At 41.5% G+C, this 61,807-nt stretch overlaps 2 protein-coding genes across 2 annotated transcripts; both read right to left on the bottom strand.

Moving 5' to 3' along the window:
* Nucleotides 1-1,867: 1,867 nt before the first annotated feature.
* LOC124000903 (nuclear body protein SP140-like protein) lies at nucleotides 1,868-30,973 on the bottom strand. The gene is made up of 13 exons (XM_046307587.1): nucleotides 30,964-30,973; nucleotides 12,630-12,763; nucleotides 8,000-8,050; nucleotides 7,702-7,785; nucleotides 7,323-7,371; nucleotides 6,939-7,127; nucleotides 6,138-6,277; nucleotides 5,866-5,934; nucleotides 4,282-4,409; nucleotides 4,015-4,132; nucleotides 3,783-3,857; nucleotides 3,390-3,533; nucleotides 1,868-3,176 (listed from the first exon to the last, which is right to left on the bottom strand). The coding sequence occupies exons 4-13, from the start codon at nucleotides 7,738-7,740 to the stop codon at nucleotides 3,063-3,065; spliced, it is 1,065 nt and encodes a 354-aa protein (XP_046163543.1). The 5' UTR covers nucleotides 7,741-7,785; nucleotides 8,000-8,050; nucleotides 12,630-12,763; nucleotides 30,964-30,973; the 3' UTR covers nucleotides 1,868-3,062.
* A 4,108-nt stretch (nucleotides 30,974-35,081) lies between these two features.
* LOC124000223 (nuclear body protein SP140-like) lies at nucleotides 35,082-57,386 on the bottom strand. Its single transcript, XM_046306436.1, has 16 exons — nucleotides 57,136-57,386; nucleotides 56,818-57,004; nucleotides 52,418-52,592; nucleotides 51,952-52,173; nucleotides 51,623-51,739; nucleotides 50,724-50,857; nucleotides 42,785-42,832; nucleotides 42,191-42,239; nucleotides 41,872-42,000; nucleotides 41,006-41,145; nucleotides 40,741-40,809; nucleotides 37,948-38,075; nucleotides 37,677-37,794; nucleotides 37,445-37,519; nucleotides 35,796-35,939; nucleotides 35,082-35,582 (listed from the first exon to the last, which is right to left on the bottom strand). The coding sequence occupies exons 2-16, from the start codon at nucleotides 56,959-56,961 to the stop codon at nucleotides 35,469-35,471; spliced, it is 1,806 nt and encodes a 601-aa protein (XP_046162392.1). The 5' UTR covers nucleotides 56,962-57,004; nucleotides 57,136-57,386; the 3' UTR covers nucleotides 35,082-35,468.
* Between the last annotated feature and the right edge of the window lie 4,421 nt (nucleotides 57,387-61,807).

Below are 61,807 nucleotides of genomic sequence, written 5' to 3'. Positions count from 1 at the left end.
AAACCCCACCTCTTTAAGGAATACCTAGGATAGGATAAAGTAATCCTTCTCACCCCCCCCCCCCCTTAAAATATTTAGATGCACTATTGTAAAGTGGTTGTTCCACTGGATGTCATAAGGTGAATGCACCAATTTGTAAGTCGCTCTGGATAAGAGCGTCTGCTAAATGACTTAAATGTAAATGTAATGTAGGTCAGAATTGGGATTAGGAACAGTAGATGGGAAAGGGTGTACATGCACATTTCCAGATGTCATCAACAGTAATTCAATCAAGGCACGGCAGAGGACAAGGAAAGCTCTGCAGTGTTGATTTATGACATTTGAATGTGCATTAGATGGCAACAGGATCATATGATACAGCAATTTCATCAGGTAACATGAAAACAAAGCTGGCGAGAGGTGGTTAGAATAGGATGAGGGGGCCAAAAGTCTGTGTAACCAATAGAAATCAACATGCCACACAAAGTTGGGCCCCTTTGCAAAGTATGCTCGCCTTCTAAGTCTTCTGCATTTGAAACATGTAATTAACTTAATAGAATTACATTTAGGCTGCAATATGTGACTCGTTTCAGGAAGTTAGGCGTATGTTGCGTATCACTACTTCACAGGAGCAACCTTTGAATGTAAACTTGTATTTTTTTAAATGCGTTTTTTGAGTAGAAATGCCTTCTGGAACATGTGAACTTTCATCCTAGTTGGTTTAGCCATGGAAAAAGCCAGCAACCTTCCCGGCAGCCATGATTGGCTGAGATAATGAGTGGGCTGGACATGCCGAGAGATTCGGATTGGTATTCAATGTAGCACACTTCTGTCTATAATATTAGCTGGTCAATATGTGTAGGTAATCCTTTCTAACACTGCTTTTTTGAAAGATATCAAGTAGTAGAACTGCATAAGTGTTGCTCTCCACTTTCCGGAGGACCGAGTTCTGAAATCAGCGGAATTATAGTATGATAGCTAAGGAGATGGAGAACATTATGGTGTTTGATTGCAATTTGCAGACAGAGTCGAAAAGAGAACACACAGAATGTTCACATCTTCAAACTAAAGGCATCTGTGACAGAGAGGGAGAAGTGTCCATCCATGTATACGGGTAAGAAAGTCTAGCTAGCTACATTTTCAGATATTATACATTTGTAATTTTGTCAGAAAATCGTTTTCATTTCAAGTTTAAAGTGTACTGTTAGCTAGCTAGGTAACATTAGCTGGCTGGCTAGCTAGTAACGTTACGTGTATGGTCTGTGCTGTGTAGTAATGTTATTCATATTTCAGAGATAGTTATAGCCTAATGTCAGGATTGGGGAGTAACAGATTACAGTTACTGTTTTTTTGTAATCCCTTACATGTAACGGATTACATATAATCCGTATGTAAACTATAATCCGTAACGTTACCAGCTAAAATATTGTAATCAGATTACAGATACTTTTGAAAAACGAGATGATTACTTCGAGGATTACTTTTAAATTCTTAAAGGATGTTTTGGGGCGGCAGGTAGCCTAGCGGTTAGAGCGTTTGGCCAGTAACCGAAAGGTTGCTTGATCGGGGATCCTTGAGCTGACAAGGTAAAAATCTGTCGTTCTGGCCCTGAACGAGACTGCTAAGCCACTGTTCCTAGGCCGTCATTGTAAATAAGAATTTGTTCTTAACTGAGATTGAGATATTTGCAAAGAGAAACACACCTCTGTTGATTCAATGAGAGAGATGATCATCCAAAAATGATCCGAGTGGCACAGCGGTCTAAGGCACTGCATCTCAGTGCCAAAGGTGTCATTACAGACCCTGGTTTGATTCCGGGCTGTATGTGAGACTATAGATGTGGACTTTGGAGATCAGGTTGTTTTAATTAAGCAGAATTCACTCTCTGCATCCTGCATCTGGATCCAAAAGAAAATAAAACATTTGTAGAGCCACATACGTTCTGAGAATCGTCGCCTCTTTCTCTCATCGCGCATCAAAATGATTTTAGAATACAAAAATTAGTACAGCCTCTCCTTATTATGCATCCACACATAACATATATTTTACATAGATAAAACCGCATACCTGCATCCAAAAGGAAATAAAACATTTGTAGAGCACATTTGTTCAGCGAATCGTCGCCTCTTTCTACAACAGATGCACAACACAAGGGACTGGGATCATTCGAGGAGCTCGCCATCGTTCACACATACAATAGCCTGCTAATACCTTAGCTAGCTATGAACCATATGTTGAATTCAGAATGATAATATCATCCTAAAAGGTTGTTACAGGTGCATCTTAACAAAACCATCAACTTATGAGTAACATCTAAATATACAACATTATTCATGAACAAAACACTGTGTGTATGACTTTGTGCTTAAAATAATCACATTTTTCTGAAGACGACAGAAAAAACGTGCCTACCTCTCATAGCGCATCAAAATGAATTGAGCAGGGCAAAATGTAAGTACACACTCCCCTACTCCCAGGATGCAGGCATGCATAATAACAAATCAACATGTCATATTAATATATGAACCTGGTGAAATTCACACAGTACTTTAACAACTGTTACATTAGCAGCGTATGCAGGTCCTGCATGAGGGCAGAGACCCAAAGCCCTCGCTCACCTAACTGCCCTGAAGAGGGCGCTGCTGCTCTGTCTGGTGATATTCTCCTCAACAGAACCACATTCTGGTAGCCTACACAGTCAAACAAGTATTATGTTGTACAATGTTTTAGAAATGCATGAGTTTATTTTCGCTAGAAGCCCTGGACATGAATCTAGTGAGGCCTAATCAAAAGTAAGAACCTGGAAGGTGAGGAACTCTAAGGCTCTTGTATGAGAAGTTAGCAAAGCAACATTTACTGTGTGAAATGCAATGTTATCACCATCATTCTATTTCAATTATCATCACACACCCATTTTGACTGCCAGAACGAATGAAAGAAATTCATGAAAGAAATTCATGAAAGGACTAGATGGATAATAATGTACATGCAAGTCTGTATGAAGGCTGTATAGAAAGACCATTGCATGGTGAATATTCCCTGTTGTCTCATAGTGAGATAACAGTACAGACTTGATGAAGGCTCTACTGGCTGTTGGATGCAGTTGGATGCTGAAGTTGGATGCTGAATGTACTCTCGAACTCTCTCTCAAATAGATCCTTCAATCTTTCACCCATCCCACGGAACTCTGCATTGTCCTTCATTAACAAAAGACAGACACATTTGTATAGAAAACATAATAAACTAGTAATGCATAAAACACAACTCATTTAGCCTAATTCCTATTTGTTATGGATTAAACAAAGACACATTGTTAAAGTGTTATTCATGCATTAGCACAATTCCAAGATTTGTTCAAAAAAATGTTACCTTAATTCTTCACATTGGATACTGCAGTAGTGCAGTCTTACCCTGTTAAATGTGGCACAGTTGGTGAAGATAAGCAACACATCAGACACAAAGTGTTGCACCGACAGGTAGAGATTCTGCTGCAGCTTCTCCACAACCCTGTCCAGCCATATAGGGGTCTTTATCACACTGGTGTAGTTTCTCACCTGGCAATGAAACATACAGACGGAGATATGTGAACTTTGACACACACACACACACACACACACACACACACACACACACACACACACACACACACACACACACACACACACACACACACACACACACACACACACACACACACACACACACACACACACACACACACACACACACACACACACACACACACACACACACACATACACACACACACAGAGGGAAAGAGAGAGAGAACCAAGCAAACTGACATTGATGCAAGGATCTGCCACAACGATGTGTTCCTCGTCCGCATTGTACAGACACAGCAGGAGGTACTGGCATTCCTGTCAGAGTAAACACACCTTTGCGTGACTGGTCAAATATTGTTTACATTTAATTCTGAATAATTATTTAATGTCAAATATATGGTGATGCTTATAATGGACAGGCAATTGGAGGTAGTTGGACCAATGATAGAAGTCATTCATTCAGGCTCCTCACCAGTTGGTGGTCTGAGATTCGGCAGGTCAAAGCTTCCTGGTAGGTCATTTGTTTGGGGTAGCGCCACGACTGACTGGCCCTCAGTACACAGAATGTACACATCCACGGACAATCATCCCTGTGATTACACACACACACACACACACACATATTTCAATAGTGCACAAAAAGCTGACAGCTAAGTTTACCTACACAGAACAAACATACCTCTCTTATATCAATATCTTTGTCTCACTCTGTCTCTCATCAACCCTCAACTCTTCTCACCATAGGATAGCATCATCCACATTAGGAAGATGACATCTCTGATGGAAGGAGCGAGGACACTCATCACAGCATATCAAGCTGCCCTGGCTTCTACAGACGAAGCAGTCATCATCGTTATCCTGATCATGCTGCCAAGACAGAGAAGAGAGGAAGGTGAGAAGGAATTGGAAACAAACAAGCACCAACTGCCTGTTTGTGTGTTAACGAATATCGTACATATTTATTTCCCACACCCTCGGGTGTAAAAGAAGGACATGCCTTATCACCAACTCTGTTTGCTATGTTTACGAATGATTTGGCAAAATAAATGAAACAGTTAAATACTGGAGTAGGATATGATGATGAAATGCTGATGTATTATTATGGCAGAAACTGAACAAACCCTGAGGGAAATGGGCTGGGATCCCTGTGACGTGAGATGGAAGGTGTATATAGTGAGACTTTGGAATAGACTGTTGGATATGCCTTTTGCCAGAAATGTTTTCAATGGGATCTGTTCACAGGAGGAGCCTGGGCAACCAAAATGTTGAACCTTTTCCAGCAGTCTGACCTTTACCATTTGTGCGAAGACCAAATTAACGGAGATATAGATACTATTTAAAAACAACTGATGACGCAATATGAAAATAAATGGGTGGGGGAGATGATTCATAAACCCAAATTGAGAACCTTTTGTTTGATTAAGGGTGAATTTGTGTGTGAGAGATACAGTATATTATGTACAACCTACCTAAAAGCAAGAGATCGCCATGTAAGACCGGGGATATTTCCCCTGCGTATTGAAACAGGTCGGGATAATGGATGAGGAAAAACTGTGTAACTATTGTGACCTCGAAGAAATAGAGAATAACATTCATTTTATCATCCATTGCACTTTCTACCGCGATATATATACATTTGTCCTTATTTCAGGAACCCACCAGATTTACCCTGGCAATATGTGGCTGAGTGATGAGGAGAAACTGAAATGTTTTTTTGTACATTGTGTATTTCTGTTCTCTGAATTTTTTGATAAAGCCTGGAATAAAAGAAAAAGGGCAACCTATAATTACATTCGAAAAGTATTTAGCTCTTATATAGCAAAGTGCACTTATGTGTATAGATTGTCTGTAGGGCTGTCTCACAGTCTTCTCTCTGATCTCTCTGATCTCACACTTCAATATTCTCTTTGTGCAAGATCAGGTTGAAACACCTTCTGTTGGATTTCTCTGTATGTATGTATCATTTTTACAGATCAAGGGTTATTATTATTATTATTGCTTGAAAAACCTTATCTACTATTGTGTACTGATTTATTTTTCATTATTTATACAGTGCACACTGCGCAGAACACCAGAATAATTATCACTGAATTATCACTGTGAATCATTGTAATGCTAGTTTATGTGTCAATTAATCCCGTAAGGGATGGGTTGCCGACTGATGATTTGACATGAAAATGTCATTCATTCATTCCCTATACAGTGATGTTAAGTAACATCTTGGAATTTCATTATTACAACTGAAGCATTTGTTTAACCAATGTGATTGGCTGATTGGTAAGTGGGTGCCGCTGTGTTCGTGAGGGTCGAGGGGGAAACTTACCCTGTCTTTGGCCGTGGAGCTGCACAGCTTGCACTTACACAGGAGAGAGTGGATGACCAAGATCTTACTCTGGAAATGAGAAACAAACAAAGACAGTAGTAGTACTAGTAAAATGTCTTTGAAGACAGCAAATGTTTTCACCACAGGTCCTTAAAGACCTTGCAGACTATCTTAAGGCATTCCTTGTACAGTAGGTTGGTAAGTGCCAAACACACATTATTTCCCCCTCATCTTTCTTCCTCTCTTTCTCTCTGTTCTCCTTCCCTCTGTACCTTGATGAGGAGGCTGAGTGGTTTCCCGTCCCACTGGATGTCTTTCTTCCAGGAGGGATCTTCCAGATTTGACCCCCCCGTCAAAACCTCCACCGGGGTCATCCAGCGCTGCTCCGTACGGATGCTCTTTCCACACGACCCTGGGGCAACAGAGAAGATAGGGGCAGAAGGACAAACTCAAATGAAACCCTACTATAACCTTAATATACATTACATTTGGCGCATTACAGCTGACCAGAGTGACATGGGGCTATGGTAAAATAACATGTAGTGTATTGTCAACAATAGCTAACGGTTTGTCATTTACTTTACTTTATTACGTTTATGTTTGCAGGGACATTTTCAGTAAAAGTGACGGTTTTAGCCAGTAGGCAAACTTTCTACCGCTGTCCCTGGGCAGTACAGACAATGAGCACATACAGAGCAGAGAACAACACATGACAACTACCACTTAGTACGCAGACAGAAAGAGCAATAACACAAAAAGCAACCAAACAAAAGACAGAAAATTAACAAAGAAAATCTACACACCTCACAAACTACAGACAGGTTGAGTGTTGCACAGTTACATGTGTCTGAAGGCAGTGAGTTCCAGACATGGGAAGCTCTCACAGTGAAAGCCGTCTGACTGAAGGTGCTTTTCCTGAAGGGAACTATATAGTCACCTCTCATGGCAGAACCTGTGGATCTGCTGAAATGGGTTTTCTGCTTAATAAAAGCACTAAGTGGGGTCAGTATTTGAGGTGCAGCCAGAGAAAGAGGGTTGGCAACATGTAAAAGTGTCTCCAGTAAAATTTGTACCTGATGCAAACCGATCCTTATGTAGCATTCCATTGATGGCTCCACAGGTGACATTGAAGACAGACTTCTTCACACCACAATGGCTGCCTCCTGTACTGCTCTCTCCAGCAGTGTTTGCCTGATCTCTTCTCTCTCCTTCCTCTCTTTCCTGCTCAGCTTCTTCTTCCTCCTCATCATCCTCCTCAGATTCTGAAGTAAAGATAAACAAAGAGGTTTAGGGAAAGATGGTTTACTATATAAGTGTAAAGGGTCAGGCCTGTGTTATTCACAAAACCATATAACAACAAAAACACAAAGTTAGAGTGACAACACCATCCCCTTTACCAGATAGTCATGTCTAAAGGATTCAGAAAGATTCCATTGAGTTGTGATTGGTGTACATACCTGTGATTGAGCCCGCTGATTGGTTGAAGGGAAACAGTGCTCTCTTGGCCTAGATAGGAAAAAAGGGACAGACCAGTTGTACATATATCAGTCACATAATAGACTCTTCTTTATCCAATATGGTAAGAACATGGACAAACAAAATGATCATTGGTCAAAGTATGATCACGCACAAGAAATATAAATTCATGCCCGTATAAGCATCAGAATATCATTGGATAAGGCTAAGCTGTCAAGTTCAGATGTTGCAATAAAACTGATTCATGACTAACAATCATAAACAACATGTATTCAGATGCTATGACGATGCAGCACTTTCTCTGCATTTTCAATGGTTCCACATGTTTCTATGCCCAGTATGGTATCAGGTTGTACTTACAGAAGCTGAATTGCAATGATGTGTTACCGTTCTATTCATTTGTAGGGACCTCCGAACAGTGGATGAGGAACCAGGGTGGTGATCCTGGATTACATTCAGTTGTTAAAGGCAAGGATATATTTTTTAATTCAGTTATTACAAAATCATTTTTTAAATAGAATGATGCTGTACTGTTATATAGATATACAGTATGATGTGGATGTACTAAGCATTTGAGAGCATTTGTACAACTAAATAGTCAAATCAAGTTTGGCTGTTAATCCAGAGAATGTGGTATATTGAAAGATTGGTCTCCTACCTGTGCACTCGTTCTTCTTTTAATAATGTCTGGTGAAGTTAAATGACCTCCCTGAGGTGGGTGGAATGGTGAAATGAAGGGGGAGAGAAGGGGAACAGACATTGGTTTTGAGTGTTGAGTGACTGATTGGAACATCAGTGAAATAACTGTACTGTTTGTTTCTTTACAGAAAAACAAAAAGGGTATAATGTGTATAGTTCATTGCTCTGTCTGGCCCAATTTTACTGGTATATGTAATGATAAACTGATATGCTGTGGTAAGAGTAGGGGAGACCTGGGTTGGTTGCCTCATGGGTTGGTTGTCACAGTGCTAATTACTACCAACAGAAATGGACCTGTGTGAATTCTTCGAAATAACTCATCCACCTTGTCAGTTTATGTCAGCATGACAAAACATTGTGTACGGCGTGCGTACTGGCGGCAGAGAAGTCAAGAGCAGGAGAGCAAAAACTGTGTTTACAACGGAGCAGTTTAATAATAAAAACCACCGGAAACAGAACAATAAATCAATGGGTACAAAACCCGTCGCACACCAGAATAACATGCACAAGCAATACAATAAACTACAATAAATTACATGAAACAATTCCGGACAAGGACATGGGGGGAACAGAGGGTTAAATACACAACATGTAATGATGGAATTGAAACCAGGTGTGTGGGAAGACAAGTCAAAACAAATGGAAAATGAAAAGTGGATCGATGATGGCTAGAAAACCGGCAACACAGACCGGCGAAAGCCGCCTGAACAAGGAGAGGAACTAACTTCTGCGGAAGTCGTGACACATTGAGGTGAGAGGAATGTATTTTTTACAAGTACAACTAAAACAATAAATGTGTGAAATTTTCTATTTTCTTTGTAAATGTTTTAATTATGGGAGTATCCATGAACACGTACGTTTGTTGAAAAGAGGAAAGGGAGAGCTATATTTCAAACCTATTTCTGAGTCCCTAGGTCAAGCCACGAGTTAACTAGCGTCTTAATTTATTGAGTCATATCCCAGTCTACTTATTTTAATAAAAACATTTTTTTTTAACATTATTTAACTAGACAAGTCGGTTAAAAACACAGAACGACTTAAAAAAATATATGAGAAAAAATATTCCACTTTATTTGGAATGGCAAGCCAGGCAAAATTAAACAGGCATATTTATATAATGAATATGAATTTGGAGGGTGGACATGATTAAAGCCTTGAACCTCTCACTAAAGGCTTCAGTCATACAAACATTGTACTGAAATCCGAACTGGTTTTCCAGCAGATTAGTAAGAATGGCTCACCCCATTTAAAAAAATGCCTTTTTCCCCTTTATTCAGATTACAACTTCTCACTTTCGGTTATTTGAAAATAACATCATCTCCAGAATATCACCATTTTAAAAACAGGCTATAGAAAGCTGGTTGCAATTTCAATTTTATGCATCAGAAAAGACAGAACAAATATTATGGTTAAACTCAAATATACTAATTGATTATAAAAAAGGTATAATCTTTGTTAATAACCTCTTACAGCTGCCCCCCTATTTTTTTCAATTTCCGCCTGAAGACATACCCAGATCTAACTGCCTGTAGCTCAGGCTCAGAACCAAGGATATGCATATTCTTGATTTGATTTGAAAGAAAACACTCTAAAGTTTGTGTAAATGTGAATTTAATGTAGGAGAATATAACACAATAGATCTGGTTTAGATAATACAATGAAAAAAACAGTTTTTAAAATGTATTATTGTTTTATCATCATCAAGACAAAACAAACATTCAGATAGGATGATGGGGACAAATTCAGTGAAAAACATAAGAGGGCAACAGTACTTGTGCAAAAGTTTCAGAATGATAACTTCCAAAATGAGTCTGCTACATGACATTTATCATGAAGTCACCCAGGTGTCCCACACAAGTAGCCCAAATGTACCCACGTGGCCAAATTGGTGAAGTTATACATTTTGAATGGAATAACTATATACAAAATACCAAAATGGTATTCTAACACCCCCCCCCCAAAAAAAATGGAGAATAAACATGAAAAAATATATATATATATATACATTTACAAAATAACACTTTAAATATTTGGAAGACCCTCAGTCCTCTACACAATATTGTGCTGCTGATGCCAGGTGCCATAGCAGTCTCTTTCTGCTGTAAAGCAGAGGGTCACGAAGCATGTGGTGCAGGTGATGGGGGACTTCATTTTGCAAATAACACAGCGACACCTCCATGCTGTGCAGAAATACAGAAATACATTTGGGCAGATGAATACCACTTGTGGCAGGAGCTGGATGAACCAGCTTCAGTGGGGGATGGACAACTTGGTACTGGGGGCTCCCATTCGGAGTCAGTGTCACTGTGAAAGAAAATGTTCAGTTAGAATAGTTTCACATATGAGCCCTGTATCAACAGGTATAATAAACAGATATATATAGAGTACAGGGAACATAAGGTTGAATATATTATTATAGACCTGCTAGATCTACTGTCTCATTTATATTATGACAGACCAGCTAGATCTACTGTCTATTTTATACTATGACATTTCAGCTAGTTCTACTGTCTCTATTATATTATGACAGACCAGCTAGATCTACTGTCTTTATTATATTACAACAGAAGAGCTGTATCTACTGTCTCCATTTCACTTTGGCCATTATTGTGGGCCTGTCCTCCCCTCAACAGCCTCAAATAGGCTATTTCATGTGGGGGTGATAGAACCCACAATCTATCAGCAATATTAAAGCTGATCTACCCCCTTAAAAAAGGTGGAGTCCAGGTTGTGGGTTGAGTCCAGGTTGTGTGCATAGTCAGTGCAAAATAGTTATTGCAAAAAAAAGTCAATGCTGGTAGTCTGTGTAGCCATTTGATTAGCTATCTAGCAGTTTTGTTTAGAAATCTTATGGATTGCGTGTAGAAGCTGTTCAGGGTCCTGTTGGTTCCAGACTTGGTGCATTGGTACCGTTTACCATGCAGAGGCAGAATTAACCGTCTATGGCTTGGGTGGCTGGAGTCTTTGACATTTTTTGGGACTTCCTCTGACACCGCCTGGTATAGAGGTCCTGGATGGCAGGGAGTTTGGCCCCGGTGATGTACTGGGCCATACGCACTACCCTCTGTAGTGCCTTGCAGTTGGATGCCAAGCAGTTGCCATACCAAGTGATGATGCAGCCAGTCAAGATGCTCTCAATGGTGCAGCTGTAGAACTTTTTGAGGATCTGAGGGCCCATGCAAAATCTTTTCAGCCTCCTAAAGGGGGAATAGGCGTTGTCGTGCCATGTTGGTGTGTTTGGACCATGATAGATTCTTAGTGATGTGGAAACTGTAGGAACTTGAAGCTCTCGACCGGCTCCACTACAGCCCTGTCGATGTGAATGGGGGTGTGCTCGGCCCTCTGTCTCCTGTAGGCCACGATCAGTTCCTTTGTCTTGCTGATGTTGAGGGAGAGGTTGTTGTCCTAGCACTACACTGCCGGGTCTCTGACCTCCTCCCTTTAGGTTCTCAACATCGTTGGTGATCAGGCCTACTACCGTCGTGTCGTTGGCAAACTTAATGATGGTGTTGGAGTCGTGCATGGTCACGCAGTCATGGGTAAACAGGGAGTACAGGAGGGGACTAAGCACGCATCCCTGAGGGGCCCTAGTCTGGAGGGTCAGTGTGGCAGATGTGTTGTTGCCTACCAGTGGTTTCTTTGCAGCAATTTGACCATCAAGGCCTGATTCAAGCAGTCTCCTCTGAACAGTTGATGTTGAGATGTGTCTGTTACTTGAACTCTGTGAAGCATATATTTGGGCTGCAATCTGAGGTGCAGTTAACTCTAATTAACTTATCCTCTGCAGCAGAGGTAACTCTGGGTCTTCCTTTCCTGCGGCAGTCCTCATGAGAGCCAGTTTCATCATAGCGCTTGATGATTTTTGCAAATGCACTTGAAGAAAATGTCAAAGTTCTCGACATTTTCCGGATTGACTAACCTTCATGTCTTAAACTAATGATGTACTGTCATTTCTCTTTGCTTATTTAAGCTGTTCTTGCCATAATATGGACATGGTATTTTACCAGATAGGGTTATCGTCTGTACCTTGTCACAACACAGCTGATTGGCTCAAATGCATTAAGAAGGAAAGAAATTCCACAAATTAACTTACAAAGGCTCACCTGTTGGTTTGAAATGCTTTCCAGGTGACTACCTCATGAAGCTGGTTCAGAGAATGCCAAGAGTGTGCAAAGCTGTCATCAAGGCAAATGGTGGCTACTTTGAAGAATGTCAAATATAAAATATATTTGGATTTGTTTCACACTTTTTTGGTTACTACATGATTCCATATGTGTAATTTCATAGTTTTGATGTCTTCGCTATTATTCTACAATGTAGAATACAATGTAGAATAATAGTAAAAATAAAGAACCCTGGAATGAGTAGGTGTGTCCAAACTTTTGACTGGTACTGTATATATATCCCAGAGTGTAGTAGTGTATGGAAACATTGTCCAAATGACATAGGCCTGATTTGAGTATGAAAAGTGACCAAGCTGTTCAACTTTTCTGTCTTTTATTTGATGATTTTAAATGTATTGTATCCACGTCTGGTTTGAATTGTGTTTTTAAATTGTCAAATAAATGTAATCAAAATATATGCTGTACCTGGATCAGTTCTCCCAGAGTGGTGTCTCTACAGCGGATACTGTACTTCCAGTTCTTTCTGCTCTTCGTCCCCCCAAACTCCTCAAAGCCACTTGGGGTGAACCAGCGACCCTGGACCACAATGCACCTCTCCCCTGAAAAAAACAAACAATGAGGAAGTCAGACATCAACCAGCAACACTGGACCACAATGCACCTCTCCCCTGAGACAAACCAATGATGAAGTCAGACATCATTCATACCACCACAAATTAAAACCATGCAAAGTAAAAATTGACCGTAGTACCAGACGTGGATACAATACATTTAAAATCATCAAATAAAAGACCTGCCTGACTGTGAATGAAACATGGGTCTCCTGCACATCACAATACAGTGTTAACCCACTAAAGTCTATGCATTAGATCTGGGCCCGTATTCACAAAGGGTCTCAGAGTAGAACATTTACAGTAAGTGCTGATGGGTAAAAAACTATAGCTATCCTTGAAACTATAAGAGGTGAAGCTATAAATAAGTGTCACACCAAGTCGATAGATATTTAGGACACCTCATGAGCTGTCCTAACCAGTTAGGAGTTATTAGCAGGTGTCCAACCCGGTGCGGCTGGCTTCCGGGTTGGATGCGCGCTGTGTTAAGAAGCAGTGCGGCTTGGTTGGGTTGACTTTCAACCTTCATCTCTCCTGAGCCCGTACGGGAGTTGTAGCGATGAGACAAGATAGTAGCTACTAAAAACAATTGGATACCATGAAATTGGGGAGAAAAAGGGGTAAAAATGTAATATATATTTTTTAAATAAAATAATGTTTTAATATTTCTATATGATCAATCCATAAATAATATAGACCTACTGTGCATGTAACAGTATGTCTTGAGCTTTTGACAATGATGTCACATGAGACCTATTTCACAACTATATGCCTAAATACTTATAACCACAAGGCTAATAAATAAACACGTTTTTCTTTTGATTATTTATTTACCTACATAACATCACTTTGTTAAAATAATATGTCAAAATTGGGCATGCCTATAAATTGGCCAATTGAAGGCATCTAGGGCTTATGTTAACTTTGTCTTTTATCCACCATTTATCCACCATTCATTTTTCCCATCATTTTTTTTTAACACTTAAAATAAGGGCTGTGTTTCATGTAGGCTTACCCTGGCGTGACATTTTGATAACCGTGTAAATCTCTCAAGGACAAGGTGACTTTTATAAATATATTTGCCTGTATTCCCCCCCCCCAAAAAAAATGAAATGCTAATTAGCTACGAATGTGGTTACAAGTCTGCCGAATCGAGGCATTGGTAAGAATCTCTGGATTAACTATCTAACGTTAGCTAAATGTAGTTGTTACGGATACAGTTATCCTGTGTGTGTGTGTATCCTGTGTGTGTGTTTCTTTTCTCTCCTTCTCCCCTCACAGGTGAAAATCATCACTCCCCAATCAGTCAACAATCAATCATCAATCAGAAGACACACCTCCTCCTATTTCCTGACCTATCACAGTTCCTTCCCCATGGTTTAAAAACCCCATCATTTGTTTGTTCTAAAGCTCAGCTCAGCTCAGCTCAATCTCTCTGTAAATGCCATGTCTGTAGGTCTCTGTGTTTCACTCTCGCTTTGTGTCTTAACCTCTCTTTTGTTTAAAGCACCTTCATAGCACTTTGTCATCACCTGTGAGTATTGTGTTTGTTTGTTTGCTGGTGGGAAAAAGGGGGAAACCAAGACAAGTCGCCCATGGGCATACACTACCCGTAGGTGAACTTTGTTAAATACACTAGTTAGAACTGGGCGGACCACCCACTGTATTTTTGGTTAGTTAGTAGTTGTTAAAGTAGGCTAGTCTAGCTTAGGGGTGTGTTTTTGTATATTTATTGTTTCTTCCCTTGGGTCCAGCTCAGCCCCTTTTCCTGCTCCCCCCATTACCGTGTGTTTATAAATAAACCTAGAGTTTGACGGTAGATTTCTGTTGTCGTGGTTATTTCGTGCACACTTTTACTTTGTCACAATAATAATTTGCATGAGTTATGTTACGGGTCTCATTACCATCCCCCCTAGACTGTCGGGCCAAAAGGGATTCGTAACATAAGTGGGGGCTCATCCGGGATCTGTCATAACTGACACCCATGCCGCTCATGTAGATTGTTGTAGTGGTATAGTTCAGTGTTGAGCGTCATAGCTGAAGTAGCATTAGTGTTTGCTATTTTCTTTGGCACTTGTGAAGTAGTGTAAAATGAATACTTTTGATTTGAGATCCTTTTTGGATAACCCTTCGTGGGAGGTTTTTGACAAATGTCGTAGAGTTGATTTAATGACCTTGGCTGACCATTATTCAGTATCGATTCCGCAGAGTTTAGTTAAGGCGGAGGTTAAACGGCTAGTATTAAATGTATTGTTGGAAGAGCAGGTGCTTGTGTTACCGCTGCCTGAGTCTACTACCCCTGTAGGGGATGTTGCTGCTCCTGTGAGCCCATTGGTGTCTGATAATGAGGGAGAGGCTAAAACACCAGCCACATTGTCCCGTTTTGATCCACTCTCCCCACTGTCAAATGGTGATGCCAGGAGGGATGTCCGTTTAGCACAGTTTCAACTGGAGTTGGAAGAGAGAGCCCAAATTAGGCAAGAGACTCTCCAGTTGGAGATGTGTAAAATAGAGGCAGAAAAAGAACGAGAACAACGGCATTTGGCGATGTGTAAAATTGAGGCAGACAGAGAACAAAGGCAGTTGGAGTTCAAAATGCGCCAGATGGAACTGGAGGCAGAGACAGCGAGGCTAGCCTCCGGTCCTACTGTGCCTGTTTGTGAGCCGTCCTCACCTGCTGTGTCCTCAAACACGTTTGACATTAGTAGGCAGATTGCCTTAGTACCTTTGTTCAGAGAGTCAGAGGTTGACTCCTATTTTTGTGTATTTGAGCGTATAGCCGTAGCAATGAAATGACCTGAAGAGGTATGGTGCCTATTACTTCAGTGTAAATTAACTGGTAAAGCCCAAGAGGTTTTGTCAGCGTTACCTCTGGAGGACAGTTTGAATTACGAAGTGGTCAAAGCTACTGTTCTTCGTGCCTATGAGCTTGTGCCTGAGGCATACCGACAGAGATTTAGGTCTCATAGAAAGTCTTCTAGTAAGACTTATGTGGAATTTGCTAGAGACAAGGGAAATCTGTTTGATAAATGGCATGCTGCTAGTAAGGTAACTGATTTCAACTCTCTCCGGGAGTTAATCTTGTTGGAAGAGTTTAAAAATTGCTTACCCGAACGCATTGTAGTTTACCTAAACGAACAGAAAGTATCTGCCCTCGCAGAAGCGTCTGTGTTGGCAGACGAGTTTGTGTTGATGCACAAGGGTGTGTTTTCGGCTCAAACCGAGAGTAGAGCCACTGAGTTTCCTACCTTTAGCCCTAGTCGGCCAGCAGTAGTATATCAAGCACGCCAGAAGAATGAGCGTCCCTGTTTCTATTGTCATAAAGTAGGACATATGATTAATGATTGCTTCCTGCTTAAACGCAAACAAGGGATGCCTCTTCGTGCCAAGCCACCAACAGGTGTTGCTCTAATTCGTACGGTTGAGAGGTCTGCAACAAAACAGGTGCCTCAGGGTAACTGTAGTTTGAAAGTCTCAGTCCCCGACCGCCGTTATGAACCATTCATTTTCGAGGGGTTTGTGTCCCTAACGAATGACGAAGCGTCTCAGCGACCGGTTAAAATCCTTAGAGATACTGGTGCGGCGCAGTCGTTTATATTGTCTGATGTGTTGCCCTTATCTGACGATACATATTGTGGTTCCAGTGTGTTAGTGCAGGGTATTGAAATGGGTTTTGTCCCAGTGCCATTGCACTTTGTGAAAGTACACTCTGAGTTAATCAGTGGAATATTCAGAGTGGGGGTACGTCCTATGTTGCCAGTGAAAGGTGTGACCTTTATAATGGGTAACGATATTGCCGGAGGAAAGGTAGTACCCGTATTGGAAGTATTGGATAAAAGTGACCACTCTCTCTCTAATGAGCTGGCACAGAGTTATCCACATGTGTTCCCCGCTTGTGCTGTCACTCGTGCTCAGGCACGACAAGAGGGTGATGAGATAGATTTGTCGAATACTGTTCTGTTCAAAGAGGTTGATCAAGAGGATGGATTGTGTGATACCTCTGAGAAGCTGATCACCTCTGACAAACAGCCCAGGAAAGAATCAAAGAACGTTGAACTTATTGCTGATGCAATACAGTTACCAGTCACTCGTGAGCAGCTGATTGCTAACCAAAAGGTTGACAACAAGCTTGCTAAATGTTTTTCTAGTGTTGTCTCATTGGAAGATGTGAAGAAGAAGAACGTGGCTTACTTCATTGATGGTAATCTCCTCATGCGTAAATGGAAATCCCATGTTGACGCGGATGGAGATTGGAATGCTGTTTACCAAATAGTGATTCCTACAGCCTTTCGACAAAATGTGTTATCCCTTGCTCATGATCACCAGTGGTCTGGTCATTTAGGAATCACAAAAACTTATGATCGGATCCTTCGACATTTCTTTTGGTCGGGTTTAAAACAAGATGTGGCTCAGTTCTGTCGGACATGCCACAGATGTCAGATAACAGGAAAACCAAATCAGGTTATTCCTCCCGCTCCTCTTTGTCCCATACCTGTCATAGGTGAACCATTCGAGCATGTGGTGGTTGATTGTGTCGGACCGTTACCGAAGACAAAATCGGGTAACCAGGTTTTGTTAAGATAATGTGTTGGCAGATGCTTTGTCTCGTGTGTGAAAATGATTTCTGTATGTTTTGCAAGGTTGTTGCTTTGTTGTGAGTATTCATTGAAATACTGTAGTCGCAACCCCTAGGGTTGCTCTTTTAAGGGTGGGAGTGTTACGGATACAGTTATCCTGTGTGTGTGTGTATCCTGTGTGTGTGTTTCTTTTCTCTCCTTCTCCCCTCACAGGTGAAAATCATCACTCCCCAATCAGTCAACAATCAATCATCAATCAGAAGACACACCTCCTCCTATTTCCTGACCTATCACAGTTCCTTCCCCATGGTTTAAAAACCCCATCATTTGTTTGTTCTAAAGCTCAGCTCAGCTCAATCTCTCTGTAAATGCCATGTCTGTAGGTCTCTGTGTTTCACTCTCGCTTTGTGTCTTAACCTCTCTTTTGTTTAAAGCACCTTCATAGCACTTTGTCATCACCTGTGAGTATTGTTTTTGGTTATGGTGTTTGTTTGTTTGCTGGTGGGAAAAAGGGGGAAACCAAGACAAGTCGCCCATGGGCATACACTACCCGTAGGTGAACTTTGTTAAATACACTAGTTAGAACTGGGCGGACCACCCACTGTATTTTTGGTTAGTTGGTTGTTGTTAAAGTAGGCTAGTCTAGCTTAGGGGTGTGTTTTTGTATATTTATTGTTTCTTTCCTTGGGTCCAGCTCAGCCCCTTTTCCTGCTCCCCCCATTACCGTGTGTTTATAAATAAACCTAGAGTTTGACGGTAGATTTCTGTTGTCGTGGTTATTTCGTGCACACTTTTACTTTGTCACAATAATAATTTGCATGAGTTATATTACGGGTCTCATTACCATCCCCCCTAGACTGTCGGGCCAAAAGGGATTCGTAACAGTAGTAATTAATAAATGAGCTACATTTCTTGAAGTGGAAAATTCTGTGAAATGTCTTAAAATTGACACAATGCCTTTGCTACTGCAAAGGTGTCAGCTAGAAATGACGTGCAGGACCTTCCAGGGATTTGTAGTCTTGCAGGATGTCTACTTTGACGCTAATTAGCATTTTAGAATCAGAGCTTAAATAGAGCTGATTGATAAAAGTCACCTTGTCCGAGAGAGATTAACTGCAGTCCTCCAGAGGAATTAATGGAATTACTATACAGTAATGTTTCAGACCTTGTTTTGAGAACAAACAAAAGCTAGGTCTCAAGGTCTCAGCTTAGAGAGGAGAAGCCTCGTGAGATGTTGGTCGGTCACATGTTATGAACCAGTATTGATCAGTCACATGTTATGAACCAGTATTGGTCGGTCACATGTTATGAACCAGTATTGGTCGGTCACATGTTATGAACCAGTATTGGTCGGTCACATGAATGAAACAAAACGGTAATGATTAATTAAGTATGCTAAATCATGCAAATATAACTTGTCTGTGTATAGCCATATATAAAGACAACTGCTGGGTCTGCCCAGGAGAGCTCCTGGTTGACATGTGTACTATGGTCCATTGAATTGGTTGGAACCTCTCCAGCGCGCTGACAATAAACAATGATTAATTTAAGATTGACTTCGAGTGATTGATTCTGCCAGCAGAGCTTTCCAGTTGGGGGTCTGTGAGGAAACTCTGTGGTGCATTTGAAGTGTCAGGAGTTCACTTAGGGGTCATGATTGGGGCTGTACCAAATGATTGATCTATTAGAATAATTGATTATGCTTATGCTGTATTAATAGAAGGGGAGGGGTTATACGACCTCTCCCTTGTTACATTGACAGGGTCCTAGACTACAGATGAACAATATATATAGATTATGAGGTTTAATATTGTTCCACAGTACTTTTCTAGGCTCTCTGCCTCTTATGAAGAAACTTCCTGAGAAATGTGTGACTGTGAAAACAGAACTCTGCAGGGGAGTGTAAGAGATAGGAGACTCATCAGACAATCCACTATAAATCAACTTGGACATTTACTGCTAATCTTTTAGATAACACACTAAAAGCCTTGTTTATATAGCTGTGTAGGCATGGTTTTGGTCTCACGAGTAAAAGATAATGACGTAGGCAGTGACATCCAGAGAACTGGACTTTGGGTTTGATAAAATAACATGGGACCTTTTCTTTGATGCAGAACTTACACAGAAACATGCGTGCTATGTTCCTGTTTGTCAACTTCTGCCTGCAATTGCATTTATAAAGGTTTTTGAATGATTTAATTAAGATATTGTTATAATGCGAATTTCACCGATGAGCCAATGATTGACAAAGAACAATGAAATGAACCCCAACAGAAGCATGAAGGAAATTCCTGTCTGACCAAAAGAGGACAAGGACCCGCTCAGATCAGACCCTTACAGTGTGCTGCCCAGGAGGAGACACATCATCCACAAACAATTGAGGGACGGCAACTGATTTACGGAAATCATTTAAAATGAATCTGTATAAAAATAAATGATACAAAATTAAATCAAGGCGAGAAAAGCATAAAACGGTACCCACAGGCTTATAGAGAGAAGGATATTCACTAGTTATACAGTGGGGCAAAAAAGTAATTAGTCAGCCACCAATTGTGCAAGATCTATCACTTAAAAATATGAGAGAGGCCTGTAATTTTCATCATAGGTACACTTCAACTATGACAGACAAAATGAGGAAAAAAATCCAGAAAATCACATCGTAGGTCTATATCTCAATACTTCGTTATATACCCTTTGTTGGCAATGACAGAGGTCAAACATTTTCTGTAAGTCTTCACAAGGTTTTCACACTGTTGCTGGTATTTTGGCCCATTCCTCCATGCAGATCTCCTCTAGAGCAGTGATGTTTTGGGGCTGTTGCTGGGCAACACAAACTTTCAACTCCCTCCAAAGATTTTCTATGGGGTTGAGATCTGGAGACGGGCTAGGCCACTCCAGGACCTTGAAATGCTTCTTACGAAGCCACTCCTTCGTTGCCCGGACGGTGTGTTTGGGATCTTTGTCATGTTGAAAGACCCAGCCAATGCCCTTGCTGATGGAAGGAGGTTTACACTCAAAATCTCACAATACATGGCCCAATTCATTCTTTCCTTTACACGGATCAGTTGTCCTGGTCCTTTTGCAGAAAAACAGCCCCAAAGCATGATGTTTCCACCCCCATGCTTCACAGTAGGTATGGTGTTCTTTGGATGCAAGCATTCTTTGTCCTCCAAACACAACGAGTTGAGTTTTCACCAAAAAGTTATATTTTGGTTTCATCTGACCATATGACATTCTCCCAATCTTCTTCTGGATCATCCAAATGCTCTCTAGCAAACTTCAGACGGGCCTGGACATGTACTGGCTTAAGCAGGGGGACACGTCTGGCACTGCAGGATTTGAGTCCCTGGCGGCGTAGTGTGTTACTGATGGTAGGCTTTGTTACTTTGGTTCCAGCTCTCTGCAGGTCATTCACTAGGTCCCCCCGTGTGGTTCTGTGATTTTTGCTCACCGTTCTTGGGATCATTTTGACCCCACGGGGTGAGATCTTGCGTGGAGCCCCAGATCGAGGGAGATTATCAGTGGTCTTGTATGTCTTCCATTTCCTAATAATTGCTCCCACAGTTGATTTCTTCAAACCAAGCTGCTTACCTATTGCAGATGCAGTCTTCCCAGCCCAGTACAGGTCTACAATTTTGTTTTTGGTGTCCTTTGACAGCTCTTTGGTCTTGGCCATAGTGGAGTTTGGAGTGTGACTGTTTGAGGTTGTGGACAGGTGTCTTTTATAGTGATAACAAGTTCAAACAGGTGCCATTAATACAGGTAACGAGTGGAGGACAGAGGAGCCTCTTAAAGAAGAAGTTACAGGTCTGTGAGAGCCAGAAATCTTGCTTGTTTGTAGGTGACCAAATACTTATTTTCCACCATAATTTGCAAATAAATTCATTAAAAATCCTACAATATGATTTTCTGGATTTTTTTTCTCATTTCGTCTGTCATAGTTGAAGTGTACCTATGATGAAAATTACAGGCCTTTCTCATATTTTTAAGTGGGAGAACTTGCACAATTGGTGGCTGACTAAATACTTTTTTGCCCCACTGTAAATAGGCCATGGTGGCGAAGTAATTACAATATAGCAATTAAACACTGGAATGGTAGATCGGCAGAAGATGAATGTGCAGGTAGAGTGCAAAGTAGCAAAATAAATAAATACCAGTATGGGGATGAGGTAGGTAGATAGATGGGCTGTTTACAGATGGGCTATGTACAGGTGCAGTGATCTGAAAGCTGCTCTGACAGCTGGTGCTTAAAGCTAGTGAGGGAGATGTGAGTCTCCCGCTTCAGAGATTTTTGCAATTCGTTCCAGTCATGGGCAGCAGAGATGGAAGGAAAGACGACCAAAGGAGGAATTGGCTTTGGGGGTGACCAGTGAGATATACCTGCTGGAGCGCGTGCTACGAGTGGATGCTGCTATGGTGACCAGTGAGCTGAGATAAGGCGGGGCTTCACCTAGCAGAGACTTGTAGATAACTTGTAGCCAGTGGGTTTGGCGACATGTATGAAGCGAGGGCCAACCAACGAGAGCGTACAGGTCACAATGGTGGGTAGTGTATGGAGCTTTGGTGACAAAAGGGATCGCACTGTGATAGACTGCATCCAGTTTGTTGAGTAGAGTGTTGGAGGCTATTTTATAGATGGCATTACCGAAGTCAAGGATCGGTAGGATGGTCAGTTTTACAAGGGTATGTTTGGCAGCATGAGTGAAGGATGCTTTGTTGCGATATAGGAATCCGATTCTAGATTTAAGTCAGAGCCGTCCAGAGTAGTGATGCTGGACGGGCGAGCAGGTGCGGGCAGTGATCGATTGAATAGCATGCATTTAGTTTTACTTGCGTTTAAGAGAAGTTGGAGGCCACGGGAGGAGAGTTGTATGGCATTGAAGCTTGTCTGGAGGTTAGTTAACACAGTGTCCAAGGAGGGGCCAGAAGTATACAGAATGGCGTCGTCTGCGTAGAGGTGGATCAGAGAATCTCCAGCAGCAAGAGCAACATCATTGATGTATACAGAAAAGAGAGTCGGCCCGAGAATTGAACCCTGTGGCACACCCATAGAGACGGTCAGAGGTCCGGACAACAGACCCTCCGATTTGACACACTGAACTCTATCAGAGAAGTAGTTGGTAAACCAGGCGAGGCAATCATTTGAGAAACCAAGGCTGTCGAGTCTGCCAAAAGGAATGTTGTGATTGACAGAGTCAAAAGCCTTGGCAAGGTCGATGAATACGGCTGCACAGTAATGTCTCTTATCGATGGCGGTTATGATGTCGTTTAGAACCTTGAGCGTGGCCGAGGTGCACCCATGACCAGCTCTGAAAGCAGATTGCATAGCGGAGAAGGTACGGTGGGATTCGAAATGATCAGTAATCTGTTTGTTTACTTGGCTTTCGAAGACCTTAGAACGACAGGGTAGGATAGATATAGGTATGTAGCAGTTTGGGTGTAGAGTGTCACCCCCTTTGAAGAGGGGGATGACCGCGGCAGCTTTCCAATCTTTGGGAATCTCAGACGATACGAAAGAGAGGTTGAACAGGCTAGTAATAGGGGTTGCAACAATTTCAGGAGATAATTTTAGAAAGAGAGGGTCCAGATTGTCTAGCCCGGCTGATTTGTAGGGGTCCAGATGTTGCAGCTCTTTCAGAGCATCAGCTATCTGGATTTGGGTAAAGGAGAAATGGTGGGGGCTTTGGTGGGTTGCTGTGGAGGGTGCCGGGCAGTTGACCGGGGTAGGGGTAGCCATGTGGAAAGCATGGCCAAACGTAGAGAAATGCTTATTGAAATTCTCAATTATAGTGGATTTATCGGTGGTGACAGTGTTTCCTAGCCTCAGAGCAGTGGGCAGCTGAGAGGAGGTGCTCTTATTCTCCATGGACTTTACAGTGTCCCAGAACTTTTTTGAGTTAGTACTACAGGATACAAATGTCGGTTTGAAAAAGCTTGCCTTAGCTTTTCTAACTGCCTGTGTATATTTGTTCCTAACTTCCCTGAAAAGTTGCATATCACGGGGGCTATTCGATGCTAATGCAGAACGCCACAGGATGTTTTTTGCTGGTCGAGGGCAGACAGGTCTGGAGTGAACCAAGGACTATATCTATTCCCAGTTCTACATTTTTTGAGAGGGGCATGCTTATTTAAGATGTTGAGGAAGGCACTTTTAAAGAATAGCCAGGCATCATCTACTGACGGGATGAGGTCAATGTGACTATTCAGCAAGGTCTACCATCATGTAAGGGACACTAAACAAACCTATTGACATTACATATTTGATCAGTTATTACATTAATTCAGATTATGGGTCTATACATGGCCAACATTTTACGGTCAAAATCACTGCTTTAAACATATTGAATAATGGCTCATGGATAATGGTAAAATCGTCAGTAAGATAATCTTGATAGTATATCGATAACCCAACGAGCATCATGGATTCAACACTGTAATGGAAAACGAATTTTAACGGTAATTTGAGGTAATATCAACAGTAAAAAAAGAACAATTAAACATTTTACTGCAGCATACTATAAATGGTGCATTTTGGTAGAATGGCTGTATTTTGAATTGTACTGTAATTCCACCCCACAGAAAATATTTTGACCAATAGTGGGTCTATGGTATTGTTGTTTTTGTACTGTTAACATATTTTGAGGCATACCTTGTAAGAGGCTATATTTATTGCACCCGTTATTGAGAATGCTGTACCAATTTAACTCATATGTGGTTATAGCGCCCCATCAATTTCAAATGTATAGAGGACAGATTGGTTGTAGTGATGGCGCCGGAGGGGAAGGCTGCCGTCTTATCGGCTCTTAACCAACCACGCTATTTTGTTTGTTTTTTCGCGTTGTTCGTAACAAAATGTTGCTGCTATCGTCTCTTATGACTGAAAAGTGCTTCTGGACTTCAGAACTGCGATTTCTCACCTCAAACTGAATGAAGGGTTCTTCTTCAATGAGTCAGACGGGAGGGATATAATACAGACACCCGACCAGGCCCAGATCCCTGATATTCGCTGGAGAAGAAAACTGAGATTTCGCGGAAAGAGATCAGGGTGCCTCGTGAGGATCAGGCAATGAGCGGCTAATCTGCCCTTGCCTTCCGTCCTGCTAGCTAACGTTCAATCGCTGGAAAATAAATGGGATGAACTGAAAGTACGTTTATCCTACCAACGTGACATAAAAAACTGTAATATCTTATGTTTCACCGAGTCGCGGCTGAACGACGACATTAAGAACATACAGCTGGCAGGTTATACACTCTACAGGCAGGACAGAACAGCCTCTGGTAAGACATGGTGTGGGGACCTATGCATTTATGTAAACAACAGCTGATGCACAATATCTAAGGAAGTCTTGAGGTTGTATGATAAGGAAGTCTTGAGGTTGTATGATAAGGAAGTCTTGAGTATGTCATGATAAGCTGTAGACCACACTATCTACCAAGAGAGTTTTCATCTGTATTTTTCATGGCTGTCTACAGTACATTCCACAGTACATTCCACCACAGACTGATGCTGGCACTAAAATCGCACTCAATGAGCTGTATACTGCCATAAGAAAACAGGAAAATTCTCATCCAGAGGCGGCGCTCTTAGTGGCCGGGGACTTTAATGCACGGAAACTTAAATCAGTTTTCCCTCATTTCTATCAGCATGTTAAATGTGCAACAAGAGGGAAAACAATTCTAGACCACCTTTACTCCACACAGAGATGCGCGCAAAGCTCTCCCTCTCCCTTCATTTGGCAAATCTGACCATAAATCTATCCTCCTAAGTCCTTCTTACAAGCACAAATTAAACCACGAAGCACCAGTAACTCGGTCTATAAAAAAGTAGTCAGAAGAAGCAGATGCTAAACTACAGGACTGATTTGCTAGCACAGACATGAATATGTTCCGTGATTCTTCCGACGGCCTTGAGGAGTACACCACACCAGTCACTGGCTTTATCAATAAATGCATCGAGGACGTCGTCCCCAGTGACTGTGCGTACATACCCCAACCAGAAGCCATGGATTACAGGCAACATTCACACTGAGCTAAACGGTAGAGCTGCCGCTTTCAAAGAGCAGGACTCTGACCCGGAAGCTTATAAGAAATCCTGCTATGCCCGATGAACCATCAAACAGGCAAAGCATCAATACAGGACTAAGATCGAATTGTACTACACCGGCTCAGATGCTCGTCGGATGTGGCAGGGCCAGCAAACTACTACAGACTTCAAAGGGAAGCACAGCCGAGAGCTGCCCAGTGACACGAGCCTACCAGACGAGCTAAATAACTACTATGCTCGCTTTGAGGAAAGTAACACTGAAACATGCATGGGAGCATCAGCTGTTCCGGACGACTGTGTGATGACGCTCTCCGCAGCCAATGTGAGTAAGACATTTCAACAGGTCAACATTCACAAGGCCGCAGGGCCAGACAGATTATCAGGACGTGTAGTGGTGTGGGGGCTGTGCTTTGGCAAAGTGGGTGGGGTTATATCCTTCCTGTTTGGCCCTGTCCGGCGGTGTCCTCGGATGGGGCCACAGTGTCTCCTGACCCCTCCTGTCTCAGCCTCCAGTATTTATGCTGCAGTAGTTTATATGTCAGGGGGCTAGGGTCAGTTTGTTATATCTGGAGTACTTCTCCTGTCCTATTCGGTGTCCTGTGTGAATCTAAGTGTGCGTTCTCTAATTCTCTCCTTCTCTCTTTCTTTCTCTCTCTCGGAGGACCTGAGCCCTAGGACCATGCCCCAGGACTACCTGACATGATGACTCCTTGCTGTCCCCAGTCCACCTGGCCGTGCTGCTGCTTCAGTTTCAACTGTTCTGCCTTATTATTATTCGACCATGCTGGTCATTTATGAACATTTGAACATCTTGGCCATGTTCTGTTATAATCTCCACCCGGCACAGCCAGAAGAGGACTGGCCACCCCACATAGCCTGGTTCCTCTCTAGGTTTCTTCCTAGGTTTTGGCCTTTCTAGGGAGTTTTTTCTAGCCACCGTGCTTCTACACCTGCATTGCTTGCTGTTTGGGGTTTTAGGCTGGGTGTCTGTACAGCACTTTGAGATATCAGCTGATGTACGAAGGGCTATACAAATACATTTTATTTGATTTGATGATTACTCGTAAACTGTAAAGCAGGTCTACCCCTGCATAGTAGGGCCGTAGCTACATACAGTTGAAGAAGGAATAAGATTACATACACTTAGGTTGAAGCCATTAATACTTGTTTTTCAACCACTCCACAAATTTATTTTTAACAAACTATAGTTTTGGCAAGTTGGTTAGGACATCTACTTTGTGCATGACACAAGTAATTGTTTACAGACAGATTATTTCACTTATAATTCACTGTATCACAATTCCAGTGGTTGATTTGATTTGTACTCAGAGCATGCGCTGACCAACTGGCAACTGCCTTCACTGACATTTTCAACCACTCCCTGTCTGAGTCTGTAATACCAACATGTTTCAAGCAGACCACCATAGTCCCTGTGCACCAAGAACACCAAGGTAACCTACCTAAATGACTACCGACCCGTAGCACTCACATCTGTAGCCATGAAATGATTTTAAAGGCTGGTCATGACTCAGATCAACACCATTATCCCAGAAACCTTAGATCCACTCCAATTTGCATACTGCAATTTGCATCCACAGATGATGCAATCTTTATTGCACTCCACACTGCCTTTTCACACCTGGACAAAATGAACACCTATGTGAGAATGCTATTCATCACCATAGTCCCCTCAAAGCTCATCACTAAACTAAGGACCCTGGGACTAAACACCTCCCTCTGCAACTGGATCCTGGAATTCCAGACGGGCCGTCCCCAGGTAGGTAACAACACATCCGCCATGCTGATCCTCAACACGGGGGCCCCTCAGAGGTGCGCGCTCAGTCCCCTCCTGTACTCTCTGTTCACTCAAACTTCACGGCCAGGCACGACTCCAACACCATCATTAAGTTTGCTGATGACACAACAGTGGTAGGCCTGATCACCGACAATAATGAGACAGCCTATAGGGAGGAGTTCAGAGACCTGACCATGTGATGCAAGGACAACAACCTCTCCCTCAACGTGATCAAGATAAAGGAGATGATTGTGGACTACAGGAAAAGGAGGACCGAGCATGCCCCCATTCTCATCGACGGGGCGGTAGTGGAGCAGGTTGAGAGCTTCAAGTTCCTTGGCGTCCACATCACCAATAAACTAACATGGTACAGTTGTGAAGAGGGCACAACAAAGCCTATTCCCCCTCAGGAGACTGAAAAGTTTTGGCATGGGTCCTCAGATCCTTTAAAGGTTTTACAGCTGCACCATCGAGAGAATCCTGATGGGTTGCATCACTGCCTGGTATGGCAACCGCTCAGCCTATGTCCGCAAGGCACTACAGAGGAAGGCCCTAAAAATGGTCAAAGACGCCAGCCACCCTAGAGACTGTTCTCTCTGCTACCGCACGACAAGCGGTACCGGGGGGCCAAATCTAGGTCCAAGAGGCTTCTAAATAACTTCTACCCCCAAGCCATAAGACTCCTGAACGGCTAATCAAATGGCTACCCAGAATATTTGCCTTGCCCCCCTCCCCTCTGGAACGCTGCTGTTACTCTCTGTTATTATCTATGCATAGTCACTATAATAAATGTACCTACATGTACATATTGCCTCAATTAACTCAATACCAGTGCACCCCGCACATGTCTCATCGTTACCGGTACCCCTTGTTAATAGCCCAGCTATTGTTATTTACTGCTGCTCTTTAATAAATTTGTTATTCTTATCTCATACTTTGTTAAAGGTATTGTCTTAAAACAGCATTGTTGATTAATGGCTTGTAAGTAAGCGTTTCACTGTAAGGTCTACACCAGTTTAATTCAACGTATGTGACAAATACAATTTGACTTGATTTGGAGTGGCATCTAGTCTTAAACCTTAAATGGTTGAGTTAAAGGCATTTGCCATGTCATTTTGGTCAGTTTCGCCCTGTAGTTGCTGACAATTTGGAAGCCTTTCTTAAGGTCTCTAGAAGTGCAAGTGATATGAAATACTAGTGATGGGAAACCGATGCTTTCTGAAGGCTTCGGTGCTTTCACCAAAATGTGCAGAAAAACAGAGCTTCATTATCTGTTTACAATGCACATTAGTGACATCTGCTGGTTAGCAATAAATAGCAGAGCATGATTATCAGACCGATGTTTTTCTCCATTGCTTTCACCTAACTCTGTGGCGCAGCAGTAAGTTGTTGGCTTCAGTAGCCTATAATCAGTTGGAATACCAGCTTCGAAACTTACATCATGCTTCCCTTTTTAGTGTTCAAGTTCACTCTTTTTCAAAAACAGAATCTATGGCATTATTTAGGATGCTTAAGACAGAAGCGTGTACTATACCAAAGAAATTATAATATTTCAATTGTGCAGAAAGTGTTGTTTCACATAAAACCAATTTCAAAATAGTGTGCCTTCAACAGGATTCTACCTCATACCCTCACATCACTGAATGTTCTCTACTCTACCAGCTTAGCTACCGGTCAGATGAATTTTTTTGTACAAAATCCGAACTATATTTGTAAGAAAGTGCCCAGTACAGATCGGTGTTTGAAAGGAGTTTGAAAGGAGCTTGGAATCGAAGAAGGCACCAGAACCACAGAGAAATCAGTGGGATTTCGCATTTTGTAACACACGGTTTGAAAAAGCACGTGATCAAATGAAGCTTTGGACGTCATTGATGATGTACTCCTGATAAAATGATACACGCATCGGCGCACATGTTGAATTTGGTCCCCCACACCAGATGCGATCAGGACGCTCAGGTTGAAATATCAAAACAAACTCTGAATCAATTATATTAATTGGGGCCAGGTCAAAACGCATTAAACATTTATGGCAATTTAGCTAGCTAGCTTGCTGTAGCTTGGGATATAAACGGGATATAAATGGGATATAAACATTGGGTTGTTATTTTGCCAGAAATGTTCATCTTTCAATCGCACACGTGGGTTTATGCTCCTAAAAATCAATGAGGAAATGGGAGAGGTAGGACTTGCAGTGCGTTGAGCGTCACAAATAGAACCAAGTTCTATTTTAGCGCCTGGCCACGCAGACGCTCGCTGACGTGCGCGAGGAGTGTGGGTGCAATGATTGAATCGCATGTGTGTGTACATTTATTTTGCAACACTTGCATACGCGACGCGTCCGGTCTGGTCAGCATCTAAGCAGCAGCACGGTTAGCTGCTTAGAGCTTTCAACACATGCCTCGGAGCTCAGGTATCAAACGTAGCATCACTATAAAACACCAAATATGAATGAATATGCTGTGAAAAGTAAACACTTAGGGGACAGGGGTAAGTTGAGCCATTTTTTTACATTCAGCATCACTCCGTCAAGCGAAATATAGTGTTCTTTCTCACAAAATATCGACATATATTTCAGGATGTTGTGTATCCCTGGAAATAATCACAATTCATGATAACATTACAATTTTGAAAACATAGCTAGTCCCATCAAAATGGTCTCTTGGCACAACTTATGAGGTAAGGTGAGCTGCGGGACAGGATAAGTTAAGCCGCCTAAAGCTGTCAGTACTGAATCAAATTGCCACTATCTTTTTAAAACCATGTCTATCTATATTTCCCAAACACAATTCACAATCACTTTTTGTCTTTGAATCATTTTAAGCATCTTTTAACGCAGGCTTAACACCTTTTTACAACACTTTTAACATAGGCCAGGCCCTGTTGTTGACTCATATCCCAGCAATAATGCCTTGCATTACATTACGCCTGGGAAGAAAACACTTCAATTTGCTCAACTTGCCATTTGCTCAATTTAACAGATGGTAAACATTTTGACTATATTAGCCCACACAGCTACAAGGATGCACTTTTATGCTAGGTTTAGGACCTAATAGTGAGGCTTATAGACTCCAACTGATGTATAGAACAATATTATAATTATCTACTTTGGTTTGGATTAAAGTATCATGATACCTATAACACAATAAATGTATTTGACTTGGTGAAAATCAATTCATTCATAATAATTCATTCATCCAATCATTCATTCCTTTCAATGATGGTAGCAATCACTTTTTTACAGTATAGACCTAGTACAGTCAAAGTTACGGTGTTGTGCTGTGTCATTACACAATACTTGCTGTGATACTGTATGTACATTACAGTAGGTGTAGTTTAATATTAAACATCAAATTTAAAATGCCACGAGCTGCCTATAAATTACTGTCAAATTCATGATGACACCTTTAAAGTGAATTTATTGAACATTAAGGCACATTGCCTATGTAACTAGACCCTCAAAACTTTAAACTATTAAAACATTTCAACAATATTTGTTATAAGCTGTTGAATACAGACTTCTGGTGTAAAACTAGGTCTGAACCTTGGAGATTTATCCTTGTCTTGTGACAATTTTGAGAAATCAAATGAAACTTCTCTGAATCATACTTCACCTTAATAATGCATAATATGTGACTTATTTGTTAAGTACAACCTTAACTTATTTAAAGCCTGTAAAGTAGGCCTACATGTTTTTGTGACAGATGGGATTAAATTGAACCTTTGAGTGGGCAGGCGGATATGTCTATAGAAATGTTGCGGTCACTACTGCTCACCTTGTGCATTTTCTCCAGAATGAGGTGGTGGTCTCGGAGCTGGTTAAGAAAGGTGTGTGGTTGCTCCATGCACGACATTTCTGTTTTACTACAGCAGAAAAACTGCAGTAACTGTTTATCTGTCAGAAAATCCAATGGGTCCATTGGCGCCGATCGCAACTGCTGTTGCCCTCTTCAATTCAGTTTTCTTTATTGAAGAATTGCTATATTTACCAGTTCACTGAATAATGAATGATCAGGTTCATATTGGGTTGCACATATATATTCAGAAATGAAAGTATGATTGTAGGCTATTTACATTTCAATACAGGCCCAGGGTGGATAGATTCATTCAGACTGTAGACGCGCAAAACATTCCAGTTTAGACGATGGACGCAATCAAAACGTTTTCATCTGCGGCCTACAATATGTTGTTGTTGTTGTTATTTTCGAAGATAAAATACATCTCCCGGCAGCACGGAAGGCCACTTCAAATGACGTTGACCTTTGGAAAGTGAAAGTGCTCATGTGACGGTCCTGGTCGCGCTCCGCGAGACAACAAAATATCCGCCCCTTACGAGAATTGTCCCAAGTAAGCAAAAATGACGTTAAAAAGACCTCTACTATCCGTATTTTCAAGACGTTGAAGTCAGGTTCAATTTAGGTTCTGAATGAAAGGTGAAAATATGCATTTTCCAGATGTTGAAATCAGGTTCATTTTCGTTTCTGAATGAAAGTTGAAAATACGTAATTTATAGACTTCTATGTTTGAGCCAAATCAAAGCTCGCCCAGACCAGACGAAATCTGAACCAAACCTATGAGTGGTCCAGAGTGGACCAACAAGCAACATCTGTGGATATGGAAGTCGAGGCCGGTCCAGATGGCACCAAAAAAGACATTGGACAAAGACCAAAAAAGACATTGGACAAAGACCAAAAAAGACATTGGACAAAGACCAAAAAAGACATTGGACAAAGACCAAAAAAGACATTGGACAAAGACCAAAAAAGACATCCAGAAGGCATCAGTGTCGGTCAGTGCTTACTGAGGTATAGTTTACAATGTCAGCCTGACATAGAATTTTAGGAATGCCCATCTATGTGGGAGGCCTACCATTTGTAAAACACAAAGCAAAGACTGCAGGTGCGGACAGGACCCCCCCCCCCAAAATATGTCAAAAAGACATCGGCTCGAGCTTATTGAGGTGTAGCCTACCATTGTCGGCCCGCAATAGAATATTATGAATGACCATCGATATGGTTGACCCACCGGCATTGGCTTTATTAGTCCTATTGGCTATTTAAGTTCTGAATATCAGCTTACCAACTTTATCCTTCGTTATCCTGAGCCTATATGCAATGTGTTGACAGTTTGGGAAATGCAGAAGTATTTTCTTTTTCGCTACCATTAGCTCGTAAAAAAATATACAGATACAAACTTGAAACCACTGATGTATGGGATGAAACTCATACAGAAGAACATTTTCAATTCAGGGTGCTCTAGCAGATAACCCATTATTATAATTATATCAGATAATATGATATTACCAGGTTATGGCTACTTGGTGAGCACTAGCACTGCTCTCCTGGCTACACATTGTGGTGACCCATGGTGATTGAAATGCCTGGTCATGGTTATCAATCTTATTTTCAGAAAAAGGAGCAAAACGTAATCAAAACACATGTCCCTATCTTTTTTTCTCTCATGATATGGCATATTTAAACAGCCGGAATAAAAAGATTTTAGCAAATGGAGCGCAGGTCCACTGAGTTGCAAACCAAGTGGATGGGTGTAGCTCATTGCTTAGCAGCTAATGGTGATTTGTAGATCTGACGCAGTTGCTACCTCAGATTGTGAGCCCAGTGATTGTATTGAAAGAGATATGCACTACCTGCAGATGACCACGGCGAAGAGCAAGAGAGCATGTTTTTTTGCAGAAAAAACACTAACCCTTAACCCTTAACCCAAGGTCTATCCCTTAAAACAGTTGCACCAACTTCAGCAATTGCCTGCATTGTGGAAGGATCTATAATCTATAATCATTAAGTTGTTTTTGTTTGACCATGCAAACGAGACCAAATATATGAATGTGATATTTGAGACTCTCTCTCACTGATTTATTGTACAATGCAGATTTACACACACACACACACACACACACACACACACACACACACACACACACACACACACACACACACACACACACACACACACACACACACACACACACACACACACACACACACACACACACACACACACACACACACACACACACACACACACACACACACACAGGCGATTTCAGTTTGTGAGTGTGTGATAATATACTGAACATAATATAAATGCAACATGTAAAGTGTTGGTTCCATGTTTCATGAGCTGAATTAAAAGATCCCAGAAACTCCCTGTTAGTGAGCATTTATCCTTTGCCAAGACAATCCATCCACCTGAAAGTTGTGGTATATCAAGAAGATGATTAAACTGCATGATCATTACACGGGTGGACCTTGTCCTGGGAACAATAAAAGGCCACTCTAAAATGTGTAGTTTTGTCACACAACACAATGCCACAGATGTCTCAAGTTTTCAGGGAGCGTGCTTTGGCACACTGACTGCAGGAATGTCTACCAGAGCTGTTGCCAGAGAATTGAATGCTAATTTCTCTACAGTAAGTAGATTTTCGTTCCAGAAAATTTGGTAGTAAGTCCAACCGACCTCACAACCGCAGACCATGTGTAACGACGCCAGCTAAGCACCTCTACATCTGGCTTCTTCACCTGCAGGATGGTCTGAGACAAGCCACCCGGACAGCTGATGAAACTGTGGGTTTGCACAACTAAAGAATTTCTGCACAAACTGTCAGAAACCGTCTCTGCGTGCTCGTAGTCCTCACCAGGGTCTTGACCTGACTGTAGTTCGTCGTCGAACCACATTACCGCTTCTACCATGCGCACTGTCTTGGTTATGTCTTGGTTATTGACCACGTCTAAATAGGATGACTATTTCTCTCCATCATTAAAAGGAAAAAGTTTTCGTCTTTCAATTAGACATAAAGAAATTGTGTCTACAAGCCCAAAATAAGCCACTATTGCAGTATTTGCATTCTCGGATCTGTGACTTTACAACAAGCTGAAGAGAAATGGCAGCATTCTTTACCAAGCAGCTCTGGGCAGAGATTTGCTGCTGGCAATTGTGGTGACTGTTACCAGCGTGAACAGGCCCTGAATGAGGGCAGAGACCCAAAGCAGACGTTGACCTAACTGCCCTGAAGAGGGGGCTGCTGCTCTGTCTGATGACATTCTCCTCAACAGAACCACATTCTGGTAGGCTACAGTCAAACAAGTAGACCTATGTTGTACACATTTTTTTTAATTCCTGAGTTTATTTTTGACAGAATCCCTGGACATGAATCTAGTGAGGCCTAATCAAAAGTAAGAACCTGGAAGGTGAGGAATTCTAAGGCTCTTGCATGAGAAGTTAGCAAAGCAACATTTACTGTGTGAAATGCAATGTTATCACCATTCTATTTCAATTATCATCACACACCCATTTTGACTGCCAGAACGAATGAAAGAAATTCATGAAAGGACTGGATGGATAATAATGTACATGCAAGTCTGTATGAAGGTTGTATAAAAAGACCAGGGCATGGTGAATATTCTCTGTTGTCTCATAGTGAGATAACAGTACAGACTTGATGAAGGCTCTACTGGCTGTTGGATGCAGTTGGATGCTGAAGCTGGATACTGAATGTACTCTTGAACTCTCTCTCAAATAGATCCTTCAATCATGGCACTGTGATAGACTGCATCCAAATTGTTGAGGAGAGTGTTGGAGGCTATTTTGTAAATGACATCGCCTAAGTCGTAGGATGGTCAGTTTTACGAGGGTATGTTTGCCAGCATGAGTGAAGGATGCTTTGCTGCGAAATAGGAAGCCGATTCTAGATTTAATTTTGTGTTGGAGATGTTTAATGTGAGTCTGGAAGGAGAGTTTACAGCCTAACCAGACACCTAGGTATTTGTAGTTGTCCACATATTCTAGGTCAGAACCGTCCAGAGTAGTGATGCTGGATGGGCGGGCAGGTGCGGGCAGCGATCGGTTGAAGAGCATGCATTTAGTTTTAGTTGCATTTAGGAGCAGTTGGAGGCCACAGAAGGAGAGTTGTATGGCATTGAAGTTCATCTGGAGGTTAGTTAACAGTGTCCAAAGAGGGGCCAGAAGTATAGAGAATGGTGTTGTCTGCGTAGAGGTGGTTCAGAGAATAACCAGCAGCCAGACAAAATCATTGATGTATACAGAGAAGAGAGTCGGACCTTTAATTGAACCCTGAGGCACCCCATAGAGACTGTCAGAGGTCCATTTTGACTGTTAGAACGAATGAAAGAAATTCATGAAAGGACTAGATGGATAATAATGTACATGCAAGTCTGTATGAAGGCTGTATAGAAAGACCAGGGCATGGTGAATATTCCCTGTTGTCTCATAGTGAGATAACAGTACAGACTCGATGAAGGCTCTACTGGCTGTTGGATGCAGTTGGATGCTCAAGCTGGATACTGAATGTACTCTTGAACTCTCTCTCAAATAGATCCTTCAATCTTTCGCCCATCACACGGAACTCTGCATTATCCTTCATTAAAAAAAGACAGACACATTTCTTTAGAAAACATAATAAACTAGAAATGCAATAAACACAACTCATTTAGCCTAATTCATATTTGTTATGGATTAAACAAAGACACATTGTTAAAATGTTATACATGCATTAGCGCAATTCCAAGATTTGTTTAAAAAAATGTTGTCTCGAGTCTTCACATTGGATACTGCCGTAGTGCAGTCTTACCCTGTTAAATGTGGCACAGTTGGTGAAGATAAGCAACACATCAGACACAAAATGTTGCACTGACTGGTAGAGATTCTGCTGCAGCTTCTCCACAACCCTGTCCAGCCATATAGGGGTCTTTATCACACTGGTGTAGTTTCTCACCTGGCAATTGAACATACAGTTGAAGTCGGAAGTTTACATACACTTAGGATGGAGTCATTAATACTCATTTTCAACCACTCCACAAATTTGTTGTTCACAAACTATAGTTTTGGAAAGTCGGTTAGGACATCTACTTTGTGCATAACACAAGTAATTTTTCCAACAATTGTTTACAGACAGATTATTTCACTTATAATTCATTGTATCACAATTCCAGTGGGTCAGAGGTTTACATACACTAAGTTGACTGTGCATTTAAACAGCTTGAAAAATTCCAGAAAATTATGTCATGGCTTTAGAAGCTTCTGATAGGCTAATTGACATCATTTGAGTCAATTGGAGGTGTACCTGTGGATGTATTTCAAGGCCTAGCTTCAAAATCAGTGCCTCTTTGCTTGACATAATAGGAAAATCTAAAGAAATCAGAAAAAAAATTGTAGACCTCCACAAGACTGGTTCATCCTTGGGAGCAAATTTCCAAACCCCTGAAGGTAACACGTTCATCTCTACAAGCAATAGTACACAAGTATAAACACCAGGGGCCACGCAGCCGTAATAACTCTCAGCAAGGAGACGCGTTCTGTCTCCTTGAGATGAACGTACTTTGGTGCGAAAAGTGCAAATCTATCCCAGAACATCAGCAAAGGACCTTGTGAAGATGCTGGAGGAAACAGGTACAAAAGTATCTATATCCACAGTAAAACGAGTCCTATATCGACATAACCTGAAAAGCCGCTCTGCAAGGAAGAATCCACTGCTCCAAAACCGCCATAAAAAAGACAGACTACGGTTTGCAACTGCACATGGGGACAAAGATCGTACATTTTGGAGAAATTTCCTCTGGCCTGATGAAACAAAAATAGAACTATTTGACCATGATGACCATCGTTGTGTTTGGAGAAAAAAAGGGGGAGGCTTGCAAGCCGAAGAACAACATCCCAACCATGAAGCACGGGGTGGCGGGATCATGTTGTGGGGGTGCTTTGCTGCAGGAGGGACTGGTGCACTTCACAAAATAGATTGCTTCATGAGGTAGGAAAATGATGTGGATATATTGAAGCAACATCTCAAGACATCAGTCAGGAAGATAAAGCTTGGTTGCAAATGGGTCTTCCAAATGGACAATAACCCCAAGCATACTTCCAAAGTTGTGGCAAAATGGTTTAAGGACAACAAGGTATTGGAGTGGCCATCACAAAGCCCTGACCTTAATCCCATAGAAAGGCCAACAAACTGACTCAGTTACACCAACAACTAATTGGGTGTATGTATGTCTCTCTAATATTATTCTGACATTTCACATTCTTAAAATAAAGTGGTGATCCTAACTGACCTAAGACAGGGAATGTTTACTTGGACTAAATGTCAAGAATTGTGAGAAACTGAGTTTAAGTGGATTTGGCTAAGGTGTATGTAAACTTCCGACTTCAACTGTATATGGAGAGAGAGAGAGAGAGAGAGAGAGAGAGAGAGAGAGAGAGACAAATATCTCCAAGCAAACTTACATTGATGCAAGGATCTGCCACAAAGATGTGGTCCTCGTCCGCATGGTATAGACACAGCAGGAGGTACTGGCATTCCTGTCAGAGTAAACACACCATTATGTGACTGGTCAAAGATTGCTTACATTTAATTCTGAATAATTATTTCATGCGAAGTGTATAATGAAGATTATAATGGACAGGCAATTTGAGGCAATTGGCCCAATGGTAGAAGTCATTCATTCAGGCTCCTCACCAGTAGGTTGTCTGAGACTCGGCGGGTTAAGGCTTCCTGGTAGGTAATTTGTGCGGGGTAGCGCCACGACTGACTGGCCCTCAGTACACAGAATGTACAGATCCACGGACAATCATCCCTGTGATTACACACACACACGCACACAAACATTTCAATAGTGCACAAATAAGCTGACAGCTACGTTTACCTACAGTACACAGAACAAACAGACCTCTCTTGTATCAATCTCTTTCTCTCACACTGTCTCTCATCAATCCTCAAGTCTTCTCACCCCATCATGGCTCCATCCACATTCGGAAGATGACATCTCTGATGGAAGGAGCGGGGACACTCATCACAGCATATCAAGCTACCCTGGCTTCTACAGATGAAGCAGTCGTCATCGTTATCCTGATCATGCTGCCAAGACAGAGAAGAGAGGAAGGTGAGAAGGAATTGGAAACAAACAAGCACCAACTGCCTGTTTGTGTGTTAACGAATATCGTACAGATTTATTTCCCACACCCTCGGGTGTAAAACAAGGACATGCCTTATCACCAACTCTGTTTGCTATGTTTATGAATGATTTGGCAAAATAAATGAAACAGTTAAATACTGGAGTAGGATATGATGATGAAATGCTGATGTATTTTTATGGCAGAAACTGAACAAACCCTGAGGAAAATGTTATTACGTCCAGTCAATTGATTTTCAATTTTGTGGTGGTGAAGACATTCTTGAGTTTACTAGCAACTATAAATATTTGGGTCTTTATTTTGATGAACATAAGACCTTTCAATACAGCACATCTGCCCTGGATGACTCAGCATGTAGCGCTGTTGGGGGATTTATAGGAAAAACAAGAACACTCAAAGATATTGGTTATGCTACATATTCCAAACTTTCAGTGTGTCCTGTTGTGTACTATTCAGCAGGAGTGTGAGATGCTAAGGGGTATCTCAAAGCAGTACTTATTCTTTAGGTGTCCACAAGTTTGCGCCTATGCTGGCAATAACTGGACTGGGAACCCAGGGGAAGTGAGATGGAAGGCGTGCATGGTGAGACTTTGGAATAGACTTGCTGGGAATGTTTTTCAATGGGATCTCTTCACAGGAGGAGTTTGGGCAACCAAAATGTTGGACCTTTTCCAGTAGTCTGACTTTTAACATTTGTACGAAGACCAAATTAAGGGAGATATAGTCACTAGAAACAACTGATAACACAATATGAAAATAAATGGGTGGGGGAGATACAGGCTAGGGTCTTTTTTCTCCATTTCCGCCTGACTGACTTGCCCAAAATATACTGCCTGCTGCTCAGGCCCTGAAGCCAGGATATGCATGTAATTGGTACCATTGGAAAGAAAACAGTCTGACATTTGTAGAAATGTTAAATTAATGTAGGAGACTATAACACACAAGATATGGTAGGAGAAAACCAAAGAAAAACCAACCATATTTTTTTTTTGAGAGCCCATGCTAGAACATATAGGGATTTTTTTGGCTTCCACTGGACATCAGTAGTCTTTGTTCAACGCTTCAGGCTTGTTTCTTCCCAAACGAGGAAGAATTATGAGTTTTGATACAGGGACTCAAGAGTTGGAAATTAGCACCTGCCAATATCATTTTCCTATTAAACATACTTCTTTCCGTTTGAAATATTATAGTTTAATTACATTCTAGGGTATCTGAGGATTGTATATAAACATATTTTGACTTGTTTTAACAAAGTTTAGAGGTAGATTTTTGGATTTCTTTCTCTGCATGTTGAACGAGTGGATTACTCAAATCGATGGCTCCAACTAAACAGACTTTTTGGGATATAAAGAAGGATTTTATCTAACAAAGCGACACTACATGTTGTAGCTGGGACCCTTTGGATCACAAATCAGAGGAATATTTTCAAAAAGTAAGTGAATATTTAATCGCTATTTGGGAATTTATGAAACCTGTGCTGGAGGAAAAATATTTTGATGTGGGGCGCCGTCCTTCAAAGTAAAGCCTATTGTAAATCGGACAGTGCAGTTAGATTAAAAATAATTTAAACTTTTAAACGATATAAGACACTTGTATGTTCCTAAATGTTTAATATTCCTAATTTTTATGATTATTTATTTGAATTGCAGCTTCACAGAAAGTTATCCCGCTTGAGGGGCACCTAGCCTTAAGACGTTTCATAAACCCACGAACCTTTTGATTTGATTAAGTGTGAATTTGTGTACAACCTACCTAAAAGCAAGAGCTCGCCATGTGTAAGACCGGGGATATTTCCCCTGCGTATTGAAACAGGTCGGGATAATGGTAAAATGGATGAGGAAAAACAATGTAACTATTTTGACCTCAAAGAAATAGAGAATAACATTCATTTGAGCATCTATTTCACTTCCTACCACGATATATACATTTTTCCTTATTCCAGAAAGCCCACCAGATTTACCCTGGCAATATGTGGCTGAGTGATGAGGAGAAACTGAAATGTTTTTTTGTACATTGTGTATTTTTGTTTGCTGATTTTTTTTATAAAGCCTGGAATAAAAGAAGGGAGACCAGTAATTAAATTCTAAAAGTATTTAGCTCCTATATAGCAAAGTGCACATTTGTTTATAGATTGTCTGTAGGGCTGTCTCACAGTCTTCTCTCTGATCTCTCTGATCTCACACTTCAATATTCTCTTTGTGCAAGATCAGGTTGAAACACCTTCTGTTTAATTTTTCTGTATTGACTTTTTAATTATTTTTACTGCTCTAGGGTTGTTATTATTATTATTATTATTGCTTGGATAACCTTATCTACTTATTGTGTACTGATTTATTTTTCATTATTCATGCGGTGCTCACTGCGCAGGACACCAGAAGATTTATCACTGTGAATCATTGTCATTTGTTTGTGTCAATTAATCCCGTAAGGGATGGGTTGCCGAATGATGATTTGACATGAAGATGTCATTCATTCATTCATTGCCTTTACAGTGATGTTAAGAAACATCTTGGAATTTCATTATAACAATTGAAGCATTCGTTTAACCAATGTGATTGGCTAGTAAGTGGGTGCCACCGTTTTTCCTGAGGGTCGAGGGAGAAACGTACCCTGTCTTTGGCCGTGGAGCTGCACAGCTTGCACTTACACAGGAGAGAGTGGATGACCAAGATCTTACTCTGGAAATGAGAAACAAACACAGACCGTAGTAGAACTAGTAAAACGTTTTTAAGAAGGGAAATGTTTTCATCGCAGGTCCTTAAAGACCTTGCAGACTATCTTAAGCCATTCCTTGTACAGTAGGTTGGTAAGTGTCAAACACTATTTTTTTCTCTCATCTCCCTTCCTCTATCTCTGTTCTCTTTCCGTCTGCACCTCGATGAGGACGTGGAGTGGTTTCCCGTCCCACTGGATGTCTTTCTTCCAGGAGGGATCTTCCAGATCTGACTCCCCCTTCACAAACTCCACCGGGGTCATCCAGCGCAGCTCCGTACGGATGCTCTTTCCACACGACCCTGGGGCAACAGAGAAGATAGGGGCAGAAGGACAAACTCAAATGAAACCCTACTATAACCTTAATATACATTACATTTGGCGCATTACAGCTGACCAGAGTGACATGGGGCTATGGTAAAATAACTTGTAGCGTATTATAGGTAATAGCAAAAATGGTGTCATTTACTTTCCTTTGTTACGTTTATGTTTGCAGGGACATTTTCAGTACAAGTGCCGGTTTTAGCAAGTCGGCAAACTTTTGACCGTAGTCCCTGGGCAGTACAGACAATGAGCATATACACAGCAGAGAGCAACACATGACAACTAACACTTAGTACGAAGACAGAAAGAGCAATAACACAATAAGCAACCAAACAAAATACAGAAAATGAACAAACAATATCTACATACCTCACAAACTACAGACAGGTTGAGTGTTGCACAGTTACGTGTGTCTGAAGGCAGTGAGTTCCAGACATGGGAAGCTCTCACAGTGAAAGCCGTCTGACTGAAGGTGCTTTTCCTTAAGGGAACTATATAGTCACCTCTCATGGCAGAACTTGTGGATCTGCTGAAATGGGTTTTCTGCTTGATAAAAGCACTAAGTGGGGTCAGTGTTTGAGGTGCAGCCAGAGAAAGAGGGTTGGCAACATGTAAAAGTGTCTCCAGTACCTTCAATAGTTTCAAAGACATGGCAATAGCTATAGAATGTTGTTTATTAAACCTTCTGAGAATAAAAATTGTACCTGATGCAAACCGATCCTTATGTAGCATTCCATTGATGGCTCCACAGGTGACTTTGAAGACTTCCTCTTTTTCCTGCTCAGCTTCTTCCTCCTCCTCTTCCTCCTCATCATTGTCATTCTCCTCAGATTCTGAAGTAAAGATAAACAAAGAGGTTTAGGGAAAGATGGTTTATTATATAAGTGTGAAAGGTCAGGCCTGCGTCACAAAAACTTATAACAAACAAAAACTCAAATTTAGAGACAACACCATCCCCTTTACCAGATAGTCATGTCTAAAGGATTCAGAAAGATTCCATTGAGTTGTGATTGTTGTACATACCTGTGATTGAGCCTGCTGATTGGTTAGAGAGAAACAGTGCTCTCTTGGCCTAGATATGAGTAAAGGGACAGACCAGTTGTACATATATCAGTCACATAATAGACTCTTCTTTATCTAATATGGTAAGAACATGGACAAACAAAATGATCATTGGTCAAAGTATGATCACGCACAAGAAATATAAATTCATGCCTGTATAAACATCAGAATATCATCGGATAAGGCTGAGCTGTTGTCAAGTTCAGATGTTGCAATAAAACTGATTCATGACTAACAATCATAGACAACATGTATTCAGATGCTATGACGATGCAGCACTTTCTCTGCATTTTCAATGTTCCACATGTTTCTATGCCCAGTATGGTATCAGGTTGTACTTAAAGAAGCTGAATTACCATGTGTTACCGTTTTATTCATTCGGAAGGGACCTCCGAACAGTTATTCAGTTATTACAAAGTATTTTTTACATAGAATGATGTGGGTGAACTGTTATCGAGTTATACAGTATGATGTGGATGTACTAAGCATTTGAGAGCATTTGTAGTTTGACTGTTAATCCAGAGGATGTGGTATATTGAAAGATTGGTCTCCTACCTGTGCACTCTTTCTTCTTTTAAAGTCTGGTGAAGTTAAATGGCCTTCCTGAGGTGGGTGAGATAGTGATGGAAGGGGGTAGAGAAAGGGGGACAGACATTGCTTTTTAGTGTTGTGACTGAATGGCATATCAGTGAAATACCTGTTAGTAACCTGTAATACAGTTAGTTTCTTTACAGAAAAACAAAAATTGTTATAATGTGTAGCTATAGTTCGTTGCTCTGTCTGGCCCTATTTTACTGGTATATGTAATGATAAACCGATATGCTGTGGTAAAAGTAGGGGAGACCAGGGTTGTTTGTCACAGTGCTAATTACTACCAACCGAAATGGAGCTGTGTGAATTCTTCAAAATAACGCATCCACCTGGTCAATTCATGTCAGCATGACAAAACATTAAGGTGAGGAGAATGTGTGTTTTTTATAAGTACAAGTAAAGAAAATATGTGTGATATTTTCTTTGTAAATGTTTGAATTATGGGAGTATCCATGAACGTACGTTTGTTGAAAAGAGGAAAGGGAGAGGTATATTTCAAAAAGTCTTTAGGTCAAGCCACGAGTTAACCAGCATCTTAAATGATTGAGTCATCCAGTTAACCTATTTACTTGTGGCCCTGCCTTCACCAAACAACTTTTTAAAAGTATTATATGAGCAAAATTAAACAGGCCAATTTATATAATGAATATGAATTCCTTTAGTCAAGCCTTAAAGCCTTGACTAAAGGCTTCAGTCATACAAAAGTTGAATTGAAATCCGAACTGGTTTTCCAGCAGATTAGTAAAAAATGGCTCACCTCATGTTAAAAAACTTGCCCTTTTCCCTTTATTGAGATTACAAATTCTCACTTTAGGTTATTTGAAAATAATATATATATATCACTATTTTTAAAACAGGCTATAGAAAGCTGGTTGCAATTTCAGTTTTATGCATCAGAAAAGACAGAACAAATTTTAGAATAAATAGTATGGTTAAACTCAAATATACTAATTGATTAAAAAAATATTTATAATCTTTGTTAATGACATGGAAATGTCTGCTATATCCAAAATTACAACCAACTGATTGACACATTATCACAAAAGTGGAAGGGGAAGAAGGTAAGGAACTCTCGGCCCTACATTAAAGACCAACATTTGTTAAAGAAAATTGCGATTGAAAAAATGTATACCAGTTTCATTTAAGGACCTAAAAATTGAAAGCTGCGCCAGGTAGGTCACAAAATAGTTAGGAAGAGATTTTTGATGTTGCCGATTCCATGGTGCGTGGTTTATGAACTGATACACAAAACAACACTGGGTTAAAACGTTTCAGTTTTTCCATTTGATTATTATACAAAATTCTTGCAATCAGATTTTGCTGCGAAGAGATAGATAGCCTAGTGGTTAAGAGCCCTTGTTGATGTGCCCTTGAGCAAGGCACTTAACGCTAATTGCTCCTGTAAATCGCTCTGGATTAGAGCATCAGTTAAATGACGTAAATGTAGCATGTTTTTGGTCGCAAATGTAGGAATGGCTGACGATTTACAACATTTACCTGGAACAAACTCAGCAAATAGCACTGCTGCTATAAAGAGGTCACTTCATTGCCTCTCTCGCACACACACATTATTCCTGTCACACACCCACACACAGACACGTGTGTTCAAACACACAAATAGACACACATTTGCTAAAAATGTAATGTTATTCTTAAGGCATAATTTTTTTAGGAATATTGTTTGATCAAAGAAAGGCTATTTCTAAGAATATGATTGCTACATTGCTTCACTTCTTGTTACAAAAGCAATAAGCAACAAGCAAGCATTGTGACATCCAACCCCACGATGGGGCTGGTTGTCACAGGTGGACAGAGTGTGTTTGAAGGCTTGTGTGAGTGTGAAAGTGTGTGTGTGTGTGTGTGTGTGCGAGTGGTGTTAGTATGCATGTTATGTGTGTGGGTGTCAGGGATTGACATGAATTCAAAGCACACACATAATTGACATTGCCGGACTGCACACGGGACCTGATTGCAGTTAATAAACCCTACAGGGTCTAACCCCTACTGTATAGCCTATAAAAGAAAGTGTGCCTCTTTGAGCTGTCATTGTGACTCTTCAGACAGTCACAAATTTGATAGGTCTATGCACAATTCACTACATATGCGTCTCTGTCACAGACATGAAGTCTGTTAACAATTCAGAGAGGCATGAGGGAAAAGGCTTCTTCTTCTGTCCTAGAGCCTAGGCTACTTTCCTATCCAGTCCCAATCCCGCTGAAACCCCAAATCCTGACTCATGTCACGCATGATAAATCCTAACTTTATTCTGTAATATATAGGTTGCATTGTGAAAGCACGTCTCTAGCCTACGCATATCAAAATATAATGTAATATTTCCCCCACTTCTCTGCGCTGTCTCGTTCTAGCTGCCCATATGAGAGCTTCGGTAGAGAATGTGTGATCAACAAACGATACGAGAGTAGATTTGGATATTAAAGATGCCTTGATATTTAAACTATTTGCATTCTTCACTTCCCCATTATTCATGAGCTGATCTGGTATCTTTATAATCATCAACTAGAATTTTCTAAAATATTCTGACATTTGTTGATTATTAAGTTATCTAGCAAGTTTAGCAACTTCGGTCAGTGGAATTCTCATTTGACTGCAGGTTGTGTGATTTCACAACACTCGGGTTGTGCTCTGTGCGCCCTGAAAGCGCTCTGTGTCGAGATAGCCTACTGCTGAAATGCGCTGAATTAATTGAGGAACATGATAACGTTCAGAATTTATGAACGGCCTGTTTTGTAAATAACAACAATGTCATTGGAGATCAACGATCCTTCTATCAAGGCATCACTACAGATCCGGGTTCAATCCTGGGTTTTGTCGCAGCCGGCTGCATGACCGGGAGACCCATAAGAAGGCGCACAATTGGCCCAGCTGGGTTTGGGCAGGGTTTGGCCAGCTGGGATTTCTTTGTCCCATCGCATAAGAAGGCGCACAATTGGCCCAGCTGGGTTTGGGCAGGGTTTGGCCAGCTGGGATTTCTTTGTCCCATCGCGTTCTAGCGACTCTTCGTGGCGGCCCGGGCGCATGTGCGCTTACTTTAGGTCACCAGCTGTATGGTGTTTCCTCCAACAGATTGGTGCGTCTGGCTTCCGGGTTAAGCGAGCAGTATGTCAAGCGGGGTGGTGGCACCGGGATCCTCATCTCTCCCATGTGGTCATTCTCTCTTTCTCCCCTTACCCATCTGTCTATCGCCTCCTTTGAATTCCATGCTGTCACAGTTACTAGCCCTTTCAAGCTTAACATCCTTATCATTTATCGCCCTCCAGGTTCCCTCGGAGAGTTCATCAATGAGCTTGATGCCTTGATAAGCTCCTTTCCTGAGGACGGCTCACCTCTCACAGTTCTGGGCGACTTTAACCTCCCCACGTCTACCTTTGACTCATTCCTCTCTGCCTCCTTCTTTCCACTCCTCTCCTCTTTTGACCTCACCCTCTCACCTTCCCCCTACTCACAAGGCAGGCAATACGCTCGACCTCATCTTTACTAGATGCTGTTCTTCCACTAACCTCATTGCAACTCCCCTCCAAGTCTCCGACCACTACCTTGTATCCTTTTCCCTCTCGCTCTCATCCAACACCTCCCACACTGCCCCTACTCGGATGGTATCGCGCCGTCCCAACCTTCGCTCTCTCTCCCCCGCTACTCTCTCCTCTTCCATCCTATCATCTCTTCCCTCCGCTCAAACCTTCTCCCACCTATCTCCTGATTCTGCCTCCTCAACCCTCCTCTCCTCCCTCTCTGCATCCCTTGACTCTCTATGTCCCCTATCCTCCAGGCCGGCTCGGTCCTCACCCCCGCTCCGTGGCTCGATGACTCATTGCGAGCTCACAGAACAGGGCTCCGGGCAGCCGAGCGGAAATGGAGGAAAACTCGCCTCCCTGCGGACCTGGCATCCTTTCACTCCCTCCTCTCTACATTTTCCTCCTCTGTCTCTGCTGCTAAAGCCACTTTCTACCACGCTAAATTCCAAGCATCTGCCTCTAACCCTAGGAAGCTCTTTGCCACCTTCTCCTCCCTCCTGAATCCTCCTCCCCCCCCTCCTCCCTCTCTGCAGATGACTTCGTCAACCATTTTGAAAAGAAGGTCGACGACATCCGATCCTCGTTTGCTAAGTCAAACGACACCGCTGGTTCTGCTCACACTGCCCTACCCTGTGCTCTGACCTCTTTCTCCCCTCTCTCTCCAGATGAAATCTCGCGTCTTGTGACGGCCGGCCGCCCAACAACCTGCCCGCTTGACCCTATCCCCTCCTCTCTTCTCCAGACCATTTCCGGAGACCTTCTCCCTTACCTCACCTCGCTCATCAACTCATCCCTGACCGCTGGCTACGTCCCTTCCGTCTTCAAGAGAGCGAGAGTTGCACCCCTTCTGAAAAAACCTACACTCGATCCCTCCGATGTCAACAATTACAGACCAGTATCCCTTCTTTCTTTTCTCTCCAAAACTCTTGAACGTGCCGTCCTTGGCCAGCTCTCCCGCTATCTCTCTCTGAATGACCTTCTTGATCCAAATCAGTCAGGTTTCAAGACTAGTCATTCAACTGAGACTGCTCTCCTCTGTATCACGGAGGCGCTCCGCACTGCTAAAGCTAACTCTCTCTCCTCTGCTCTCATCCTTCTAGATCTATCGGCTGCCTTCGATACTGTGAACCATCAGATCCTCTTCTCCACCCTCTCCGAGTTGGGCATCTCCGGCGCGGCCCACGCTTGGATTGCGTCCTACCTGACAGGTCGCTCCTACCAGGTGGCGTGGCGAGAATCTGTCTCCTCACCACGCGCTCTCACCACTGGTGTCCCCCAGGGCTCTGTTCTTGGCCCTCTCCTATTCTCGCTATACACCAAGTCACTTGGCTCTGTCATAACCTCACATGGTCTCTCTTATCATTGCTATGCAGACGACACACAATTAATCTTCTCCTTTCCCCCTTCTGATGACCAGGTGGCGAATCGCATCTCTGCATGTCTGGCAGACATATCAGTGTGGATGACGGATCACCACCTCAAGCTGAACCTCGGCAAGACGGAGCTGCTCTTCCTCCCGGGGAAGGACTGCCCGTTCCATGATCTCGCCATCACAGTTGACAACTCCATTGTGTCCTCCTCCCAGAGCGCCAAGAACCTTGGCGTGATCCTGGACAACACCCTGTCGTTCTCAACCAACATCAAGGCGGTGGCCCGTTCCTGTAGGTTCATGCTCTACAACATCCGCAGAGTGAACGACCCTGCCTCACACAGGAAGCGGCGCAGTTCCTAATCCAGGCACTTGTCATCTCCCGTCTGGATTACTGCAACTCGCTGTTGGCTGGGCTCCCTGCCTGTGCCATTAAACCCCTTCAACTCATCCAGAACGCCGCAGCCCGTCTGGTGTTCAACCTTCCCAAGTTCTCTCACGTCACCCCGCTCCTCCGTTCTCTCCACTGGCTTCCAGTTGAAGCTCGCATCCGCTACAAGACCATGGTGCTTGCCTACGGAGCTGTGAGGGGAACGGCACCTCAGTACCTCCAGGCTCTGATCAGGCCCTACACCCAAACAAGGGCACTGCGTTCATCCACCTCTGGCCTGCTCGCCTCCCTACCACTGAGGAAGTACAGCTCCCGCTCAGCCCAGTCAAAACTGTTCGCTGCCCTGGCCCCCCAATGGTGGAACAAACTCCCTCACGACGCCAGGACAGCGGAGTCAATCACCACCTTCCGGAGACACCTGAAACCCCACCTCTTTAAGGAATACCTAGGATAGGATAAAGTAATCCTTCTCACCCCCCCCCCCTTAAAATATTTAGATGCACTATTGTAAAGTGACTGTTCCACTGGATGTCATAGGGTGAATGCACCAATTTGTAAGTCGCTCTGGATAAGAGCGTCTGCTAAATGACTTAAATGTAAATGTAAATGTAAGAAGCAGTGTGGCTTGGCGGGTCGTGTAACCTTCACCTCTCCAGAGTCAGTGCGGGAATTGCAGCTATGGGACAAGATGGCAACTACCAATTGAATGTCACGAAATTGGAGAGAAAAAAATATATATTGAAAAAATAATTATAAGTTCATTCTAACATGACTAAATAGCAGTTTTCTTTGCTCTGAAATCTTTACATAATGGTGCAGCGCCCCTCTTATTTGGGGAGAACCCTGGCATCGTGACCATATCTTGGTTGGGAAAAATGGGCACTTCCAGTTGTTATGGACATTTCCCGGGGCTCTGGATAATTATGAATTATTCCTGGTATTGAGACTTGGTAGATTCTCGGGAAAATATTAATTCCAAGTGGGTGTATGTAGTGTGCGTTTTTATGTGTGTGTCGGGGAGTCAGTGTAAGTATGTGTGAATGTGTGCATAGAATCAGTGCAAGAGAGTTATTGCAAAAAAGGGTCAATGCAGGTAGTCTGGGTAGCCATTTGATTAGCTATTTAGCAGTCTTGTTTATAAGTATTATGGCTTGGCGGTAGATGCTGTTCAGGGTCCTGTTGGTTCCAGACTTGGTACATTGGTACCACTTACCGTGCAGTAGCAGAATGAATAGTCTATGACTTGGGTGGCTGGAGTCTTTGACATTTTTTGGGCCTTCCTCTGACACTATCTGGTATAGAGCTCCTGGACAGCAGAGAGCTTGGCCCCGGTGATGTACTGGACCATACACACTACCCCCTGTAGCGCCTTGCTGTTGGATGCCAAGCAGTTGTCATACCAAGTGATGATGCAGCCAGTCAAGATGCTCTCAATGGTGCAGCTGTATAACTTTTTGAGGATCTGAGGGCCCATGCCCAATCTTTTCAGCCTTTCCTCAGGGGGAACGACCATGATAGATGGACCATGATAGATCCTTAGTGATGTGGACACCGAGGAACTTGAAGCTCAGGACCGGCTCCACTACCGCCCTGTCGATGTGAATGGGGGTGTGCTCGGCCCTCCGTTTCCTGTAGTCCACGATCAGTTATTTTGTGTTGCTGACGTTGAAGGAGAGGTTGTTGTCCTAGCACTACACTGTCAGGTCTCTGACCTCCCTTTAGGTTCTCAACGTCGTCGGTGATCAGGCCTACTACAGTCGTGTTGTCGGCAAACTTAATGATGGTGTTGAAGTCGCGCGTGGCCACTGAGTCATAGGTAAACAGGGAGTACAGGAGGGGACTAAGCACACACCCCTGACGTGCCCTGGTCTTGAGGGTCAGCGTGACAGATGTGTTGTTGCCTACCCTCACCACCTGGGTGCGCCTGTCAGGAAGTCCAACATCCAGTTGCAGAGGGAGGTGTTCAGTCCCAGGGCACTTAGCTTAGTGATGAGCTTCGAGGGTACTATGGTGTTGAACTCTGAGCTGTAGTCATTGAATAGCATTCTCAAGTAGGTGGTCCTTTTGTCCAAGTGGGAAAGAGCAGTGTGGAGTGCAATAGAGATTGCGTCATCTATGGATGACGGGTCAGGATTAGGTTGAAAATGTCCGTGCAGACACTTGCCAGCTGGTCAGTGCATGCTCTGAGTGCGCATCCTGGTAATCTGTCTGGCCCTGCAGCCTTGTGAACGTTAACCTGTTTAAAGATCTTACAGTGACTCCATTTTTTTATAAGATATGAAGATAAAAAGGGTCAGCCCCCATTTCAACCCAAGACCTTGGTGTTCCTCCTAATATTGAAGAGTGTTGTAAGATATACTGGTGCTGAGAAATACACATAAGAGTAAAATGTGTGACAACCAACGGCAGTCTCCTCTATATGATATTGTATATATGAAACATACCTTTTTATATATATCACAGTGTAATGTATGGCAACATTGTCCAAATGACATAGTCTTGATTAGAGTATGGAAAGTGACCAAGCTGTTTAACTTTTCTGTGTTATCACGTTTGGTTGAATTGTGTTTTTAAATGGTCAAATAAATTAAATCAAAATATATGCTGTACCTGGATCAGTTTTTCCAGAGTGGTGCCTCTACAGCGGATACTGCACTTCCAGTTCTTACTGCTCTTCTTCCCCCCAAACTCCTGAAAGCCACTTGGGGTGAACCATCGACCCTGGACCACAATGCACCTCTTCCCTGAAAGAAACCAATGAGTAAGTCAGACGTCAACCAGCAACCCCGGACCACAATTCTCCTCTCCCCTGGGACAAACCAATGAGGAAGTCAGACATCAACCAGCAAATCTGAACCACAATGCACCTCTCCCCTGAGACAAACCAATGAGGAAGTCAGACATCATACACACCACCACAAATTAAGACCATGCAATGTCAAATAGACCGTAGTACACATGTGCCTGACTGTGATTGAAACCTGGGAGTTTTTTTGTTTGATTTAAAACTGTCGTAAAAAAATCCTAGGACCTTTTCTGAGATGTTTGTGGATACGGGCCCTGGTTTTGATGAGTTTTTAAAGGGGCAACCAGCAATTTGAACAATAAGAAACCATTCCACACCACTGTTTCGTTGCAAGCTCAGGGATGGTGGTGGAAAAAAAGAGCTATGGAGTCAAGGACTGACCATCCATGCTGTTAACATTCTAGTTTTAACCATGTTTTGAGGGTATAGAGTGTGTGTTTACATGTACTTTGTTTACAAACATTGGAGTTAAATAAGCGTATACAGCATTTTGTTCTGATGGGGTACAACAGTTGAACTAATCTCATGAGGTATTTATAAGTTATATTTTTCAAGAATTAATGGGTACATGTCATAAATGTATAAATCCAAAAATGTATGTAGCAACTGCAGATTGCCACTTGGTCTCAGGCAAGGATATTCGCCCAAAACACATCCACCATTACACATAAACACATCATTTAAAGTCCTTGTTATGACCTACCTTTGGCCAGCTTGTCCCTGTTGAGCGTGCCTTCTTTGTCCCCACAGGTGACTGGGAGCTGGGTCTTGTAGATGGGCCAGGTCCAGATGTCAGCTTTCTCATTCTTACTGAAAGGAGCTGCATGGGGACACGGTGGGGACAGTCATTAAGATGTGACTTGAAAAAAATATATATTCACCCCCCCTAAAAAACAAACCTACTACCTACGCTATGAATTCAGGAGTCAATATTTACTCAAGAAAATGTCTGTTTGAAGTTACAGAGGTACTTTAGACTTCCCTACTCAAGGCTTCCTCTTTCCCCCAGGGAACATGAAGCCTGGGACTCACAGTAGGTCGGCCTCTGAACTTTCCTCTTCTGACTGGGGTTGGACTGTGTGGACGTGCTGGGCTGCTCCTCCACACTCTCACTTCTCTTTTTCTGGTTCCTCTTTTTCCTTCTTGTCTTCTCTTCCTTATCATCTCCTTCCACTGAACCCTTCTTCTTCTTATCCTCCTCCCCCTCTTCCTTCTCCACCTTCTCTGGCAGTTTCTCGTAGAATGTGAACGACCCTACAAGGGATTGGTGTCAAAATGTTGTAAACCATGCAACCTAATTCATGTACATCTAATAAAAAAGTATTATTATTACAAATTAGACAGGGCATTGAACCTCAACTTCAAAGTATCCACCATTGTGAACGACATGTATACTCTACTAGGAGTTAGAATTATATATAGATATTAACCTATCCATACAAATGCCATAATAATACCATAATAATAAAACAATAAGAGTGAAGGCTCCAGAACTGACCGTCCAGCAGGCGGTTTCGGAGCAGGCGTAACGTGGGGTACTGCAGCAGGAGGTGGTCCCTGAACACACATTTCCAGAACACCTTGATGCTGTTGGGCCTCTCTGCTGCCACCCAGTCCAACACCTGGTACACACCCTTCTCCCTCACCTCCTTACTCTTACACCGAATCAGCTTCTGCAGGAGGGGTCAAATACAACACCATGGTCCAATTTGTGGGGGTTAACAATTTGTGGCTGGAGTAGAGAGGTAGATTTGATTCTCTAGATGCAACTGCCATCCCAATCAGTTCCTTTTTACAGACAGAAATTCATGGACACACGTCAGGCATTACTAATCAATGACCATCAACTCCAAAGTCCACTCTTACAATAACATTCAAAGACCTGTTATTTATATTTTTTGTACCCAGCTAGTAATAGGACAGTGAATGGTCTTAGTGTACAAAGAACACTCCTAGAATTAGTGTTGACCCAATGAACGCCGGAGATCCTCAAGGAACCTCTAGCAGTCAACCTGGGAAATGGTTACAATCGTTTTTCTCATTTTAATTTTTCTCATCGTTTTTTTAAAACACTTAAAATAAGGGCTGTGTTTCATGTAGGCTTACCTGGCGTGACGTTTTGATAACCGTGTAATTCTCTCTAGGACAAGGTAACTTTTATCAATATATTCACCTGTATTTACCGCCCCCCCCCCCCAAAAAAATGAAACACTATTTAGCTGCTAATGAGGTTATCATAAAGAACCACAAATGCCATGATGATCTGGACGAGACTTCTGAATCGAGGCAACGGTTAGAATCTCTGGATTAACTATCTAATGTTAGCTAAATGTAGTCATGAATACATGATCTACATTTCTTTAAATTGACAATTCTGTGAAATGTATTGTGCAAGTATAACATTGACACAATAACTATTTGCAAAGGTCTCAGCTAGAAATGATGTGCAGGAGCTTGCAGGGATTTGTAGTCTTGCAGGATGTCTACTTTGATGCTAATTAGCACTTTCGAATTTGAGCGTTATAGAACCGAATATATTGATAAAAGTCACCTTCTCTGAGAGAGATTTACAGCAGTCCTGCAGAGGAATGAATGGAATTACTATACAGTAATACAGTATTTCAGGAAGAAATTAAATGTATTTAAATATTTTTTGTTGTAGTGGAGACAGTAACATTAATATTCAAAAACCAAATAGTTTAAGGAATTGTTAAAAATATTTATCTTATGTTTAGCTCACATTTTATCATTTTAAAGTATGCAATAAACTCGTCAAAAATGTATGTATATTTTTTTACAATGGAAGAGTACCAAGATGGCTGCACAGTGGCTTCAATACAGTTACCACTTTCAGTCATCCAGGGTTATACACATAATTGACCTTTACACAGGGGTTCCTCGAAGACCCTCGATGACCCTTTCCAGAGCAGTTCCTCAAGGAACCTTTTTCAACCGGCAAGTTCCGCTGGTGTGGCAACCCAAAAGGTTCTTCCAGGAACTTTCAAAATAGGAGGAAGAATTTTACCAAAGAATTCTGTATTCTGCATTCTACAATTTGTTTTGTTACAAGGTTGGATCAGGGTTTTATTCGGTAGAGTACTACAGTACAATAAGATGTACAGTAGAGTTTAAATCAGTAGAGTAGTACAGTACAGTTTAGTTCAGTAGAGTAAATTATTAAACAATACAGTACATTATACTGAACTATACTCTACTATGCTGTACTCTAATGTACTGAACTATACTTATTTTATTTACCATACTGTGCTCTACTGTATTGCACTGTACTCTACCGTATTGTACTGTACTCTCCTGTACAAAATCTGAACCAATTATATACATTTATGTTTGGACCAAATATTGTCTGGACAAAATATGAACCAATCATCCATGTCTATGTTTGGGCTAAATCAAGGCCGGTCGGGACAGGACCAAATCTGAACCAAACATAGACGTCTATGATTGGTTCAGATTTGGTCCAAACATCTACGCCCGTGGATGTTGGAATAAAGGCCGCTCTGGACCACACCAAAATAATACGTTAAAAAATAAAATCCGGACAAGAATTTTAAAAAGACGTCAGCATTGGTCTGTGCTTAGTGGGATTTAGTTTATTGCTGCTTGGTTAACCTATTTCCACCCAGACGTGCCACTATGCAAATCTTATGCCATTAGTAACCCTGACATGTAATCCATAGTTCTTTTATATTTTATATTGAAAAGCATGTAAAAAAAATATGTTTTAATCTCAGTCACAATTGTGACTGATAGGAACATGCAGTGCTCTGACGATAATAAAATTTAAACACATTTACCACTATTCCTCAACCGCAATATCTATATACAGTGCATTCGGAAAGAATTCAGACGCCTTGACTTTTGTTACGTTACAGCCTTATTCTAAAATGTATTAAATTGATGTTTTCCCCTCATCAATCTACACACAATACCCCATAATGACAAAGCAAAAACAGTTTTTAGACATTTTTTAGACATAAAAATTTAATATCACATTTACATAAATATTCAGAGCCTTACTCAGTACTTTGTTGAAGCACCTTTGGCAATGATTACAGCCTCGAGTCTTCTTGGGTATGACGCTACAAGCTTACCACACCTGTATTGGCAGAGTTTCTCTCATTCTTTTCTGCAGATCCACTCAAGCTCTGTCAGGTTGGACGGGGAGCGTGGTTGCACAGCTATTTTCAGGTCTCTCCAGAGACATTTGATCAGGTTCAAGTCCGGGCTTTGGCTTGGCCACTCAAGGCCATTCAGAAACTTGTCCTGAAGCCACTCCTGCATTGTCTTAGGGTCGTTGTCCTGTTGGAAGGTGAACCTTTGCCCCAGTCTGAGTTCATGAGCACTCCTTTCCTCTTTCCCTCGATCCAGACTAGTCTCCACGTCCCTGCTGCTGAAAAACATCCCCACAGAATGATGCTGCCACCACCATGCTTCACTGTAGGGATGGGGCCAGATTTCCTCCAGATGCTTGGCATTATCCTGTGGATAGGGGCATTGTCATCCTGGAAGAGACCACTCTCATCAGGTGAGAAATTATTCATCCTAGATTGAAGGTGATCACTCAGAACGGCTGTGTATATATCCGTGTTCACCTTGCCCTCTAAGGTACTGAGTAAACCAAAACCATGCCAGGAAAATGCACCCCACACCATAACAGAGCAGCCAGAACTCTTATTTTATGTTTCCTTTATTTTTTTTCAGGTACCTGTATATCCAGCTATTCTCTGCACACCCCAACCCTGTTATTTACATATCTTACTCATGTGACCATTGACCTGTATACACTTATCATTTCATAGAAGAATAGTACAGTGTTATAACACCAATTAGTCAACTAAGCCTGATTACTCGTAAACTGTAAAGCAGGTCTATCCCTGCATAGTAGGGCCGTAGCTACATACAGTTGAAAAAGGAATAAGATTACATACACTTAGGTTGAAGCCATTAATACTTGTTTTTCAACCACTCCACAAATTTCTTGTTAACAAACTATAGTTTTGGCAAGTTGGTTAGGACATCTACTTTGTGCATGACACAAGTAATTTTTCCAACAATTGTTTACAGACAGATTATTTCACTTATAATTCACTGTATCACAATTCCAGTGGGTCAGAAGTTTACATACACTAAGTTGACTGTGCATTTAAACAACTTGGAAAATTCCAGACAATAATGTCATGGCTTTAGAAGCTTCTGGTACATCATTTGAGTCAATTGGAGGTGTACCTGTGCATTGTCACTTTCAATTTGGTTTCTTCCTTCACAGACTTCCTCAGATGATGATCTCTTCCTAAATATTTGGTGAAATCATTCACCAATCTCGTGTAATTACAGTAAAATACTGTGAAATATAAACCCTCACCTCAATAAATGTAATTAATTTATCCAATCATTCATTCATTTCAATGATGGTAGCATTTACTTTTTTTTACAATATAGACCTAATACAGTCGATTTTAGGGTAATGTACTGTGTCATTACACAGTACTTGCTATGATACTGTATTTATATTACAGTAGGTGTACTTTAATATTAAATACATAATTTTACTTGCCCCCGAGCTGCCAATAAATGACGTAAAATACATAATGACCCCTTTAAAGTAAATGTATTGAAAATTAAGGCACATATGTAAACTCGACCCTTAAACATTCAACAAAATATCTAAACATTTAAACTATTTATTTGTTTTTTTAGCTTACAGAAGTCGGTTTACAAAAGTTGTTTTTCGGTATTGTGACAGATGGGATTAAATTGAACCTTTGAGTGGGCAGGCGGATATGTCTATAGAAATGTGTCGCTTTGGATAAAAGCGTCTGCTAAATGGCATATATTATATTATTATTATTATTAAATGTTGCGGTCACTACTGCTCACCGTGTGCATTTTCTCTGGAATGAAGTGGTGGTCTCGGAGCTGGTTAAGAAAAGTGTGTGGTTGCTCCATGCACGACATTTCTGTTCTACTACAGCGGAAAAACCGCAGTAACTCCTCATCGGTCAAAAAATCCAACGGGTCCATTGGCGCCGATCGCAAATGCAGTCCACCTCTTCAATTCAGTTTTCTTTGTTGAAAAAAAAATGCAATATTTACCAGATGACTGAATATTATTAACATTTTAATAATTAACGAACCGGTTCATATTGGGTTGCACATATAGATTCAGAAATGAAAGTATGATTGTAGGCTATTTACATTTCAATACAGGCCCAGGGTGGATAGATTCATTCAGACGATAGACACGCAAAAGCATTCGAGACGAAAATAGTCTACATTCCAGTTTGGACGATGGACGTAATCAAAAAGTTTTCAGCTGTAGGCCTACAACATGTTGTTATTGTTATTTTCGAGAAAAAAAAAATAGATCTCCTGCCAGCACGGAAGGCCACTTCAAATTACTTTTGGAAAGTGAAAGTGCCCATATGACTGTAGAGTACTGGCCACTCTGCCACCCTAGACGAGATGACTACTTTTCCGCCCTTTACGAGAATAGTCCCAGTAAGCAAAATTTACGTTAAAAAGACGTCTAAAATACGTATTTTTCCAGACGTTGAAGTCAATTTCTGAAAGGTGAAAAAAGTATTCTCCAGATTACATTACATTTAAGTCATTTAGCAGACGCTCTTATCCAGAGCGACTTACAAATTGGTGCATTCACCAGATGTTGAAATCAGGTTCATTTTCGGTTCTGATTGAAAGTTGAAAATACATCATTAATAGACCTCTACGTTTGGGCCAAATCAAGACTGGCCCAGACCGGACAAAATCTGAACCAAACACAGACCCCTATGATTTGTTCAGATTTGGACCAAAAACCAACATCCGTGGATAAGGAAATCAAGACCTGTCCAGATGGCACCAAAAAAGACATCTAAGATGTCCAAAAGGCATCAGTGTCGGTCAATGCTGTGAACTTGATCTCCACTATAAAAATCATCTAGACAATATCTCACAATACGATTAGACTAACATTTAGTTTTAAACAGCGGAGATTTGTATAAACCTTACTATCTGTCTCTCTAAGATTTGCAACATTGTTTCAATATTCAAATCCAATTTCCAACTGTCCAAATCAAACCCCCCCCAAAAAAGTTTATTGGTCACATACACATGGTTAGCAGATGTTAATGCGAGTGTAGCGAAATGCTTGTGCTTCTAGTTACAACAGTGCAGTGTCATGACGTTGGCCTGGAGGCTAGGTTTATGACAGCCATAAATACCTCTTCCCCCCTTTTCCCTCTCTCTACCCTACCGAGGTTACATTTGCAAAACCCTTGGTTAACATGGAGATTCTGGGAACATCAGAAGGTGGGTGGAAATGACCTATATTCTGGCAATCCGAACAATGGAACATATGCGGTGGTACTTAACCTCTTCAACCTATGGGGGCGCTATGTCATTATTGGATAAACAAATGTGCCCGTTTTAAGCGCAATATTTTGTCACGAAAAGATGCTCGAACTATGCATATAATTGGCAGCTTTGGAATGAAAACACTCTGACGTTTCCAAAACTGCAAAGATATTATCTGTGAGTGCCCCAGAACTGATGCTACAGGCGAAACCAAGATGAAACTTCAAACAGCAAATGAGCAGGATTTTTGACGCTCTGTTTTTCATTGTCTCCTTATATGGCTGTGAAAGCGCCACGAATTAGCCTGCCCTTTCTATCGTTTCTCCAAGTTGTCTGCAGCATTGTGACGTATTTGTAGGCATATCATTGGAAGATTGGCCATAAGAGACTACATTTACCAGGGGTCCGCCCGGTGTCCTTTGTTGAAATTGTTGCGTAATCTCCAAGCTGCTCACATTCATCCATGTGATTGAGACAGAGAGGAGACTTCCAGGAATGATATATCATGAAGAGACATGTAAAAACCACCTTGAGGTTTGATTCTAAACAACGTTTACCATGTTTCAGTCGATATTATGGAGTTAATGTGGAAGAAAGTTTGTCATTTGGATGAATTAATTTTCATTTTTTTTTTGGTAGCCAAACATGACGCAGAAAACGGACCGATTTCTCCTGCACAAATAATCTTTCAGGAAAAACTGAACATTTGCTATCTAACTGAGAGTCTCCTCATTGAAAACATCCGAAGTTCTTCAAAGGTAAATGATTTTATTTGAATGCTTTTCTGGATTTTGTGAAAATGTTGCCTGCTGAATGCTAACGCTAAATGCTAACGCTAAATGCTAACGCTAGCTATCAATACTGTTACACAAATGCTTGTTTTGCTATATTTTTTAAAATCTGAGATGACAGTGTTGTTAACAAAAGGCTAAGCTTGAGAGCTAGCATATTGATTTAATTTCATTTGCGATTTTCAGGAATAGTTAACGTTGTGTTATGCTAATGAGCTTGCTGATAGATTTACACAATCCTGGATCATTTTTTTTCTTCTTAGCTAAACGTGATGCACAAAATGGAGCGATTTCTCCTAAACAAATAATCTTTCAGGAAAAACTGAACATTTGCTATCTAACTGAGAGTCTCCTCATTGAAAACATCAGAAGTTCTTCAAAGGTAAATGATTTTATTTGAATGGTTTTCTGGTTTTTGTGAAAATGTTGCCTGCTGAATGCTAACGCTAAATGCTATGCTATGCTATGCGGTCTTCCTCCTCTTCATCTTAAGACAAGAGGCGAGAAGGATCAGAGGACCAAAATGTGGCGTGGTATGTGTTCATGGTGAATATGTAATTAAAGAAAGTACTGAACACTGCATACACAAACAATAAACCAATAACGACCGTGAAGCTACAAATGAGACCTGTGCTGACACAAGCAACTAGCATAGACAATCACACACGGACAAACAGTGCAACCCAGGCTACCTAAGTATGATTCTCAATCAGAGACAACTAATGACACCTGCCTCTGATTGAGAACCATACTAGGCCGAAAACATACAAATCCCCAAATCATAGAAAAACAAACATAGACTGCCCACCCAACTCACGCCCTGACCATATTAAATAAATACAAAACAAAGGAAATAAAGGTCAGAATGTGACAGTGTGATTAGTTAGGTATTTAGTAAATAAATAATAAAACCCAATTTTGTATTGCTGATTCAACTTGTGAGCCAGGGTTCATGCAGATAACCAAGAATTGACTACTTTCAGATGAGTCTGAATTAAGATGACGATTAATATTGACTGCTATTGATGTAAAATATTACTAGGTCTTTAAGAGTTTATTCGGAAGATAACAGCTCTATAAATATTATTTTGTGGTGCCCCGTGTAATGGTCGTTGGTGGAAGAAGGTGATGACCAATGCGCAGCGTGGTAAGTGTTCATATTCTTTAATAGCACTCAGAACACTAAAATACGAAACCAACAAGAGAACGAAATTAAACCGAAACAGTTCTGTCTGGTACAGATACGAAAGAGAAAATAATCACCCAAACTCAAGGTTGAAAAACAGGCTGCCTAAGTATGGTTCTCAATCAGGGACAACGATTGACACCCTCCTCTGATTGAGAACCATACCAGGCCAAACACAGAAATACCAAATCATAGAAAAAAGAACATAGACTGCCCACCCAACTCACGCCCTGACCATACTAAAACAAAGACATCACAAAGTAACTAAGGGCAGAACTTGACACCCCGACTCTCTAGTTAATTACATTTACATGATTAGCTCAATCAGGTAATATTAATTACGGATAAATTATTTTATAGAATATCATGTCATATCACTTAATCCGGCATAGCCAAAGACACGACAGCAGTAACATCTAACAAGTAATCCAACAATTCACCCTACAAACAGCTAATACACACACATTTAAAGGGTTGAATGAGAATATTTACATATATATATCTGGATGAGCGATGGCAAGGCAAGGTGAAATAGATGGTATAAAATACAGTATATACATGTGATATGAGTAAGGTAAGATATGTAAGCATTATTAAAGTGGCAATATTTAAAGTGGCAATGTTTAAAGTTTTCACTATATATTTTACCTCTTGATGATGTCATTCGAAAACATAATGTTAACTTTCACTGCTAAGCGGATGACACACGGCTGTACATTTCAATGAAACATGGTGAAGCCTCAAAATTGCCCTCGCTGGAAGCCTGTGTTTCAGACATAAGGAAGTTGATGACTGCAAACTTTCTACTTTTAAACTCGGATATAACAGAGATGCTTGTTCTAGGTCTCAAGAAACAAAGAGATCTTCTGTTGAATCTGACAATTAATCTTGATGGTTTTACAGTCGAATCAAATAAAACTGTGAAGGACCTCGGCATTACTCTGGACCCTGATCTCTCTTTTGATGAACATATCAAGACTGTTTCAAGGACAGCTTTTTTCCGTTTACGTAACATTGCAAAAATCAGACATTTTCTGTCCAAAAATGATGCAGAAAAATGTATCCATGCTTTTGTTACTTCTAGTTTAGACTACTGGAATGCTCTACATTCCGGCTACCTGGATAAAGCACTAAATAAACTTCAGTTTATTACTCCAGTGCTAGCCTCCTTGCACTGGCTTCCTGTTGAAGGCCAGGGCTGATTTCAAGGTTTTACTGCTAATCTACAAAGCATTACATGGGCTTGCTCCTACCTATCTTTCTGATTTGGTCCTGCTGTACATACCTACACGTACGCTACAGTCACAAGATGCAGGCCTCCTTAATTGTCCCTATAATTTCTAAGCAAACAGCTGGAGGCAGGGCTTTCTCCTCTAGAGCTCCATTTTTATGGAATGGTCTGCCTACCCATGTGAGAGACACAGACTCGGTCTCAATCATTAAGTCTTTACTGAAGACTCATCTCTTCAGTAGGTCCTATGATTGAGTGTAGTCTGGCCCAGTAGTCTGGCCCAGGCAAAGACAGCCCTTGCTGTCT

Source organism: Oncorhynchus gorbuscha, linkage group LG16 (genome assembly GCF_021184085.1).
Source record: "Oncorhynchus gorbuscha isolate QuinsamMale2020 ecotype Even-year linkage group LG16, OgorEven_v1.0, whole genome shotgun sequence".
Classification (NCBI taxonomy): Eukaryota; Metazoa; Chordata; class Actinopteri; order Salmoniformes; family Salmonidae; genus Oncorhynchus; species Oncorhynchus gorbuscha.
Note: the sequence above shows the minus strand (reverse complement) of the source record. Positions and strands in the feature narration are given on the sequence as shown.

What these genes read in the sequence shown, in the direction of transcription:
- LOC124000903 (XM_046307587.1), bottom strand. Translation starts at nt 7,740, where the DNA reads ATGAATAGAACGGTAACACATCATTGCAATTCAGCTTCT. An exon ending in GCTCCACGGCCAAAGACAGG is followed by an intron (nt 4,410 to 5,865) that starts GTAAGTTTCCCC and finishes CTGTCTTGGCAG; the next exon opens with CATGATCAGGATAACGATGA. An exon ending in TGGCAGATCCTTGCATCAAT is followed by an intron (nt 3,534 to 3,782) that starts GTCAGTTTGCTT and finishes TTTCATTGCCAG; the next exon opens with GTGAGAAACTACACCAGTGT.
- LOC124000223 (XM_046306436.1), bottom strand. Translation starts at nt 56,961, where the DNA reads ATGGACCCGTTGGATTTTTTGACCGATGAGGAGTTACTGCGGTTTTTC. An exon ending in AGTTCAGAGGCCGACCTACT is followed by an intron (nt 51,740 to 51,951) that starts GTGAGTCCCAGG and finishes GTCCCCATGCAG; the next exon opens with CTCCTTTCAGTAAGAATGAG. An exon ending in AAAGAAGAAAGAGTGCACAG is followed by an intron (nt 42,240 to 42,784) that starts GTAGGAGACCAA and finishes ACTCATATCTAG; the next exon opens with GCCAAGAGAGCACTGTTTCT.